Source organism: Lepidochelys kempii, chromosome 20, assembly GCF_965140285.1.
Source record: "Lepidochelys kempii isolate rLepKem1 chromosome 20, rLepKem1.hap1, whole genome shotgun sequence".
NCBI classification, from domain to species: Eukaryota; Metazoa; Chordata; order Testudines; family Cheloniidae; genus Lepidochelys; species Lepidochelys kempii.
In genome coordinates this window covers 22854530-22924266 of record NC_136399.1, presented here as the reverse complement: position 1 = coordinate 22924266, position 69737 = coordinate 22854530, and the positions used below count along the sequence as shown (strand labels likewise).

The 69737-nt window shown below is 51.4% G+C and overlaps 3 protein-coding genes across 4 annotated transcripts in view; 1 reads left to right on the top strand and 2 right to left on the bottom strand.

The window, feature by feature from the left end:
* LOC140900716 (C-type lectin domain family 4 member G) overlaps positions 1 to 9664 on the bottom strand; it is an 18849-nt gene extending 9185 nt beyond the window's left edge. Inside the window, exons 1-7 of the mRNA XM_073318407.2 lie at positions 9532 to 9664; positions 8292 to 8426; positions 7886 to 7921; positions 7411 to 7464; positions 6977 to 7030; positions 6025 to 6150; positions 4106 to 4168 (exon numbers count right to left, since the gene is read on the bottom strand). Coding sequence (XP_073174508.1) covers positions 4106 to 4168; positions 6025 to 6150; positions 6977 to 7030; positions 7411 to 7464; positions 7886 to 7921; positions 8292 to 8426; positions 9532 to 9607 — 544 coding nt within the window. The 5' untranslated portion in view covers positions 9608 to 9664. The remainder of the gene's footprint in view (positions 1 to 4105; positions 4169 to 6024; positions 6151 to 6976; positions 7031 to 7410; positions 7465 to 7885; positions 7922 to 8291; positions 8427 to 9531) is intronic.
* An 8359-nt stretch (positions 9665 to 18023) lies between these two features.
* Positions 18024 to 20319, top strand: NDUFB7 (NADH:ubiquinone oxidoreductase subunit B7). The gene is made up of 3 exons (XM_073319095.2): positions 18024 to 18200; positions 19101 to 19269; positions 20144 to 20319. Exons 1-3 carry the CDS (start codon positions 18089 to 18091, stop codon positions 20232 to 20234), a joined length of 372 nt encoding a protein of 123 aa, XP_073175196.1. The 5' UTR covers positions 18024 to 18088; the 3' UTR covers positions 20235 to 20319.
* Positions 20320 to 22583: 2264 nt separating this feature from the next.
* TECR (trans-2,3-enoyl-CoA reductase) lies at positions 22584 to 67394 on the bottom strand. Of its 2 annotated transcripts, XM_073319093.2 has the most exons (13): positions 66996 to 67223; positions 42436 to 42486; positions 33437 to 33488; positions 32476 to 32520; positions 31871 to 31974; positions 31672 to 31787; positions 30909 to 31014; positions 30680 to 30752; positions 29031 to 29074; positions 28617 to 28674; positions 27560 to 27648; positions 25163 to 25208; positions 22584 to 24052 (listed from the first exon to the last, which is right to left on the bottom strand). In XM_073319093.2, the coding sequence occupies exons 1-13, from the start codon at positions 67086 to 67088 to the stop codon at positions 23925 to 23927; spliced, it is 1005 nt and encodes a 334-aa protein (XP_073175194.1). In that variant the 5' UTR covers positions 67089 to 67223; the 3' UTR covers positions 22584 to 23924. The 2 variants fall into 2 exon arrangements, with proteins under 2 accessions (XP_073175194.1, XP_073175195.2); XM_073319094.2 differs by lacking the exon at positions 66996 to 67223 and adding an exon at positions 67234 to 67394 and having other exon boundaries at positions 23960 to 25208.
* Between the last annotated feature and the right edge of the window lie 2343 nt (positions 67395 to 69737).

Genomic DNA, 69737 nt, shown 5'->3' with positions numbered 1-69737 from the left:
GATGTGCTTAAAAGCAGCTCAGTGTAATAAGACACTATTTGTGGAAAACAGCAGTTTATCTGTTAAGGGAGAGAAAGGCAAAGAGTTTAGATGAGCATAAGCAGCCTTCTGAGCTGATGGCTTTGTCTAATCAGCAGTTTGGGAAGGCAAGGTTAGTGGAACATGAGTATCCCTACACCTTACCTGTTACCAGTGTGGAGAACTGTGACAGTGAAGGAAATGTTCCTGTGTCTGTTAGGGGCAATGACTTACCCATGAAGGGAGCTACCCCAATCTCCAAGCAATTGTCCATGAACAGCCATGTGTGCTGGGACAAGGGAAATGATATCCCAAGCTGTGCGCCTGTTAAAGGGGAATGTTTCTCCAGGTCTTTTCTGTCTGTAAAGCAGACAGAAGAAGCCTTTCAACCTATGATGGTTGAAAATGTATCAACCTAGAGTTGATTCTGGATACAGTTAAAGCCCAGGAAGGAAGTGGTCCTGAATTTCTGTCTGCTAGGGATGATGACATTCTAACTAGGTTGCATCCAGTTAATATCACAAATAACTCCCAAAGACCAAGCGATTCTGGTGCTTCTATTTTGCCTGTTGCTAGTGTATTGCTGGGTGAAGATATGACAGCCTTGTCTGATCAGGGTGATATCGTAGCCAGGGCACAAGGAAAGCATGAAGGTGATTTGACTATGTTACCCACTGACAGTGTGAAAACTTGTAACAAGGAAAACAATGCTTCTGATCTTGTGACTATGAAGTCTAGAAGTTTGCCTGAAAGGGGTTTTTGTGAAAATCCTCCTGATGGGACAGAGGTGATTCTGGATTTAAGTGAAGCCCAGAAAGAGTCTGTTGTTGCTCAGAAAAATTTTCCTTTAGAGCAAGTCCTAGTTTGCTGCAACTGATGGGTGTGCAAGTGATTTGATTGAGTTAACTCAGGGTGAATCACTGTATAGAGAAAGCAACAGTTTGTCTGGGAGACTTGTTCCAGTTCCTAACTGCCAGAGTCTTTCTGAGGTGTATAGATCCACTGACTTTGCTTTAAAAAGACCCAGTGTGGATAGCTTTGAAAAGTTTTCAAACGAAATACAAATTGTTAGCAAATTTAAACAGCCCTAAAAGCTTAACCAGCTTGTTGGGGAGACAATGTTGTTGGAACATGAATGTCTCTATGTTGATTCTTTAAGTAAGCAGTCTGTGACTCAGGTACTGAGGAAAGATCGGGATACTGGTTACTGGGTTACAAGAATGCAGGAGAGAGCAGGCAAACTCTCATCTCTAGATATTTTGGATATGACTTGTAGTCTCTTAGTGGACTTGACATCTGATTCCATGTGGAAGCAGAGGTTGGTAATGGAAGGACAAAAGAACCTTGAGTCTAACATGCTAGTGAAAATGGATGGAATTTCTTTAAGACATAGTCCAGCCGTGGAATTGGTAAAGGTTGAGAATCTGAAAACTAGTAAACAGGTGAGTGTCTGTGTTGATGCAAATTACCTGACTGACTGGAGGGAGAAAGACTTGCCTGTAGCTGTTAGCAAAAAGGACATACCCAGCCGGCCAATGAATGTTAAGCAAAAGACCTCAGATGTTGACCCTCTGGAACAGGGAGAAAGGGGAAAAGTTTATCATGCAAATAAAGCCACAGGTTAACCCTTAAATACCAAAACCCCAAGGAAGTGGTTAAACTGAAAGCCTATGTTAAGGAAGACCCTGAGGTCAAGAAAAAGCTACAAAGGTTCAAAAGGGATATTGAACAAGCTGACCTAAAGAATGATTTGTCTGAACCAAAGACTTGGCATGACAAAAATGATTGTAAATGTACACTTGTGATAGAACTGATGATGATTGCAACTAACTTGTTGCTGATACCAAGAACTGTAAAAATGTACAAAGTGCATGGTCTTTTGGAAAAGCCCGTGATCATTTTAAGAGTGGTACATAATAGAAACCCTTATGATTATGTGGTTGGTTCAACAAAAAAACACTTTGTGTTAAAAAGCCTAATAATGTTGAGGCTTCACAGCTAATGCATAGATATATTTCTAAAACTTTCCACAGCAGAAAAACCAGTACAAGCTTGAACTGCTGTGCATGAAGGGAAACTGACTTACAACAGCTCCCAGCCTTCATGGCTGAATACCAGAGTAAGTGCTCTCCGAAGAACATTAATGGCTATGTTAAGTTAACACATAGACCAAGCCCTGGAATCACTGAAGTGTTTCACAAAGTATGGACTAAGTTTTTGGCTGGAGCCAAAGCATGCCTCAATAATTTGGCCTTACAAATAATTCAGTGTAAACACAGCTCATATCAATGTGGGGAGATCCTTAAGGTGTATCCAGGACCTCTCATTTCACCCTTCCACACCAGTCTCACGTTCGGGGTGTGACACATGGCTAGAAAGGGTTAAAAATCCTGCAAAATAAATAGCCCCAAAAAGGCATGTGGGGACATAATGTCTGTGGTTTTGTGTATTTACATATGTATGAGTAGGGAGGACAGTGTAATTAACAGTCCCTGTCTGTGCTGTATTCTGATAATTCAGAAGTCAAAAGAACATCTTATCATGTAAATGAATTGTAAACAGGGGCTATCTCAGTATTCATCTCTCTTTGAAATGTACTGTGAAACGGGGAGGAACAAGCAAAAGGCCTTATGTTAATTCGTATAGCTAAGTATCAGTGATGGACCTCCTTCAAAGCCATCCTAATTACCTTTTGTTCCCCAAGGAAATCCCAACTTGTCAAAGAGGACATGAAATTGTATAAAAGAGCCTTGGGTCCTGATTCTGTCATCTCAGATCTGCTTAGACTTCATCAGGGGAAGTCTGAGTCACAAGACTGAGGTCCCAGTTATGCTGGTACACCCTGAATATGAGATTCGGACATTGGACTATCACCTATGAACTATTTCCGAAAGAACTCTTTGCCACTACAAAGCTCACCGTCTCTGCTGTGAATCTGCACCTCAATGGATTGAACTCATGTCTGTCTGTATATTGATCGTTTAACCAGACTCTCTCTCTTTTGTGTTTTAATACATTTTAGTTAATAAGAATTGGCTGAAGCGTGTTTTTGGGTAAGATCGGAAACATGCGTTCACCTGGGTGGTGACGTGTCCGACCCTTCGGGATAGGGAGAACCTTTTCTTTTATATGAGGAAACAAGATTTACAGAAATTTTCATCATATTTGATGTGGGTATTTGGATGGAGGCCGAGGCTGGATCATTTTAAAGGAACTGTGTTGTTTGGACTTCTGAGTAACCAGTGAGGTAATAAAGAAGCTGTTTTATGCTGGCTTGGTCAATCTAAGTTTTGGAATATCCACCAGCTTTTGGGGGTTTGGCTGCCCCATTTTTTGCAGTTCACCCTAATTGAGTGACCACAGCTGGCTTCCCATTAGGACCCCGGTCACAGGGATACAAACTGAGTCTGACCTCTCTGAGTAGCAGGAGTTATGTAGAGGTTTGTGATCAAATGATGCCTTTGGAGGGAAGGTTATTGCTGGCTGATGGGTGGTGCATAAGAGAGTCACGCATTCAGGTCTATGATGTTGAGAATTAGGATACGGAACCATTTACTATGGCTGATAACACTAGTAGCAGCTAGAGCTGGTTACAAGTTTTCATTTGATTGTGTTAATGAAAATTAGCCTTAAAAAGTGGAAAACTTGGGAAAACACTGACATTTTCATGATGTTTTCTAATTTCTTAACTGAAAATGTGTTTTCGGTGCTTGGCTACTTGAGGTCTGGTGTGAACATGCCCATGTGCCCCCTCCACTCCATGGTGTCTCTTTCTCACCTACACCCGCCTGACTGGCCACATTAGCTCCCCAGTGGCATTTCTTGAAAATCAAAACTTTTTGGCTTTGGAAAGTTTCCAAAAAACTCTCTGAGAGACAAACACCTTGATGGGAAAACTACTAACATGGAAACAAAAAAACCCACCAGTTTGTGTCTTTTTGAAACCAAGTGAGAATTTCAAAACTCAGGCTGCTAAACAATTCACTGTAATAAAATGACCCGCTCCAGCGACCCCACCCAGCCAGCGTCTATGCTGAGCCAGAGACAAGCATGCTGGGCTAGCCTGGGATTGGGAGCTTTTACTTACCATTAGCTGCCCTCTGGAAAAGGTGGAAATTCAGCTCCTCTGACTCCTGCTGCACCTCTGGGCCTGGGAGATGAACAAAGAGCAAACAGCAGAGCTGTGATCTCCCAGGGCATCCTTTACACTAGAAACTGCTCCAGGCCCCAGTGGCTGGGTTTCTTCCCCTGCTAGGGGAATCGGTTTGATGGGGAGGAAGGGGAGTCGCTTAGTGCTGTCAGTGATAGATTTTCCAATGCCAGGTGTTCAAAAAGTTATGAATCACGCCCCCCCCCCCCACCCAAAAAAAAAAACAAACATTAATCCTTTTAAAATAATTTTGGGGATTCTTCTTGTTTGCCCTCTGGTCTCTTGAGCTATTAGTAATTGTGTGTACAAAGGCAGTGTGTAGGGACCAGCCAAGATCGGCGCCCTGTTGGACCAAGCACTGCACAAGCTCAGAGTAGACAGTCCCTGCCCTGAAGAGCTTACGATCTACATAGCCAAGAGAGACGCAGAGTAGGAGGAAAGGGTCTAACACACAAGACCCCTTGGGGATTGTGTTCTCCAGCTATTCCTTTCCCATGAGGGCTAAGCATTTACTGGTTTGTTTGGAAATTAGCTAAGAGTCTCCCATCATCCCAGGACTCCGGGAGCTGGGGCTTTAAGGGAAAATGCCAAATATAGTGAGGGTTGGCAGCACTATTAACACCAACCCCTTACTCTTAGGTGGTGATTCCTCATGTTTATAGACCAGGTGCTGAGTGGAGTAAATCCAGAGTTACTCCCTTGCCGATACAGCTCCTTCTGCTGCACTTTGCTCTTCTGCAGCTTAGCCTGGGTGCTGATCCTTTAGGGTCCAGCCCTGCTGAGTGCTTCCCTTGCAGGTTTGGGCTCTTCGGTTTGGAGCAAGGACCCACCCTGCCTTCTGGGCCGGATTCGGATCACACTCCTGGCACAGCTACTCCGCTGGTTTCAGCGGAGTGATGCTGGATTTCCATCGGGGCCAGTGAGAGCAGAATCGCAGCGTAACACTTTTCAGGTACGAATTCTGGCTCCAGGGGAAGAGCGTCCGCTACTGAGATGCAGAGTTGCTCGAGATTTGCCCCCCACCCCCTTCAGATCTGGTGACGCTCGAGTCCGGGTGGCCTTGCCTGTGGACAGAGCTTGCTGGAAAATGCCAGACTTGTCCCCCAGACATTTTTTACACACACACACAAAACTTTAATTTTTGACTAAAATTCATGGAAAATTGATTTTTTTAAGACCTTTTTTCTTCCTATGGTGGAAATCCAAATACTGAAAAACTTTGATTTGGAAATTCTGCCCCGGCACCTCATGGGAGTTGTAGTTTGGATGCCTCATGCCCTCTTCCCCAGTAGGAACTCGTCTCCCCACCCAGACTTCATCTCCCATGATGCACCACCACCAGGCCCCATGATGCACTGCCTGTCCTCTCCAAGAGGGGAGACCGTCGCACACCATGTGAGATTTTAACGGTCCAATCAGGGAGCCATCCCTCTCTCCCATGATGCACTGCAGTCTCCCCTCTTGGAAAGTGGAGGTGGTGCATCATGGGAATCCCTGGCAGGGGTGCATTCTGGGAGGTGTAGTCCAGTTGAGGAGACCAGCCCAGAGAGGAGAATGGGGACACGTGGTAGCTGAACTCAGCTCCTTTGAGGCACCATGGCAGCATTTCTGAATGAAAATATTTCTTCTTTCCAGTGCTTGGTTTTTCTCTGAAAAAGGCAAAAAATTTCTGTGGAAACCGACCCCTTTTTGCGAAATTTAGTGGAATCAAAACCTCAATTTTCTGCCCCAAAGTCTCACTGGGAAATTCCTGAGCAGTCCCGTCCCTGTGAGGAATCATTCCTGGCACGGAGAGCCCAGCCTGCATGACCCCACTTGCAGCTGTCCTGACACACCCGGGACCGTACCACACTCACGTTTCATGAGGGCCAGGATGAGGAACACGCTGCACATGAGGAAGCAAACCCCCAGCAGGACGTAGGTGATCAGCAGAGACCTTCCAGGGCAGCCTCTCCGTGAGGCAGGCTTAGGGAGGGGAAGATCTATGGGAAACAGCAGCACTTAGCTCTCTGAGGGGCGAGGGTATCAGGACAGGGGGGAAGCAGGGAGGGCTGGGTAGGACAGGTTATAGCGAAGGACTCTCCCTTCAGTGGGTGACTGGGAAATGTCGGCAGGAGGTACTTGCTGGTACAAATGGGTTTATGGAAAGGAGGAAAGGTTTATGGGGCATCCCACCAGATAGCTGGGTAACTCTACAGAGAGCACCTCCATTTGGCAAGAGCCAAGAAGCCAGACCCCCAGCTCCCTCTTCCCAGCTGTGTCCATACAGGGATCGCTTGTCCCAGCACTTCAGTGCAGCCACCTCTGGGGCGGCGTGCTGCAGCCATTGGAGAGTTGTGTAGCACAGGGCCTGGCTGGATGGACAGTTCCCTGGGCGGTTGACAGGGCAGGGGGAATCCAGGGAGAGGGAATGGAATTCCCCCGCAATGGGCAGGACGCGGGGGTGAGCACCCCGACTCTCCCCAAAAGCTGCCCCAGGAGCTTTGCTAATTGGCTGTGTTCGGGCGTAATCGTCTGATTGTATGCCTTGCCTAAAAGAGATCACAGCGCCCCCTATGGCACTGGGGCCAGCACTGACTGCGAGGAGAGAGCCCCCTAGCGCTGCACTGTGGCACTGGGGGGGTCAGCACTGACAGTGAGGAGAGCGCGCCCCCTACTGAGCCCTCTGGCCCACTCCCAGCACCATAGTGCCCCCTAGGGCCGCACTGGGGTCAGCACTGACGGGGAGGGAAGAGAGCCCCCAACAGAGCCCCCACCCTGCAGCACAGCACCCCCTAGTGCCCCCCTGCCCTGGCAGACTCTACTCACCTCCTCCCGGGGGCTGGAAGGCAGCTGCCACGGCTGCAGACGACAGGTCCAGCCCTGGGCATGGGGGACAAAGAGCGTTAAATCTGCCAGCTCTGCTGGCAAAGGCCATGAAATCGTACCCTCCTTCCTGGGCTGCAGAGGGGGCCGTGCACACAGCCCCTACCTTGCTGGGCTTCACCCTCCCCACGCATCATGGCTTGCTGCTCTGGGACAGTCTGTGCCCCACTCTGGGGTGCTCCTGCTGGGACCCCCCATCTCCCCACCAACCAGCACTCAGCTTCCCAGCCACCCAGGAAGCAACCGGGCCCCAAGGGATGGACCAGCCGGGATTGATAGCCCCGGGGAACAGACTGGAGGGACGGATTCTGCCCTGGGCCGGGATGTGGGTGCAGGGGGTGTTCTGCCTCAAGCCGAGCAGAGCTCCGAGTCCTCACCGAGCTTGGAAGGCCTAAGGGCCGGGTCCCCCGAGATCACTGAAATGGCCAGGTCTGAAAGGAAACAGGAGGGATTATACCGTGCGAGCTCCCAGTGCCGGGATGGGGGTTTGCATGGGCGAGGGGCAGCCCTGAACTCGGGCAGGGGATGTTCCTTCCAGTGCCGTAGTGAGCAAGGGGGTGCCAGGGAGGTAAAGCCTGCGATGCCCTGGAAATGGGGGGGAAATGGGACACACACTGCACAGCCGGGACGTGTCAAAGCAGCTCGGGTATGTGGCGCTGCCCCCTGCTGGCTGGGACATGTCACGGCTGCGTTAGGCCAGCAGTCGTGAGAACAGAAGGTCGCGAGTTCTGTCCCCCGATGCTGCCTGTACATGACGAGCCCTCAGCTGCATGGACCTGCTGCTGGATGGCAGGGGCTGCTCTGTACCCAGGCCTCACTTGCTCCCCAGCAAAAAACTGGAACGTTTCTCACCGGTTTTGGGGGGTCTGCCTGGTGTCGCTGCCGGACCTGGAGAGGAGAGAGAAGGGTGAGTCTGGCCGGTGGCTTGGGGCGCCTAACAGAGACGGGTGCCTGAGTCTGTGCATCAGGGACCCGGGCAGTGCCCAGGGGTCAGGAACTGACCACAGGCCCGGCCTTCCCCTCCGTGTACCCAGCCTGCTCGTTCTGTGCTACCACCTCCCACTGTGGGCTTGCCCAGCCGTTCCCAGCCGGGCCGGTTTGCCAGCAGCCAAGCCAGGCCCAGACTCACCGGCTCCCACGGACCCAAAGGTGGCTCGGGGCTGGATGCTGAGTTCTGCGCTGACAACCCCTCCCCAGCCTCTGAGCAGTGGGGCAAGAGCGATCCCTGCGGAGGGGGGCAGCTGGGGCTCCCTGGTACCTGCTCCTCCTTTGTCCTTCTGGTTCAGCGCGGCCGCCTTCGCCTTCTTCCCGCGCGGCAGGGGCGGGGGCTTGGGACAGTTCTCCAGGGACACATTCTCATAGTCATCGTCATTGTCGGACTCAGCGGCCACACCTGGAGATTACAGAGCCACTCAGTCTCACCAGGACAGGCTGGGCCAGCATGGGGGGAATGGGAGATCTCCACGGGAGGGAGCTAGCCATGGGAAGAGAGGCTGGCTGGTCACATACCCTCCCTTGGGTGGGAAGGAAGAGGGAGGGTGGGGGCTCTTTTTGGGCAGCAGACGAGCTGGCTCAGCTGGAGGAGGGGGCTGCTTCACCCAGGGTGGGAGCGTGCTCACACACACTGATACAGTCCCTTGACTCTCCCTTTCATCCCAAGGCACTTCATGGGCTCTGGGTGTATTTCTATTGATCTATCACCTCACCCATGCCTGAGATGCAGCCACCTCTGGGGTGGGACACAGGGCTGTTTATACAAGGCTCTCGCACCCAGCGCTGAGATGATGCTGCCTCTGGGGTGTGGCATAGAGGCTGTTTATACAGGGATCCTTCAGCCTGAGATGCAGCCGTCTCTGGGGTGGGGTGTAGGGCTGTTTACACATGCAAATCCTTCATCCAGCATTGAGATGCAACCACTTCTGGGGTAGGACTCAGGGGCTGTTTATACAGGGATTCTTCACCCAGCACTGAGATGCAGTCATCTCTGGGGTGGGGGCACTGAGGGCTATTTAACAGCTATACAGGGTGGGAACAACGAATCCAGTTCTCAGTTGAAACCACAATGGGGCTTTGGGGGGACAGCTGGAATTGCCTAGGCTGGAATTTGGCCAGGACACAATGGGTAACACCCAGACTTTTATGGAAGGGGCCAGAGGATCTTTAACAACCACACATGGCAAGACGTTGGGTGTACAACTTGTGTGAAAGGCAGCCCTGCACCCTCTAGCACCACGCTGGGGCATTGGGGTCAGCCCTGCCGGGGTGGGAGAGCACCCACCCTGTGACACAGCATCGCCTAGCACCATGCCAGGACATGAGGGTAGCACAGACTAGCAGGGGAGAGAGCCCCGACTAATTTCCCCACTATGCTCCCTGCAGCAGCCTGGGTTTTCCTCTGAGACCTCCCATCCGAGTACCTAGCAAGTGAGATCTGCCAACCCAACAGCCCCCGGAAGGTCTGGTAGCCAGGCCCCCACTCAGATTACTTGGCCATTTACCTCTGCGCACCGCTGGCTTTTTGCCCTTTGACTGCGAATGACCCATCCAGTTTCCGTAGTCACTTATGTGAGCCATGCCGATCCCCGACCGACGGACTCGAAGGACGTCTGTGGGGACCAGCAACAGCCTGGCTCTGCCAGGAGCTCTGTGATTTTCACATGCATGTAACTTCCTTCCTTCCCCAGCCCTACCATGGGTCACTGCCCACATTACCATACGTACCACACCCTGCTCCCAGCTGTGGGTTCAGTTAGCAGAAGAGGAACCCAGCCCATAGCCTTGCCCTTTAGATGCCAGAAAACAGAGTGACTGAAGGTGAGTCCCGTTCTGCAGTGCTTGGGCTGCAGGGATTTCTTATACAGCAGCCGTTGTCCTCTTTTTCATCGTCTACCAAGTGGGATCCAGTCAAGGGCTCGTCTAAGAATACATTTCTTTGGCATCCATGCAACAGGCCCAAACCACGTCAGCCTTCTTTCTCAAATCATTGGCTTTACGGCTGTTGGCCAGGCCTTTGTGACATATCAACGTTTGTCACATTTTCCCGCCTGTGGACGCCAACTATTCTCTGCAAGCGTCTCTGATGGAATGCGTGTTTCCTACTGGGGGCATCTCACATTTCCCAAGTGCCAGAGGTATATCCCAATGTGGATATCACAGCCATATTGTACATCTTCATCTTGGGTCTTGCGTGAAACTCCTTGTTTTCCCATATATTTGCCAGTCTCAGAACAGTTCCGCTTCCCTTCCCAGATCTTACTTCCACGTCCTTGGCCATCAGCACTGATTGTGCTTCCAAGATAAACAAACTTGTTAGCCATGTCGTATTCTTCACTGTCAATCACAGATGCCCCGTCATGGCTGGTTCCTCTTTCAACGAACACAACTTTTGTCTTCTTTTGGCTAATTCTTAATCCTCCTTTGGTGGTCTCATGTTTGACTTTGGTGAGCGTCATCATCTGTATCCAATGGAACAAAATTGAGATCTTGACGTTTTCCTCTGCTTGACATAACTCTGGTATCTTCCTTTGATGTTGCGTTTCACTTTCGCATCACGTAATCTATCATCACACCAAAAAGAAGGAGTGAAGAGATGCGACCGTGCTGCTCTCCAGCAATGATAATCAGCTCCATCGGCCTCCCCACTTTCTGTCCTTACGTAGCATTTTACCCTTTGTACAGCATCTTAACCAGCGATATGATCTTTCTAGGAAGCCATATTGTTTCAAGATTTTCCATTGCAATTCTGGATGAATGCAGTCAAACATTTTGATGGACTCTGTGAAAATCTCAGAGTAGCAGCCATGTTAGTCTGTATTCGCAAAAAGAAAAGGAGTACTTGTGGCACCTTAGAAACTAACCAATTTATTTGAGCATAAGCTTTCACGAGCTCCAGTCAAGACTAAGTTTCTCTGCCAGGCAAGCCCTTTCTCTATCAGTCATCTCAGGGCAAATCTTTGGGCTCCACACACTCTCTTTTCAGTCTAAAACCTGCATGCTCATTACAGAGTTTTTCATATATGACCAACTTCATTCCATCCAATAGTACACTACCAAACACTTTTCCAGGTACTGAAAATAATGTTATTTCTGGCCAGTTATCACACACCAAATAGTTGCCTTTCTTTGGTAATTTACAGATCACACCTGTCTTCCAGTCCTCTGGGTAAAATTCTTTCTCCCAAACTATATTACAAAGTTTATAGGTCTCAAATACAACCACATCCTCACCAGCTCTGAGCTTTAAAGGTTCCTCTCTCTGAGAGCCCCTGGCAGGTGGCAAACACACCCACAGGGACCAGAATAGAAACCCCACCAGCTGCAGCCACCACGCTCCAGTGGAGGGGAGACCCTGATTTGCGTAAACGCCTGTTTTACAAAACAAGTGCAGCTCATTAGAAGCCAGGCCTAAAGTGGGGCATTGGGATATTCTCAGCAGGATTGCGGGAGGTAAGGGGGATGCGAACTGGTAAAAGGCCTGTAGCCACCCCACCTTGGACTGAGAGCTCATCAGATCCCACAAGGCTGGGTCTAAAGATCTACAAATTCCCAGGAACAGGCAGGGTGCTGGGGGAGGGGGCAACACAGATGACTTAATGGGGGTGAGGTTTTGTCTAGTTAACTCAGAGGCCAATGCCCAAGCATGGCACTAGAGGGCGCTGTGTGGTTTCCTCAGAAATGGGATCCGAGATGGCTGCGTTTCAATGCACGAAGAGGCATTTTTCCAGAAACCGTGCCTAGAAGCCTCAACCCTGGCCCAAAACCCCATAGTGCTAGGTCCTGCATGTTATTTATTAGCTGTATTATGGTAGTGCCCAGGGCCCTGTAGTGCTAGGCACTGTACATTAGTTATTAGGTTGTGACGTTCGCCTGGTGTTATCTGGACTGGTGATCTGGTAGGTCACTCCAATCCTTGACTCTGGGAGCCAGCCTTACCTTGCTCTGCTGTGAGAACCCCCACTCCGGGGCTGTTCACGCACAGCCTCTGGCATGGAAGCTGCTCCCAGCTACGTGAGTGAGCACTTTGGGCCAGCCGCTGCTTGGATTGTGCAACCAAATGGCACTAGCCAATATCTCCAGTCCCAGACACAACCCTAGGAACCTCCGTCTTGCAGTGTCCAATTATGCCCACTGGACGCTGCAAGCTTATATGAGTTTGTCAGTTTAACACAGAAATTGATATATACCAGGCTTGTTATCCCAAGGGGAGCCTCTGACACACTTCAAACCAAATGCACTGCTTCAGGTAGAATAAACAAACAAATTTATTAACTATAAAGGTAGATTTTAAGTGATTAGAAGCCAAAGCATAACAAGTCAGATTTGGTCAAATGAAATAAAAGCAAAACGCATTCTAAGCTGCTCTTAACATGTTCAGTGCCCTTACAAACTTAGATGCTTCTCGCCACAGGCTGGCTGGTTGCCCTTCAGCCAGGCTCTCCCCTTTGATCAGCGCTTCAGTCGTTTGGTGTGGTATCTGTAGATGGAGGTGGAAGAGAGAGAGAGCATGGCAAACGTCTCTCCCTTTTATCATGTTCTTTCTTCCCTCTTGGTTTTGCCTGCCCACACTCCCTCTGCTTTCAGAGTCAGGTGAGCATTACCTTATTGTAGTCCCAAACTGACCAAGGGAAGGGGGGTGACTCACTCGAGAGTCCAACAGATCTTTTGTTGCTGCCTAGGACAGTGTCCTTTGTTCCTGTGAGGCTGGGCTGGGTTTGTCCCATACATGCCCTGATGAGGCATGAACTGCCCCTCTGCTCCTGGAGAGTATTTGCCTGGCCTTGTTTTAAGCCATGAGGACACATTTTCAGCCTCATAACTATATACATGACATTATAACCTATAACATCACTATAACAACAATGCTCAGTGCATCATGAGCCTTCCGAAGACACCCGACATGACAAACTTTGCATTGGATACCACACAATCATTTTATAAGGATGAACATGGGGGTGCAGGGTGTTCCCCTGAGGCACAGAGCATCACATAGGTGTATTATGGTAGTGCCCAGGGCCCCATGGTGGTAGGTGCTGTACGTTAGTAATTAGGGGCATTATGGCAGCACCCAGGGCCCCGTGGTGCAGGGCACTGTACGTTATTTAGTACATAAGAACATAAGAATGGCCATGCTGGATCAGACTAAAGGTCCATATAGTCCAGTATCCTGTCTTCTGACAGTGGCCAATGCCAGGTGCCCCATAGGGAATGAACAGAACAGGTCATCATCAAGTGATCAATTCCCATTGCCCATACCCAGCTTCTGGCAAATAGAAGCTAGGGACACCATCCCTGCCCATCCTGGCCATTAGCCATTGATGGACCTATCCTCCATGAATTTATCTAGTTCTTTTTTTGAACCCTGTTATAGTCTTGGCCTTCACAACATCCTCTGGCAAGGAGTTCCAGAGGTTGACTGTATGCTGTGTGAAGAAATACTTCCTTTTGTTTGTTTTCAACCTGTTGCCTATTAATTTCATTTGGTGATCTTTAGTTCTCGTGTTATGAGAAGGAGTAAATAATACTTCCTTTTTTATTTTCTCCACATCAGTCATGATTTTATAAACCTCTATCATATTCCCCCTTAGTCGTCTCTTTTCCAAGATGAAAAGGCCCAGTTTTATTAATCTCTCCTCATATGGAAGCAGTTCCATACCCCTAATCATTTTTGTAACGCTTTTCTGTACCTTTTCCAATTCCAATATATCTTTTTTGAGATGGAGCGACAACATCTGAATGCAATATTCAAGATGTGGGCATACTATCGATTTATACAGAGGCAATATGATATTTTCTATCTCTTTCTTAATGATTCCCAACATTCTATTAGTTTTTGACGGCCGCTGCACATTGAGTGGATGTTTTCCACAATGACTCCAAGATCTCTTTCTTGAGTGGTAACAGCTAATTCAGATCCCATCATTGTACATATATAGTTGGGATTCTGTTTTCCAATGTGCATTACTTTTCATTTATCAACATTGAATTTCATCTGTCATTTTGTTACCCTGTCACCCAGTTTTGTGAGATCCCTTTGTAATTCTTCGCAGTCTGCTTTGGACTTAACTATCTTGAGTTGTTTTGTATCATCTTCAAATTTTGCCAACTCACTGTTTACCCCTTTTTCCAGATCATTTATGAATATGTTGAATAGGACTGGGCCCAATACAGACCCCTGGGAGAGACCACTATTTACCTCTTTCCGTTCTGAGAACTGACTATTTATTCCTACCCTTTGCTTTATATCTTTTAACCAGTTACAGACCCATGAAAGGATCTTCCCTCTTATTCCATAACAACTTGCTTTGCTTAAGAGCCTTTGCTGAGGGACCTTGTCAAGGGCTTTCTGAAAATCCAAGAACACTACATCCACTGGATCCCTCTCATGCACATGCTTGTTGACTCCCTCAAAGAATTCTAGTAGATTGGTGAGGCATGATTTCCATTTACAAAAACCATGTTGACAATTCCCCCAACAAATCGTGTTCATCTATGTGTCTACTAATTCTGTTCTTTACTATAGTTTCTACCAGTTTGCCCAGTACTGAAGTCAGGCTTACTACCCTGTAATTACCAGGATCGCCTCTGGAGCCTTTTTTAAAAATTGGCGTCACATTAGCTACCCTCCAGTCATGTGGTATAGAAGCTGATTTAAGAGATAGGTTACATACCACAGGTATTAGTTCTGCAATTTCACATTTGAGTTCCTTCAGAACTTTTGGGTGAATACCATCTGGTCCTTGTGACTTATTACTGTTTAATTTATCAGTTTGTTCCAAAACCTCTGTGACGTTGCACCCCCTACTGCTTTATAGAAATATGCTTATGAGTGTAAATATGACATAACTGGAATATGTTTTATGCTAGATATGCCATGTAGCATATCTTTGCAAAGGTTGTGTTCTTCTGCATGTATTCTTCCTATTCATATGCATGTATCATTTTTATATCTGAAGTTATGAGTGTTGGCTCTATGCTTGTATTTAAAGTGTTTGCTGTAGAAAGCACCTAAGGCAAATTTGATCAACATAGCGTGAGGGGATTATTCAAGTAAATGAAAGTACTTGGCAAACTATGGACCTTGATAGACACCAATCCACATCTGAGCTTTTCTGGAAACATTCCTGTAAAGAACTAAGTCATGCATGGACATGGGACTTGCCCATATGACTCCAAAACTCCGTCTTGTAGAAGGGATTCTACACAGGGGGAGGGAGGGGTTAAGACCAACTAGGAGAAACTATATAAAGCCTTGGGAGACCCCTCCATTTTGTCTTCAGCTGACTCAAGAGATAGCTTCTCCATCCCCAAAGCATACCTAAACGAAATTGGAACAAAGGACAGTAACCACAGCTGGACCCAGACTAGAAGGAGGCTAGTCTGTAAAAGAAATGTATTGGAACATCTCTGAGGGTGAGATTTCATCTGTAATCACGTTCTTACTGTATTAGGGAGTGTTTTATTTTATTTTGCTTGGTAATTCACTTTGTTCTGTCTGTTATTACTTGGAACCACTTAAATCCTACTTTTTATATTTAATAAAATCACTTTTTACTTATTAATTAACCCAGAGTATGTATTAATACCTGGGGCAGGGGGAACAGCTGTGCATATCTCTCTATCAGTGTAATAGAGAGCAAACAATTTATGAGCTATATACAGGGATTTATTTGGGGTTTGGACCCCCTTGGGAGTTGGGTATCTGAGTGCTGGAGACAGGAGCACTTCTTAAGCTGTTTTCAGTTAAGCCTGCAGCTTTTGGGGGACATGGTTCAGATGTTGGTCTGTGTTTGCAGCAGGCTAGCATGTCTGGCACAACCAGACCGGGCACTGAAGTGCCAAGCTGCCAGGGAAAACGGGCTTAGAGATAGTCTTAGCACATGAGGTGGCAGTTCCCAACAGGGTTTCTGTGACCCAACCCATCACAACCTCCTCTAATGGCACCTCAGTCTGGGACAGCTCCTCAGATTTGTCACCTAAAAAGAAGGGCTTGGGTTTGGGAATCTCCCTTAAATTCTCAGCCGTGAAGACTGACGCAAAGAATTCATTTAGTTTCTCCGCAATGGCCTTATCGTCCTTAAGTGCTCCTTTAGCATCTCGGTAATCCAGCGGCTCCACTGATGGTTTAGCCGGCTTCCTCTTCTGAGGTACTTAAAAAAAAAATTGCTGTTATTTTTTGAGTCTTTGGCTAGCTGTTCTTCAGATTATTTTTTGGCCTTCCTAATTATATTTTTACATTTCACTTGCCAGAGCGAACAGAATGTTAGGAATCATTAAGAAAGGGGTAGATAATAAGACAGAAAATATATTAGCTCTGTATAAATCCATGGTACGCCCACATCTTGAATACTGCATGCAGATGTGGTCGCCCCATCTCAAAAAAGATATATTGGAATTGGAAAAGGTTCGGAAAAGGGCAATAAAAATGATTAGGGGCATGGTAGGCTATGAGGAGAGATTAATAAGACTGGGCCTTTTCAGCTTGGAAAAGAGACAATTAAGGGGGGACATGATTGAGGTCTATAAAATCATGACTGATGTGGAGAAAGTAAATAAGGAAGTGTTATTTACTCCTTCTCATAACATGAGAACTAAAGGTCACCAAATGAAATTAATAGGCAACAGGTTGAAAACAAACAAAAGGAAGAATTTCTTCACACAACACACAGTCAACCTGTGGAACTCCTTGCCAGAAGATGTTGTGAAGGCCAAGACTATAACAGGGTTCAAAAAAGAACTAGATAAATTCATGGAGGATAGGTCCATCAATGGCTATTAGCCAGGATGGGCAGGAATGGTGTCCCTAGCCTCTGTTTGCCAGAAGCTGGGAATGAGCAACACTTGATGATGACCTGTTCTGTTCATTGCCTCTGAGGGACCTGGCACTGGCCACTGTCAGAAGACAGGATACTGGGCTAAATGGACTTTGGTCTGACCCAATATTGCCGTTCTTATGTTATGTACCATTTATGCTCCTTTCTATTTTACTCAATAAGATTTAACTTCCACTTTTTAAAGGTTGCTCTTCTGCCTCTAATTGCTTCTTTTACTTCGCTGTTCAGCCACAGTGGCTCTTTTTTGGTCCTCTTACTATGGTTTTTAATTTGGGGGTATACATTTAAGTTGAGCGTCTATCATGGCGTCTTTAAAAAGTTTCCATGCAGCTTGCAGGGATTTCACTTTTGGCACTCTACCTTTTAACTTCTGTTTAACCAGCTTCCTCATTTTTGTGTAGTTCCCGTTTCTGAAATTAAATGCTACCGTGGTGGGCTGCTCTGGTGTTTTCCCCACCACAGGGATGTTCAATTTTATTATATTGTGATCAGTATTACCAGTGGTTCAGCTATATTCACCTCTTGGACCAGATCCTCTGCTCCATCTAGAACTAAATCAAGAATTGCTTCCCCTCTTGTGGGTCCCAGGGCTAGCTGCTCCAAGAAGCAGCCATGTAAGGTGTCAAGAAACTTTGTCTCTGCACCCCGTCCTGAGATGACATGTACCCAGCCAATCGGGGGCTAGCAGACATTTATTAGGTGTATTACGGTAGGGCCCCAGTTGTGCTCGGTGCTGTACATTATTAGGTGCACTGTGGTCGCGCTAGGCGCTGTACACACACAGACAAGGAGGGGTCCCAGCACGGGCAGCGGGCGGACACTGGCGGAGGCTGGGGAACAGGCCCCCCCTTGGGCCTCACCCACCGGGAGGCCCATGTCTTACCCCAGGAGCTGTGGCAGCCAATAGAATGTTACATGCAAATTTCCCCCGCCCAGCAGAAGGGTGGTGATTGGCTGAGGTGTCCCTGCTCCTGGCGAACGGGATCACACCCTCCGGGGGACCCACGCGCCGGAGGGAGGGACAGGAGCAGGGCTCCCAGGGGAAAAGAGGCGGGGCGAACAGAGGGCCCGCCCCCACGACGACATCAGCCAGAAACCGGAAATCCTCCCCCCCCTATCTAGGAACTGCCCGGTGAACTCTCTGGTACTGGGGGGGCGGAGCCAGCTCGTCACGTCCGGTTCCGGGTGTGGGGGAAGCGCTTCCCCCGAGGTGACCGCGGCGGGCATGGGGGCGCACCTGGCCCGGCGCTACCTGGGCGGCGAGGACGTGGAGCCGGACCCGCTCCGCATGCCGAGCTTCGACCCGGGGCTGGGCTTCGCGGAGCGCAAGGAGCGGGGTGAGCCCTGGCCCCGCCCCTTCGCCACTGGCCCCGCCCTCCCCGGGGGGGCTCAGGCCCCCCCACCCCCTCCAGCGCGGGGGGCCGGGGGGAGCCCCCGGGGGGAGCCGGGCGGGCTGGGAGGTTCAGGGACCGAGGGGCGAGGGCGGAGCCCCCTGCTTCGAGCTGGGAGTAGCCCGTGGGGGTCCCGCCTGCACCGGCCCGGCGCATGGGGGGCAGGCGAAGGGAGCCGATGTCGCCAGTGTAGGGCCCTAATGTGGGGAGGGGGGGAGCCTCCCGCAGGGCTCTGTCCTTGCTGCGGGGGAGGTTGGTGCCATTGAGCCTGTAGGGTCAGCGGATCCCCCTTCCCCCTTGTTCTGGGTGAGTGTTTAAGAGCTGCCTTGCCCCACCCCAGAGGTGGCCGCGTTTCAACGCTGGAGGAGCGTCTGAACTGCCTGTTACAAGGGTCAGTCAGTGCTCTGCGTTGGAAGGACCGGTGTAAACCCAAGATCTTTACAGAGGGCAGCCGAACCCCGTCCTGTGTGTAGAGGCATCGATCCTGAGACGAGTATAAATAATAATCCGTGTAATTGAAATGGAGAGAGAGAGAGAGCTTGGAGCTAAAGACTCCTGACTTGTATCCCTAGCTCTCCCTCTGTGAGCCTGGACAAGTTGCTTCCTCTCCCCGTGCCTCAGTTTCCCCTTGGGGCTTCATCAGAAGGGCTCCTGTATAGGGCGTTCAGAGTCCCACTCTGTGCCTGATCCACGTAGGAGGCAGCTGTTACGGGCCCCGCTGTGGAGCCTGGCTTTTTGCCCAGGAGGTGGGGGGGACGCTCGTGTTTTTAGCTCTGGAGGTCCCAGGTTCAGTTCCCATGTCCTGCTCCCAGCCTCACCTCTGCCCCTCCTCTCTGTCCCCCGCAGTGATGGTAGCGACGCAGCAGCAGATGAATGACGCTCAGCTGCCCCTGGATCAGCGCGACTACTGTGCCCACTACCTCATCAAGCTGATGAAGTGCAAGCGCGACAACTTCCCCAACTTCCTGGCCTGCCAGCATGAGCGGCACGACTGGGACTACTGCGAGCACCTTGAGTACGAGGCCACCTGTGCCGGGGAGCTCCTGGCACCATCCACAGGCTACTCCAATCCCAGGGCCACAGAGCTGGGGGTGGCAGCCCTAGGGGTAGAGAGAGGCAGCATGGCCTAGTGGAGAGAGCACAAAGGAGACCAGGGTTTCTATTCCCAGGTCTGCCACTGGTGTCCTGGGTGGCCTGGGGCAAACTGGCCTCCTTTGCATGGTATTTTGAGATCTACTGATGAAAGGTGCTGCCAGAGCTAGGTGTGATTGGCACCTGCCCTTCCCACATAGGGTATTTAAGCCGAAGAATACTGGGGACCATCAGCACAAGCAGCTATGGCAGGGGTTTAGCACAGAAATAAACTGTCCCCTCTCTCCCTCTTTGCGGAAGCCATCTCAGAATGCAGCATTCTGGGCCATTGCTGATTCCCTGGGCTCCACTGATATGGCTGACCCTGCAGGATGGTGATGAAACACATGTGTAGTGCCCTTCCCACAGAGGGTCAAGCCCTGGGCCTAGGCTGAGTAGACCCCAGGGAGTGAAGGGAGGGGTACTACATGGAACGTGGTTATGTGGTTGGCCTGGCTGTGTCACCGTGGGGATTGTGGGTTGGAGGAGGGATCTGGAGGTAGAAGATGTGGGGCAGAGGATTGTGGGGGGTGGAGGGGCCAGAGATCACAGGGATTGGTTTAAAGCAGTGAACCTAATTTCAGTGAGCCCCCCCAGCAAGTGGGACAGTCAAACAGCTCTGAGATCTGCCTGTACCTAATGCAGAGTGTGCCAGTCTGCCCCTGCAGTGTGGGGTGCAGCATGCCGGGGCAGGGGCTTGCTTCTAATGGCGATGCAGGTGGACCCCCACCCCCGACTAGTGTCTCCTCTCCCCCCAGCTACGTGATGCGTATGAAGGAATTTGAGCGGGAGCGGCGCTTGCTGGTGAGGAAGAAGAGGCTGGAGCAGGAGGAGGCGGCTGGAGCATAGCAAAGCCCCGTGTCCCCATCCACATGAGAGGCTGGAGGAATCCTCTACTTGTGTCATATGTAAGGGAATAAATAATGGCTCATCAGCATCTGGAGTGGTGACTGGAGTGGGGTGGGCAGGGCAGGGCAGGGCATGAGCGCGTATCGCACTGAGGCTGTAATGCCCCATCACTGCAGGTGCTGGTAGGGATGGGGAAGCCAGTGTGACTGAGGTAATCTCTCTCACTGGACCAGCTTCAGAGCTTCTTCAGATTTGGACCTGAAGTTATGGGGAGCAGAGAGCGGTGGCATTTCCTAGTGGTTAGAGTGGGAGGAGTCAGGACTCCTGGGCTACGTTCCCATTAAGCTGCGTGGCCACGCAGCTGCCTGTTAAACCCTGTGCAGAGGCTCAGGGCTGTGGTGGGGAGAGGTGCTCGTCCATGCCGGCCCCAGCACAGCCCTGCCCGGGGCGAGGCGCCCCTCCCCGCTGGCTCCAGCGGACCTGCCCTGGACTTGCCGTGGCCGGGGGAGAGGCGCCCCACCCTTGGCCCAGCCCAGCCCTGCCCCAAGCTGCTGCAGCAAGAGAGGGCTGAGGGGAGTCCTCTCTCCTCACTGTAGCCTGGGGGCAGCCTGCACCCCAAAGCCCTCACCCCCCAAACCCTCTGCCCCAGCCCTGAGCCCCCTCCCACACTCCAGCGTGCTTGGCCCCACCCCCACATTAATTTTATGTGCACCAATATGAAGGTGATATGTCACCTCATCTCCATATTGGTGCACATAACAAAATTCATTCCGCACATGGACATAAAAAATTAGAGGGAACATTGGTCCTGGGTTCTGTTCCTGCTCTGGGAGGGGGACATGGTCTAGTGACTAGAGCCAGGAGTCCCTGGGCTACCCCCTCTCCCCTCAGTGAGGGGGTGATGCTCTGCTCCCTCCCAGGGTTGGAGTGTGTGTGGTTGCGACATGTGTAAAGCACCCTCTGGCTGCCTCAGCACCGACGAGCTCCGCTGGGCTCAGATTCACTCATGCTCTTTGCTGTGAGTTCCAGCTCCCACAGGCACTTGGCTCAGTTCTTGCCCTGGCAGCCAGTGCTGGGAATCTACCCCCGGCCTGGAGCCTGCTCAGACTCGCTCCCTGCTCTCCGTGTGGGGAACCTTTGGACTGAGGCCATGTCTACACTGCACGCACTGCCATGGCACAGCTCCCGTAGTGTCGACATGCACTAAAGCCAAGGAAGGGTTTTATGGCACCCATCTTGCTAAGTGACGGTCACACTAGCTGTGTCCACAGTGGGGGTTAGGTTGGCACAGCTCTGACACAGGGGGGTGGATTTGTCACACCCTGAGCCCAGCTTCCCTTGCCCCTCAAGGGCATGTGGGGGCAGCATGCTGTCAGCTGCTCTGGAGAGCCTAGGGTGTGCTGCACCTGCCCAGGGGACTATTTTCTTGCTTCCCTGCCCCTGCCATGGCCTTGGAGAAATGTCTGCCAGCAGCAGAGGGCAGAGCTAGGCTTGCTTCATCCCAAGTGCCTAGTCTCTGCTGCTGCGTACAAAGAAGCCAGAGCTGCCCCTCCCAGCTGTGCTGCATGGCTGGGTGCAGGGAGGCATGGGTGGCATCAGCTGTGGCTGCACCTGGCCCAGTGCCTGTGTTCAGGGGCAGGGGCCATGCAAAGAGCACCCCACACATGCCTAGAGCCCAGCTGATCCCCTCTGTAGAGGTGGGGGGGAGCACTGAGACATGGCTGGGCAGGGGCGGGCTTGGTTTATTGCTGTGTCTCGGACAGGGAGAACGATCCTGGACACACGCTTTGGCAGAGGCTCATTGCAGCTCCTGTGCTAGGGCAGGGCCATTTTCAGTCCTACTTGCACAGTGGTTGCTGCTCTGGGGGGGGCTAGCTGGAGCTAAGACACTAGGTCAGCTGTCCAAATCAGAGCCACGATGGGACAAAACAGTGGCCCAAGGAAGCGAGCCTGGCTTATAGCAAGGAATCCTGGGCACAGGGGCCATGATGCATTCATGCTGCAGTGGAGGTGTGGTGGCACCCAGGGAGGCCCCTGTCCTAGGTGCAGCCCCTCTGGGAGACTCAGAGCTCCAGGTGTAGCCATTCAGAGAGGAAGAGCCTGGCCCCTGGCCAGTCTCTGCCCTCCCTGACCCCTTGCCCCATTGGTTTCTCTCCTGCAGACCCCAGAGCCTTCCCCAGGACTCCTCTCAGTGATGGGTTACTTAGCCCAGCCCTCCCCCCGGGGGCCTGTGCCTTGTCCAACATGCACCAAGCCCCCAGGGCAGGGAAAGACCAGCTCTTCAGGGCCACCCCTCACTCCCCAGCAATCACACGGAGTAAGAGCAAAGGAGACAGAAGCAGCCAAGGAGCCAGTGCAGGAGGGAGCTGAATAGCCTCACCCCGTGTCTTTATTAGAATAGCCTGCTCTAACCCCTGCCATCCTGGCAGAGCCAGGCCTGAGCTACAGCCTGGGACTGCGGGCCAGGGCGGCTGCTCAGCAACACAGGGAAGGAGGGAACAGAAGAATGGTACAAAAGAAAACACTTTACTGTGCTTACAATTAACAGTGCTGGCTTGAGTCAAGCAGCTGCCATCTGAGCTCCCCCACACAGCCCTGCTACTGCGCCTCAATCCTGCCCCTGCCCCTGCCAGTGCCCCTCAATCTTGACCTGCTGCCTCTTGCTTTCCCTACACAGTAGTGCTGTTACTCTTCCCTTTTCTCTTGTCACCCCACTCCTGGCTCAGTTCTGCCCCACACCACCCCCACCTACCAACCTGCCTTAGTCCTGACTCCTGCTTGGCCCAGCATGAGACCCTGGAGCATCGTTTTAAACAGACTGATCTGTAAACTCGCTGGCCAGGGGGCCTGCTCCAGGCCTGATGCCCTTAACACCTGGGCCAGCAGAGCACAGGGGAAAGGCAGCCTGGGGCTAGGGGACTGACCAGACCCTGCCAGCCTTAGCTACCATCCTGCCCTCTTTCCATCAGCCTGGCGTGCAGGGTAGAAGCCAGAGCCCAGCTGTGTCTTGCAGCAGCCCCCTGGCAGCTTTCGATGGAGAGGAGTGCTGAACAGGGCCCATGCCTCAGCCCAGCACTCGCCCCCGAGGCCCTGCCATGGAGATGTGACCCAGGAAAGAAGTTGTCTTCCTGCTCAGGAGCCTGAAATGAGGCACCTATGATCCTGAGCTGATACCTAGAGAAGGGGCCTGGTCTCCAGTAGGGCTGAGCACCTGCCACTCCCACCAGCTCCACTGGGGGCATGAGCGCTCAGCTCCTCTGGGATCAGGCCGCATTGGCAGGTGCCTAGGGCCAGGTTAGATGCCTGAGGTTAGGCCAGAGTCCTTCCTCCAGGCCACAGCTCTGAGTGGTTGCATCCAGCCAGAGGCAGCTGCAGCTTCTCCCTGGGTTAGTTTCCAGTTAGGCAGGGCTGTAGATCTGGGCTCGCTGGGTGCATGGCGCAGCTAGAGGAGAGCATGGAAACTAGCTCTGAGCAGGACTTGGATGTTGGTTTCCCTGGGGGGGTGGGGCCAGCCCCCACAGGAGCACAGGGGCAGCTGCAGAAACCCCAGCAGCGAGGAGGGTGAGAGTTTGCACAGCTTCCCCCGAGCCCTGTGCCAGCTGGCCAGATGAGGGGTGCAGAGACCCCCGTGGGGAGTGGGCTCCTCCCTGGACTGCACCAATACACAAAGCCCCAGCAGCCCCTGGCGGCTCAGAGCAGGAAGGGGATGATAGGCGAGCGCAGGGGTGGGTAGTCCCGGAACTCCTTCAGGTAGCTGCGGTGCTTCCCCTTCGCCCAAATGGTCATTTGGATGAAGCCGACCAGAGAGAACAGGGCCACTGTGAGCAGAGAGGAAAGTGGTGAGGAATGGGGGGGGCACTCCCTTGGCCCCCCCAGCATCACCCCCACCCTACAGTCCTGAGGGGACCCTACTCCAGGGGTTGGATAGGTAAACAGGACCTTGCGGGTCAGCTCTCCCCTTGCCAGGGGGGTTGGCACAACTGCGTGCCCTGCTCCTGTCGGCCACCTCCACCGAGGAGTCACAGCACCTCTCACATTGCAGCAGGGGCTGGCAGGACCCAGGTACACAGTCATGGTGCCCTGGGCCCAGCTGAGTCAGCCTCCTGGCGTCCCGGCCGGAGGCGGCAGCAACACTGACTCAGGTTCAATGGGAAGGGTCAGGTTGGAAAAACGACTCGAGCCGCTTGGGCTTGGCTCTGGTTCGGCTCGGACGTAAAATGAGAGCTGCCCCCTTGGGCCAGCCCCCACACTAGCTCCCCTCCTCCTCCCACCAAAGGGACTAAGAACCAGATGTTGACAAGATGTGGTGCCTGCATTTCCCCAAGGCAGCAGCCGGGGGCTCCTGCCTGATGGGCTGGAGGCCCCTGGGCAGTGCCACTCCTGAGAAAAGGCAGCCAGCGGATGCCAGGGAAAGCAGCTCACAGCAGGGCAAATCATCCAAGAGCCTTGGCTGCAGGGAAGCTCATGCTGCAGTCTTTGCTTCACCTACTCCCTGCAGACCAGCGCAGGTCCCTCAGAGCTGGACACCAGGACGAGCCTCGAGCGCAGGAAGCCTAGGGAGGTGGGCTATGAACCCAGCTCATCCTACTTGCCAGGAACTGGGCTGACACCCAACAAACTCCTTGAGTGTGGTCAAGTAGACGGGTGGGAATCAGGATTCCTGGATTCTATTCCCCGTCTACAACGATTCCTCAGGCAGGTCCCTTGGCCTGCCTTTGCCTCGGTTTCCCCCTGCGAGAGGGAGATGATCTCTGTGACATGCTGGGAGCCCTATTGCTGGCCATGTAGGGGCTTATTGTTCCCACAGAACAAGGATGGGTGGCCCTGGCAGCAAGAAGGCAAGACCCGCCTGGCCTGTGCCCCTGGACGTTGTGGGGAGACAGTGTGGCATCCCCGGGCCCTGGCGCCTTCCCCCACACCGCGCTCACCTGGGAGACACTGGGTCATGATGGCAAAGCCGATCCAGGAGCCCAGCTGGAAGAGAAGCAGCTGCAGTTAGTGCTGGGGAAGCCAGGGGCTGAGCAGAAGCCTCCCCCTGCATGGCCACAGGGGAGACCAGGCCCCGGCAAGTGGCGCTCACTCACAGAAAGGGGGCACTCAGTCAAGTTCACTGAGCCATTTGCAGCCAACTGACCAGCCCACATCAGGACTTTTAACATACCTGTCCCTGGGGTGGGGGGAAGAGGTGGGGGGGGGGAGGGGAGAGACAACTGAGCTGCGCAATACAAACCCTGGTACACGGGGAAGCAGCCTGGTGACACTGGCCGCTAAGACTCCCTGCACTCGCCTCTACGCGAAACGCCCCTGCCAGGCCCCAGTTCTGACGCCTTCATGGGCAGGGAGAATGACTGTGGGAAGATGGACTGGCCTCTGGGTGGGGGCACATCCTGGGCTCCAGCAGGGCACCTCACAGCCTGCTGCCTTGGCCAAGCAGGACTTCACCAGCTAGGCATGCACTTAATGCTGGCAATCCCATCCCAGTGCCTACCTGCTGCCCCTGCCCTGGGCTTCTCCCCCCATCTCTGCCAGTGCCCCTCAAGCCCAACCCAGTCCCCTGCTATCCCAGCTAGCACAGGGCTGTTGTGAGCAGGAGCTGCAGACCCTGTGACACAGAGCAATGCCCCCAGCCACCACACATTATTAACCCATAGTGCCCCAAGCTGCATGCCCAGAGCATAGGTGGCAGTGGGAGGCAGGGACTCCAGCCCAGCCGGTGAAGTGCTCCCTCCAAATGGGCACAAGCTCAGCACGCCTGCATCAACTGCATTCTCTGTGCAGAGTCTGCTGCGCCCTCCTTTACATGGACTCAAATGGCATCAGCAATCTCAGACCCTCCTGGGGAGGGGCTGTCCAGCACTGGGGGTGCAGGTGCCCGCCTGGAGGGGTGACCTAATGCCCAGGGACTGGAAGGAAAGTGTAGTCAAAGGGGCCAGTTCTCAGGGGAAATCCTTCCCCCACCCTGTGCCCCCTATGGGGAGGGAGAGGCTAGGGCAGGAATAAGGGTGCTGGGGATGATGGGACTGGCAGGGGGAATTTCACCCCCTCACCTACACCAGGGATCAGGAGAGGGCAGGGCACTCCCCAAGCTGAGATCAGGGCAGCAGGGGGACCTGGTCTCCCCAGCAATGGGGAGTCCCCAGCCCTGGCAGCAGTTGAGTTGGAGGAAAGGGTGGCTGGGCACATGCAAGGCGGCTGCCAGCTTGGGCAGAGAAAGATCCCTTCCTGGCAGGTGAGTGGCACTCCAGCAAAGGGACGAGCTCTCAGGAAGCAGAGCCATGGAGGGTGGTGCCTGGAGAACTGACTCATGCCCAACTTTAGGAGTCATGATGGTCAAATTCAGCCCCCCCGAACCCAGCTCTGCCAGGGCCTGGGAGCCTAGAGTTGGCTGGAGGTACAGCCCCTGAACACCCAAACCCCTTGTGAGCATCACCAACACTGCCAAGTTGGAGCTGGCTTCAGGACCGAGGCTTTGCTGGTGGTGGCAGGCTGGGCATTTGCGGCCATTTCGCCTCATCAGCTCCAGGAGCTATGCAGGGCTGGGCCAGGCAGAGCACAGGTGCATGCTAATAGCTGCTGCTGATTTAATAGGGGCGCTGTCCTGCAGGCAGTGGCGTGGGGAGTTCAGCAGGGGGTGCTCTGCTCTCTCAGTCAGGGCTGACTCCAGTACAGCACACGGGGGCGCTGTCCTGCAGGGAGCAGAGTCGAGAGCTCAGCCGGGGGGCATTCTCCCTTCTCAGTCAGGGCTGACCCAGGTGTGGCACTGGGGGGGCTGTCTGACAGGGAGTGGGGTGTGAAGTTGAGTAGGAGGCGCTCTCCCTTCTCAGTCAGGGCTGACCCCAATGTCCTAGCGTAGCACTAGGGGTGCTGTGTCGAGTGAAAGTGAGGTCCCAGCTATTGCTGATCACTGGCACTTTTCCCAGAAGCAGGGCTGTTAACTCCCGGTTACCTGGCCAAATTCAAGTCCTACCACCTTCTGAATTCCCCCTGCAGTTTCAGTTAGACAAGGGCATTCTCCCTAATGGGCTCAGCTGTGTGGCTGTTAAGCCACTGCTGCGTTCCACCCCAGACAGTTGCATTTCTGGGGTGAACAGTGACACAAGCTTGTTATTAATTAACAGCAAGCATGAGGCAGGTAGAAGGTCACTTTCTAGCCACCTGTCTCAGGGAGGGAGCTGCAGCTCATGGAGATGCTTCCAATGAGACCAGAAACAAGATCTGTGGGTCGGGGGGGGGGGGGGCGCTAGCGCCAGGCAGCCCTCGGCTCAGGGAGCCTGCCAGTTCGCTGCAGGCAGGGGGACGGGGGGGTGGGGGGAAGAGATGCTCACCTCATAGGTATAATTAGGACATGACACTAGCAAGAAGAGCCACGTGAAGGGATTCTTAGTGGGGTATGGGATCTTCCTGGTCTTGGAGCCTGGGAGGGAGAGAAGCAGAAATCCAGCATGGATTTATTTCACATGAACAGTGACCCACCCCGCCCCACCTCCCAGGGAGTGGCATCAGCTTTCTGGGGGAACACGCAGGCACTGGGAAGACAGCCCTGTCAGACCGTTCTCCAGGAAGAAGATGCTGCAGGACCTCGGGATCGGGTGTCAGATCTCCAGTCGCACACAGGCCAGTGCTTCCTGCAGCCCACTGGAGCCCGAGGCAATGGCATGTTCCCCCATCCCTGCTCTGCTGCACTGGGCACCATCGGGGTGACCATCGGACACATGGGGCTGATGGGGCAGTAAAGAGGCAGTGTGCCAGGCTGGCCAGGACTCAGAGAGTTCCCCCACCCCCTCCCCGGCTGCTGGGACTACACAGATCTGGGACAGCCACATCCCGGTCAGGGTGCCATGTCCTGCCCAGAGGGGCTGAGGTCTCCACGGTGCTTGTGCCTGGAGATCGAGGATCTGCCAGCCAGGCTGTTCAGACACTGCTATGAACCAGTCACTGGAGCCACCAGCGTCCAGATGGAGGCGTCTGCACTGGGAGGGCAGGTGTCCTCCGCAACCCAGGAAAGCCGTGGGGGTTTAGAGAGAAACTTGTCTATTGCTGCCCGTCTCTGTCTCTGAGGATGTTTATAGGGGGCCTGAGGAAGACAGGGGGTTTTCTCCTGTGTTTCTTACATTAAACGTTCAGCAAGACCCCGGGGAGCTGGGAGGACAGAGAGCAAGGATGAGAACCCTCTGTGAACGGGAGCCAGGGGCATGGGGGGATGGATTTTCACTCAGACTATGCCCTGGACCCAGAGTGCGCTCCCAATCCCCATACCTCAGCCAGGGATACAAGCAGGCCCCAGCCCCACCCTCAGGCTGCCCTCGGACTGACCATCCTTGCCCCGTCACCCCTGAGCGACTGAGGCCCTGGGAGGGCCAGCGGGGCCCCACCCCCACTCACCCGCCGGCCGCAGGTTCCGCAGAGCAATGTGAATGGAGAAGTTCCCCAGCTGGCAGAACTGGGGGGGGAAGCAGAGGAGCGATCAGTGCCCTGGGTCTCAGCAACCCCCTTTCCTCTCCCTGGCCTGGGGGTTCAACCCCCCTTGCAGTGGCAGCATCCCCCATCAGCTCAGAGGGGCATGGGCCTGGAAGGGCATTGGTCTGGCAGCATTCTCGCGGTGGCAGCACAGAGCTGTGCCACCCACCACCCATCCTCCTGGCACCCTCATCCCTCCCTCTCCCCAGCCCCACACTCTGGCACCCTCATTCCCCCCACACACACCTTTGCACACCCTGGGAGTACCCCCCTTGGTACTTCTGCCCAAGCCTAGCTGAGCAGCCTCCTTCCCTCCCCGCCACGGCCGACGGCTCTTACCAGGAATATAATGAGCGCCAGCTTCACCTGCTCGTCTCCGTAGGCTGTGGGGGAGGGGAAGGGCAGAGGTCAGCCTGGCACGGGGGGGTGGGGGGGGAGAAGAGCACTCACATCACGGGGCGCCAGGGGTGAGTTTACAGGGTCAGAGCCTGGCGTCTGCGTAGGGAACATGCTAGCACATGGTCAGCAGGAGGAGCACATAGCCCTACTGCAATAATGGCTCGGAAAGAAACAAAAATTCATAGCAAGGGTGGATCTGTTAAGTGCCCATGAAAGATACCAGATTAACACCCCTAGGCCCGGTGCACATCCAGAGCCGGGCAGCACGGTGACCTTCCCTGTTCACCCCTCCTCTCTAAGGGTGGGGGCAGTGCAGTCCCAGGGGGCCCTCTTCTTCCAGGGTCAGAGCCAGCTAGAGTAATGGACCTGAGCGAGCAAAGGGGGGTGAAGTCGCTGGGCAGGGGTTATGGTACAAGATGCCGGGGGGGCAGGGAAACATCTGGACCACACACTCATCAGTGCATGGAGATGAAGAGAAGGAATTGAGGTCATGGGCTGCTGCAGGAGTGAAGGAAAGTTCAATGGAACATGACATGCAAAGAGGAGAGTTTGGGCTTGTTCATGTGGGTTTTTAACCCTTTACGATGCAGGAAGGGACAAAAGGCCTTTAATTAAACAAAACACTGGCTGCTGCTTGTTTTTTACACTAGCAAATCAGGTTTGATCACCGGGGGGGCTCTGGGGACAGCTGGGGAGCTAGGCAGTTTACGACTAGAGATGCCAAGGAAACGAGACTGAGAGGGAAGCAATTTTTCACCCATTTGTTTAAAACTGACATCGGATTTCAGGGCCAGGAGGAACTGTTCTGCCCATTCAGACTGACCCCTGCCTAACCCAGGCCAGAAACCCTGCCCCCTGCACCAACACCTGGTCCAGAACTTGTGGCCGAGCTAAAGCGGAGCTTTGAGAAACTCGTCCAAGATTTGAAGTCTCCACGTTCCAGTGAGCGAGTCATTCCAACGGATAGTTACCCTCCTTGTTAAATGTTTGCACCCTATTTCCAGGCTGAGTTCAGCTACCAGCCATTTATCCTGGCTTGGGCTGTTTGCTGTAACGCACAACTATTTAATTAGCACATTTGGGAGAAAACCCCTGTGTTAGCAATGCAGGTCCCTCCATTCAGGGCTGATAGTGCTCCCAACCCACACCTCCGAGCCACCACTAAGTCCTGCAGAGACACAAGCCAGACTAGCCTGAAGCCTGGACTTGTCCAATGTCTCTAAGACCTTGGCTACGCTAAGAAGGTGTGCTAGGGACAGGTCTGCCGGCACAGTGCTGCTAACACAACTATCTCTGCAGCATGTGGTCACACTTGGCTGCTTGTGCGAGCGCCTTGTGACCACACGGTTGTATCAGCAATAGCATGGTGCATGGTGGGTAGGATCCCAGTGTTTTCACATGCCACGCAGACACACTGCCTTGTGGGAAACAGTGCTGTGCGGCAGCCGCTGTGCATTGTGGGGGCTGAGCAAGGCAGCGGAAAAGGAAGGACAGCCCCTGAGGCGATCGGTCTGTCAGAGAGAAGGGCTGGAATCGCATAGCGCCCTCTAGGGCACAGAGAGGCAAGGCAGCGGCGAGGGGTCACTTACTTGGCGGGGTGTACAGCGGATGGTTGATGTAATACGCCATCCAGGCCGCAAAGCCCCAGTAGTAGGTGCAGTTCTAGAGACAAATCAGGAAATGCTCTTTTAATACAGGCTCCACTAACGAGACGAGTCAAAGGGATCCCCCAGGCAACTGCTGCCCTAGTCCCCTGGCTGGCAGGCCCTGCACTTCCCTCACTTCACTTCCCCTGCCCCGCCCCTCCACCCCGCTCACCTTGAAGATGTTACGCAAGGGCATCGTCCCGTGGGAGAACCGATGGACAAAGAGGGTCTCCAGCAGGCGCTTGATGTAGTGGAATGAGTGGCAGATGCAGGCCAGGCTGGAAGGGAGGCACAAGGGTGCTAGTGGGTACCAGTGCCACTGAGATACGGGCTGGGGGTACGTTCCCCCCTACGGAATTGTTCTGAGCTGGCAAGTCCCCTGCGTCCCACCAGAGAGCACCTGCCAGATCCCCTGAAGGCTCCTCCCCAGCACGACTGGACAGGGGCCGTGCTGGAGCCTAAAGCAGACCACCCTTGATGAGCCACAAGATGCTCTGAGGGTCCTAAACTGTTCCCTCCTGCCAGGGATCAACTGAGTTTCCAGTGCAACAGCTCAGAGCACTTGCCAGTCCCTAGTCCCTCTCCAAGGCCTGTCCATGGGCTGAATATCCAGTGGCTGCAATGACGGCCAGATCCCAGACTGCCTGAAGAGGCCAGCAGGGAATCTCACGGGCACTGCATCCCTGTAGGGGTGAGATTTTCTCTTCCCCACTCATCCCACTCTAGAGAGGAGGCCAATCCAGGGGCTGCAGGCCTGGCCTGGGAGGCACGGCCCCTCCAGGAGTGGGATGCACATCCCATCTGTTTGTTTTCCTAGGACTCAGGTTTTCTACAGGGTCTCTGCCCCCAACAGCTCAGGAGAAGGCCCAGATCCCAGGGCACAGCACCAGCGCAGGCTAAGCAGACGCAGTGACGAGCCCCTGGCCGGTACTCACTGCACGACCGAGTGCTTGCTGGAGGTGAAGTCATACTTGGGGCCGTAGATGAAGGGCACTCGGAAGTAGAAGAGCAGGTAGATAAGCAGGGGCCCAGCATACTCGGTGAGGAAGACCTGAAAGGCAGAGCACGCTGTGAGCACAGGGGGGTGTCTATGGGCAGCGGGGCTCTCTCAGGCAGACCTGTGTCACTGCTCACCGTCACCCAGCTGATCTGCGCACCCAGGTCCCGGAAGTACAGCGTGGCTGTGGTGCCCACCGGCAGGTTCTGTAGCACGTCCTCATCCTTCAGGGATTTCCCCTCTGGAAGGAGAGCGTAGACTCAGAGAGGACAATGGGCGGAGGGGGTCCAACCGGGACGCCGATGCAATATGTTACCCTGGCATCGGTTCCATGGCAACGTGCCTGAGTGATCCCAGCCCCCTGAAACACGGCCTTGCTCTCTTGTTTGCTGCAGCACAGCAACACCCCCATGAAAAGCCATGTGGAGAATGGACCAAAGCCCCTGCTGCTGGGCAGAGCACTCTGATCCTGGATGTTCACGCTCCCCTGCATACAAGCTGGGAAGCCCACGGGGCCCTTCCCCAGAAGTCTGGGTCTTCCTAGAGCCCTAGTCCTTTGGTGGTCGATCAGATCTCTCACCCTTTGGAACAGCGTCAGCACCTGCCCCACAGGCCCCTGTGGCTCATGTTCCCCTCAGGCCCTTTCCCCACCCATGGGGCGCACGATGAGCAGCAGCAGAGAGGTGTGCCTGGGAACAGACACGGCGAGAGCGGTCAGAACCCACATGGCGCTCTAACTTACTGGGGTCAAGGCGGAGGGACTGTCGGGCTGGGTACCACTGGGGATCTGCGGAGAGAAAAGCAGAGACAATGGCATCACCCCTGTGGCTCCAAATCCCTGACTCTGCCAACTGATCGGCACCAAACCACGCTGCTGTTATGGAGATAAGTCCACCCACACAGAGACTCACGAGACTGAGCTGGGCCTTCAGGCACCTTGCTAAGGGCAGAAGGCAACAGGCTGGCTCCTGCCTTGATGGCTCCTGCTGTTGATGGGTCGCCAAGCCCATTGCCCAAGCACTGAAATGTCAGGGTGATGCCCCCCCAGCCAGTACAAGGCCCAGGCGCCTGCTATGCCCCATTTTGAGGACTCCTGTGGGACACAAGCATTGCCTACACTTTGTGCTGGCCCGCTGCACAGGAGGAATTTCACTCAGCGATCTCAGGGCCTAGACGCTGTGGTGACGGGCGCACTACGAACACCGCAAGCTGCAGAGGTTTCTCACCACCCACTCGGAAGCTGGTCAAAGTCTGCCATCATAAACTGGCTGTTGGCGGAAAATTGGATTTTTGACTGAACAAAATTTTTCAGGAGAAGTGGCGGCTTACCATGGGAAACTGTTTTTTCTTACACTCCCCCTTACCACTCCGAATACTTGATACCTTCCTGAGCTCGTGGGGCATACAGCACAGCCTGTTCCACCGCCGCTCAGGCCAGGCCTGGGCCCAACGGGATGACACTAGACAGCACCAGCTAGGAGCGAGGTCAGGAGAGCCACAATGTCTGTCTGTGCTCAGCTGCCTCAAGAAAGGGCCCCCTCCGTATGCCCATTGCACAGGCAGCTCAGGTGCAAAGGCCCAACATTGCAGGGCACTCAGCACTCGTGTTTGGTGGGGACAGTCCCACGGGGGCAGTGACCAGGGGGGGAGTCTGATGAAGTGGGGGTGCAGGGCCGACACAAGCAAGCTCACTCCATACGTACGAGACTTGGTGAAGAGGTTCTTGATTTCGGCAATCGTGGCATTGGGCTCCACCTGCAGAGAAGCAGACAGAAGTGACCACAGTCCTAGGGGCACAGAGTGCGGGTCTGATCCGCTGCCACGGACATCAGCAGGAGCTTGGCTACAGACTTCCCAGGCCCCATAACCTTATACCCGGGGTCTGGGAAAAGACTCAGTGAACTCTGCCAAGGTTCTGCTCGACCCTCAGGGCTCTGATCAAAGAGACAGCGCAGCACTGGAGTCCCTGTGTTTGCCTTTGGAGCTTGCCAATACAACGGGCTGTTTCATAGTTTTCTCTCTTTGCTGCCAGTGCCACAAATGCCCAGCAAGCTTCGAAGGTCGAGCCAGGCTCTCCATGGGCCACGCGCTGCCCCAGGAATAGAGATTCTGCGGTCGGAATGCGGTTAACAGTTTGGACCATGGTGCACAAGCCGGAAGGAGCTTGACCTGGCCTCCAGACCAAAGCAAGCAATAAAACCTTAGAGGGATTCCAGTGGCAGCAGCCAGGCAAACTGCTCCCCAGGGAGGTGGCTGGGAGGTGCCCTGATGCTTTGGGCTTCTGTAAATAGAAAACAGATACACAAACTCTCCTCCAGCTGCAGCGTGGTACAGGCAGCACGAGCTAGTGAACAGGGTAGGAACACAGGCCACCTGGGTTCTACTCCCAGCTCTGCTACTGACGTGCCATGTGACCGTGGGCAGTCACTTACCCTCTCTGTGCTCGTTTCCTCCTCACCCAACCTATCTTGTTTACTTAGACTGGAAGCTCTTTGGGGCAGGGATTCTCTCTCCCTCTGTGTCTGTGCAGCACAATGGGGCCCTGATCTCAGCTGGGGCCTGTTGTAATAACTGGGCCTACAAGCGTACCCTAACTGGGAGCTCCTCTCTAAAAGGCAGCGTAAGTTCATAAGATGTCACAATAACCTATAACAATGTATGCTGATGGGAAAAGGTGCAAAAAAAAAAAAAAAAAAAAGAGAGAGAGAGATACACACTGAGTTATCCAAACAAAAAGGCCTCTCGAGGTAATGCAAGGACCGTTAAGATCATGCCTGGGAAACACAAAAAGAGGGGGACCAGAATTCAGTGAACGAATCAAGTCTAACCAGTGGACAAAATAACGAGGGGCTGGGCTATTCCACCCACCATTTACCTTGGGGTCCTCAAAAAAAGATTTTGGGGAGAAAAAATTGGCTATTGAGTGAGCTGCCACCTGCACCGTTTCCCAGGACTCTGAACCTTACTAGACCATGCCAGAGAGCGGGAGCCAGACGACATCGCCAACTCCACCAGCTCTGGCTGAATCCCAAATACCACTTGGGATGTGACCCTTTGTCCCCCCTCCCCACCTTATTTCTTCTCTTTCCTCTCTCACTTCTTTTGCCTTCTATCTAATAAGAGTCTGGCTTAGCTGGCCACAATTGCTTATTTTGCAACACAACTATGAGTCTGTGACCAGAGAGAGACAACTAAACACAATGCCCATCACCCATAACTGCCCAATGCTGGTACAAGTTTGCCAGGTCTTAGAGTGGCTAATCAGACCATCTGCTGGGCCCGTGTTTCTCCAGCAGTGACACGGCAAGTGAGAGCCAACCCCAGAGACCGAAACTGCATTTTCTATCTTTGCTGTTCTTTTCTCTCCCCTTTTGTGTGTTTGTCTTGTTTTGGTGTCAAGGAAATGAGATCAGGCTTTATCAACAGCTCCAGCTCATTCTTAACTCACTTCTTCTCTTTTCCCCCCAAAAGGGCAGTTATCACCATTTTGATACCATCTAGTCTGACAAGAGGGTTTTTCCTTCTAAAAACTCTATCCCACTAAAGAGGAAGGGAACAAGGGACGCTGCTGAAATGAAAGCCTAGCTTACTACTTTACATTTTAAATGCTTTAACTGTTTTTCATTTCTTTTCTCTATCTTTAATACCACGTTAAAAGGATTGTTAATGGCATGTTTGCCATGGTACTATGCAGGCTGAAGTCTCTGCCAAACCCCATCCCTTGTTTAACATTGTTTAATGCTGGACAATGACAGATCATGTCAACACCTTTGACTCTTTGGGCCCCTTTATTCCATCTAAATTAATACAGCAGGCCTCTCGCTGCTACCGTAACACATCTAATAGCAGTCAGCACCAACTCACAGGGCTCAGGAAGGAACCTCTTTCAAGGGCAAGTAATTCCACTGGGGTGTTTTCTGCTCCATTCTCTGAAGCAGCTGAGATACCGGACTAACTGGGCCATTGCTCTGATAGTCCTTGTACGAAGGTCGAAGCACAGCTGCTGTCAGGGTTTGCAAGATGCAGAGTTAGGAAAATGGTTTCAAAGGGAAGGGTTGTTCTCCCACGCTAGTTCTGGGCCTGATCCTGGCAGGCATGGAGTCCACGCCCCGCTCCCCAATGGGTCTGATGCGAGGCTGTGCTGAGTATTACTGTGTACACAGCATGTCAGCAGCTGGGTGAAGCTGGTCACAGATCAGCACTCTGCTGCTCCTCGCGCTAGTTCCTCCCGTTTCTCTCACTGAGAGTGACAGCTTTCACACACAGCTCCTGGGAACCTTCTGTTCCCCTAGGACCCCTCCCACCTTCAGTCCCAGTGTCCTCCCTGGGCGGATCCCAAAATGCGGACTGTGCCTGGCTAAAGGGTGTTCTGTGAATCACCGCAGGACCAGACACTTACATTTAAGGAGGTTGTGGCCACTGCAAACCCAGCTAATCCAAGCAGGTGCTGGTGTAGGGTGTCTACAACAGCTGACAGCCACTTCCACAGTGGGGAGACCAGGCTCCCGCCTGAGAAAGCTCTCCAGCCAGCCAGCGTAAGTCAAAGGAACCCAAACAAACAGAAGCTGCTCAGAGCAGAACTGGACTTGTGCATTTCGTTGTGGGCCCAGGAGGAGTCTTTCTGGCCCTCCTCGCAGGACTGTGTGTTGCGAGTACTCCAGAGTGTGGGCCAGGGGTTTACATCCTGCGACAATGGCAAGAGCCCAGCCTGGCTGAAAGTTTAATGTGGGATTAGACTCAGCCAGGCTAATGAAATTTACAAGTCAGCAAAGTGACTAAGCGTCAGAGATCCTCCTCATATGGACGAGGCCGCTTAGCACGTCTGCGGCGCACCCCGGCTGCAACCAGGGATTAGTCAATCCTCCTCGCAGCACCCTTGGGAGTTGGGCAGGGCAGTGCCAGCAGCCACTGTTCACAGAGTGGGACACTGAGACACAGGGAGGGGAAGCAGGTACAAAGTGAAATGGTGGCAGTGCCCTGTCCTTTGTACCTAGGCCACACGGCCTCCCTGAGATTGTCTTCTGTGTATCCAGACAAAGGGTGCACACAACAATCAGGACAAGTAAAATAAAGCCACATTCAGTGCAAGGCAGAATGTGCTGTGGGAGCTCATGGGTTCCTTAAAGCCTTTTCAATCACATGGCACAGTGCAAAAAAGAAAAGAAAAAAAGTAAATGGGGCACTGGCTAGGGGACCGAGCCTATCTCCATACCAATCCTGGGCAGAGTGCTCTGCTATAAGTCTATCTCCTGCCCTAGTTCTGTGGGCAGGACCGCCATTGAGGTCAGTAGGAGATTGACACCCACAGCTGAAGGGCCTGAAAGGGCAGTTCTGCTTTGAAAAGGGACTCTGTAAGATGGTCCCATGCAGCCACACAGCCACCATCTCTCAGCGACTCCAGGTCCAACAGGCTCACAACACAAGATGGCTTTAGACCCCGCCTCCTGGGATCAGAGAATCAAGCTGGTTCTTTCCTTCTCATGCATCACTAGTATTCATTACGACTGCCCTCAGCAACACCCATGCCAACGCATTAGCAGTTTGTCCAGGCGTGAATGATTGGAACAGTTCTGGTGATGATGCACAAGGCACAGACTTTGGCTGCCTTTCCCGCAGCTGCGTTGACTCTTCAGGGGTAAGAGGAGCAAGAAGCAGCCAGAACTTATTTTTGGCAGGAACTCTGACTCCGTCTGATACACAGGGAACAGAGCTGTGCAGTACAGAAAGGCCATTTTTACAGCCAATTTTCAGAGCAGAGCCTCCCTTTTAAATCACGCTAAGATTTACTCCTCAGTTCCTTTGAGGGCAAGGTTAGCTAGTGATTAGAGAGCAGTAGACTGGGAGGGCATCAGGACTCCTGGGTTCTTTCTCTAGCTCTACCACTGATTCATTGTGCCATCTCCTCCTCAGTTCTTCCACTGTAACATGGAGATCAGCTCCTCACAGGGGGGCTGATAATTATTGCTGGCAGGGACCTGCTTGGAGTTCTCTCTCTGGAGGCGGCTGATGGCTTCACTGGTCTGCTGCCTCCACAGCATCAGGATGTTGCTGCTGGATCACGATTGCTACTTCACAGTGCCCTGTGGAAAGTCCAGGGCGGGCTGGAGAAAGTTTCAGATGCTGTCCTCCCCATCTCAGTTTCCAGTGCCGGGCTGCTTCAAGTCTGTGCTGCTCACAGAGATGCTGGGAACCACAAGGTTCCTTTGCAAAAGATGGAAAGACACCCCCGCAAACTGTACAGCCAGGGTCACACCCAGGGCACCCTCATGCCAAGTGAAAACAGTAATACGGGGAGACCCCCACCTTCCCCAGCAGCCTGACAGTTCGGAAGGTGGCAGTATCTGATGGGTTAAAGGGAAAGCACGAGGGTTGTGCCCTTTTTCGCTTCTCTAGGAGGGACAGAAATGCTCTGAAATGGAGACATTTTATTGGTTCGTCTTAAACAAATTTTCTGCCCTTTTTAAAAAAAATTAAATATGAGGTGAGGCAAGTCTGCTTTTGCGGCAGGTCCCAGCTAGCTGACCAGCAAGCGGCGTGAGACAGAACAAGAACCCACAGCTGGAAACTGTAGCCAGACAAACTCACAGTAGAAAGGAGGCGCCATTTTACTTTAAACACTGGGGGGGCATTGGAACAAACTCCCAAGGGGAGTGGTGGATGGTCCATCTCTTGATGGCTTCGGATCAGAACTGAAGGCCCTTCTGAAAGATGCTTTAGTCAAATACAAATTGATTGAGCTCAATAGGAAGAGAACTGGACGACATGCCCTGGCCTGTGTTATACAAGGGGTCAGACTAAATAATCTAATATTCTAATATCAATTAATCTTAAAAACCAGGGCTGCTGAATCTTTGAGGAAGGGATTTTTTTTCTCCCAAATGACTCTGTTGAAGAGGTATCCACAAAACCAAAGAGTTTTAAATAGTCTACGATTTAATTCCCCTCTCCGTTAAGCAGATTTCACTTCCTTGGCACTTGGGTTGTCACAATGCCCACAGACCCCCCCCCCCCCTGTAAGCCAAAGTCACCCAGGGTGGATGAGATCTGAATATTTAACCTATAATTCAACCGAATAGAGACACCCTTTCATTAAAAGCAGCAGAGAAAAGGGGCCCTGCCCATTTCCTTTGCAGGGCGCCTTTTAAGACTGCACTTTAGAGGACCCACAAAAAGCCACATTTGGGATCCCAATCACTGCGCCTCTGCAAGGTATGGTGGCCTGAGGTATGGTGGACTTTTGATCCCTGCTGTATTGCCACATATGTAGGCATGACAGAACGAGGTCTGAAACTCAGTGCTTCCTGGCTTTGGTGGGTGACCTGCAAAGGGAGCAGTGAAGTCCCAGGGGCCACCCGCCCAGCCCAGAGCTCAGCAGAGGGAAGAGATTCAGGCCTTACTGCTGATGCCCCTGGTAGCCTCTTGGGCACAAAGCACACAAAGAAGTTCTGATCACTCCCATTGCAAGATTATTTTAATCACATCTCTATATTTCGTTTTCCCATTTCTTCCTTGCCAGTCTGAATGGATTTACAACTCACACCGGGTTTATTCAGAGAGGGGCATCAGACCCGCTCAGACACAAAGTTAAACCACCAACGCCAGTTTGCCCACAGGACTGGGCCTGGAGAGAATTGCCCTGGGGGCCCTATGGTGCCTTGTGCACAGTTGCTGACCTCAGTACTGCTGCACTTCAAAGCCTGCTGAGTTTATGGGGAATCTTTCCTGACATCAAGAGAGGCAGTGCTGTCTACTGGATAGAGCACTAGACTGGGGCTCATCTGTGCATTCAACTCCTGATTCTGACACAGGCCTGCTGAGTGACCTTGGGTGGGTCACTTCCCTGCTCTGTGCCTCAGTTTCCCCATGTGTAAAATAGGGGTGATGCTCCTGACCTTCCTTTGTAAAGCGCTTGGAGATCTACGGATGAAAACTGCTAGATAAGAGCAAGGGGTTGTTATAATGCCCACTCCCCCATAGACACTTCACAGCAAATTGCTTTGGAAGGACAACGCTCGAGCTCATGAACGAATCTCTCCTTTGCTTGAGCACAGGAGATGCTGCAAAGCATGAGGGGAAGCTCGCTTCAAAGCGGCAACGCTAACGGAGTCACAGGCTCATGGTGCTGGCGGTGTCTGGTGATCCCCAGATGGCAGCCAGCAACTGGGAGACACCCCATCATGGTGACAGATTCAGTCAGCTCGGGCAGCAGCGTGGCTCTTTTTCTGACCAAGGCCCTTCCCTCCCTGAGGCAGGGGAAAACTTGTCTCCCAGCAGTGGCTGTCAGTGCAACCCTGCAGGTGTCACAGGGGCAGCCCCTGGGGAACTCCAAACCTTCGCTGATGCTCTGGCAGCCAGTCAATTCAGCTAGGATTTGGGGGCATGGACAAGGCTGCTCCCTGCTTTGGGATTCAGCTTGATAAGGGCAAGCACAAGTGATTGATGGGTGCCGGCAGAGAAGTGGGGCTTGAAATGGGAAGCAGCTAGGTGGGTGGCAGAAACAGAGAAGATCTGCAGTGGCAGGACAGAAAGATTGGTCTCCAGAGGGAAAAGGAACAGCTCAGAACAGGCTGCAGAGGGGGAAACAGAAGTGGGTCTCATAGGATCTGGGAGAGCTGGTCTCTGATGCTGGGCAGCTGGCACCAACTACTATGAAGGACACACAGGAACAGCAGTAAGGTTTGGGCAGCTCTGGTATGTTTAGTTAAACACTACAGCCTCTCTGCATCTGGTGATGGGGCAGAAGAGGTATTTACACCTCGGCTGCTGCAGATCGTCTGGGCATCCACAGGCTGGGAAGGGAACAGCAGCACAAGTGCAGTGGACGCAACCTTTGGGCCTCCTTCCTAGGGCTGCTGAGTGAGGCGGCAGTTCTCAGGTAGAGGAGTTTCTCACAGACCCAGCCCCCTGTACTGACCGCAAAGCCAGTCACCTCTTTCCAGTAGCTGGGCTGGAGAGGAGACTTCACGCGCCTGGCAGGTGGCCCAACAAAAGGCCACAGGATCATAGATTCATTCGTAGTGTCAAGATCAGAAGGTACCATTAGAGCCTCTCATCGGACCTGCCTACAACAGGCCACAGAACGGCAGTCAGTCACCCTGCACTGAGCCCAGTAACTTGTCTGGCTAAAGCATCATCCAAAAGGCAGCCTGTCTCAAAGGCACCAAGAGACAGAGAATCCACCCCTTCCCTGGGAGACTGGTCCCGTGGCTAACCCGTTAAACACGTGTGCCTGTCATCGTTACTGCTGTCCATGCTGCACCAGCATCCAGGGGCTATAATCAGGAGCAAGGCCCCCATTGTGCTAGGTGCTGTACAAACCAAAAAGGAAGGCGCTTCCTGGCTCCGAGGAACCGGTCTCCACTTTTGCACAGACCAAGGTACTTTATGAAGGCGAGTGAGTAGCATTATCCCCATTTTATGGGGGGATACTGAGGCACACAGTGGGGAAGGGACTAGCCCCAAATCACACAGCAAGTCTTCGGCAGAGCTGGGGTTAGAACCCCAGTCTCCCTCCCAGGTTCTAGCCACCAGATCCCGCTGGCTCCCCATCTCATTTGATAAAGTGGTTACAAGATGACACATTGCAGGTGGAATCAGCACAAACGGCCAGACTGCATGAGGCTAGGCTCCATTCCCTGTAGCCACTGTTCCTCCCCCAAGCACCTCAGACTGCAGGCACTTGTTAAACTACAGAAACCGAGAGTTTGTGTTTTGTTTTCTTTCTAAGAAAACCCACAACACACACTGCCAGCTCAGTGCAAATTAACCCACATGTGTGTAAACAGGTCAGGCCTGAAATGCATACAAAGTCAGGCAGGCCAGGAGTGTATTTACTTTTCTTCAGAATGAGAATTCAACCCCAGATGTGGCCAAGGTGCCAGAGCCACATGGCTGGGGCTCCCTCCATCTGAGCCTGCACCGGATGGGAGTATTTTGTTAAGGCTGACGAAAGATGCTGGATTTACAGCCTGAAGGCCTGTGTGTACTCGCAATCTGGGCAGCACGCACAGTGGCACTTGTTCCTACGCCAACATCCCCTACCCCTCTCTGCTGAGGCTGCCAGTGAGGGCCACTCCCACTGGCAGCTCTCTGGGATGTGGGTGCCTGTCTGCTAGGCACTGGGCCCAGACTCTGCAAACTCAACCAAGGTGCGTAACGACTGCCAGCCTGCAAAAGGCTCAAACCGGCTGTGTCCCTCACGGTCAGAGCCCTGACTCCTCCGCTCCCACACAGCAACCGCTGTTTGAAAGGCTGTCCCTACCCGTGCTCGCTCACTCTGAACACACCGAAAACCCCAGGCCCCGCTCAGCGAGGCAGTGGGGCTCCCAGCCCTGAACAGAGGCAGCACGCACCTCTCAAGGCACGTAAGGGGATAAAGACAAGGGCCTTGGTGCACCAAAGGCTTTTCCTTCTGCTGGGACAAGGTGGCCAAGCCCCGCTGCTCAGAAGCCCAAGGCTGAGACCTGGCTGCACAGTGTCATGCTCTGGCACCCATCGCTCATGACCACATGCCTTGGGGCTGTAGCTGAGAGGCAGAGGAGGGTCCCTGAACCTGGGAGCTTCAGGATGGCTTTAAGGGAGGGGAGAGCATGCTTCACTCTGGAAGGGACAATCCCCACTGAGAAATGACTCAGGGTCCGGGAGGCATCTTTACAATAACCACAGCAGCCACCCCCCTCCCAGCCCCCAGGGCACTACCTACCTTATCCAGGAAGCACAGTTTGTCCCTGGTCTTGGCATCCAGGATCTCCACCTCAAAGAAAAGAACAGCCTTTTTAGATTTCTTGGCCTTGGGGTGACGCTTGAGCCCGATGCCGTTCAGACCCATCAGGAGGGGCTGGCCCCCCTCCAGGGGCACCATGTTCGTGTCCATGCCTCTCCACAACTTTTCCAAGCAAACCCCAGGGAGCGAGTGGAGCCAGGGACTCAACACTGCAGCTTTGCTCTGGCTGTCCCAGTCAGTGGATTCCTGAGGGAGCTGCTTCTCCAAGGCTCAGTGAGATCTCCCCTTGCTCTGGGAGGATTCCAGGGGCCAGCCCATGAACGGGACCCAGCCCGGAGACCAGAGATCTGTTCTGCAGGCTGATTCGGAGGTGTAACCTGATAGCACAGGGAGGTGAATCACTACCGTATCCAGCTAAATATAAAACAGAGCCTAGCTTCTCACAAGCAAGCAGCTTCTACCAGGGGCTTTTTAAAGGCACTGCCAACACCCCAGAGGATAAACACCGCCCAGAATTCGCCTGGATTTGTTAGTTGCTTTCAGACTTTGCAGTTATTAAATGGGCCACTGCAGGCTACAACATACCCAGCCTGGTGAAAGTGTCTCTGTCCTGAAGTACCCACAAGCACCCAGGAGCCGATCAGGTGCTAATCTCACATCGGCAAGAGTTTGCATTCCTGTGAGATCTATTTGTCAGTATTATAGCAATACATAGAGGGCCCAATTAGAAAGGAGGATCTATTGTGCTAAGTACTATACAGATATGAACTAAACAGTCATCTCCCTTATGGTGCTCAGTAATGGTTTTGTTTGTATCAACCCGTTAGACGGATGGATTTCCCTCTGCTACTTAAAAAAATAGCATGCATAATTCATCTGTGGAACTCTCTGCTGCAGGATATAATTGAGACAAAGGGGCCAGCAGGTTTAAAATACAGGGCTAGGCATTTATAAGAGTTGCCTCTGAAATTACAGTGGCTAGGCTAAAACCTCCCGCTTGAAGGCAAAAGCTGCTCATTGCATTCACAGACATCTCCATCCCCGTCACCAGGAAATGGCATTACAGTAGGTATAGTATAGACATATTATGCCTTCTGAAGCAGCTAGCACTGGCCAACTTCAGAGACGTGACCCAGGACTAGATGGACTCCAGGTCTGTTCCAGTCCAGCAATTCCTGAATTCCAAGGTGCACACATGACAAGCTTGGCCCTGGATTTGGAAAGATCTTCTGCTGGAAGGACCACTGGCTCATTCTTCTCACTGCATTTTAAATGCAGTATATTTTTTCACTTTAACTGCATTCTCCCGATTTCCCTATTCTCTCCCCACCTGTTCTTAATGCACCTCCCCCCCTTCAACAAATCAGAAGCATTGGAAGCTTTGTACGGACAGATTAGAGCCTCAACTCCACCAGGGAAATATTACAGCAATGCCACTGTTGCAGAGATGGGCTCCCACTGGCATTTCATCACTAGGCATCTTAGATCTCCTCTGAGGAGGGTTAGAAGAGATTATGCTTATCACACCCAAACCAGCTGACAAACCATCTCCACTAGGGCTCTGGTACTGCTAACACAGGTGATGCTGACCCTTGGCTTAAGCAGAAAGGCATTTTCCTAAAGCTAAGCCTGGTTAGGGATTTTTCCCCAAAAGAAGTAGTATTTGTTTCTTACTCTTAAGAGTGCGGGATTTGACATTGTGCATCAATTAGCCAGTCTGAGGCTTGCCTGCTAGGAGCATGGATGTCTACAATATTGCAACACACAGTCTGTGAGCAATAGAACAGGGACTGCACTGCGGAGAGCAAAAACTAAATGCCGTTACCATATGAAACATGTCCCACTCTCTCCCCAGGCAATTTGGCAAACTTCTGAGAACTAGCTAAAAGTTAGAACTGGCTTGCACAGAAGAGTGAGAAGTCTGTGGGCGGTTTACACTTGAATTAACACTGCATTTTTAAAAGGAGCTGCCAAAGGCCTGGTTTTGAGTTCAGAGCACGCAGCATGGAAACTTGGGTCCAGGATGGGATGGACCTTTCAGATCTTGAGTGATGTCCAGCCGTTAAGTTTCAATCATTCTGTTGGAGTAGCTGGAAACTTGCAGTCAAAGGCACTGACTCCGTGGGTGCTCCAGGGCTGGAGCACCCACGGTGAAAAATTAGTGGGTGCTCTGCACCCACCGGCAGCCAAGCTCCGCTCCTCACCTCACCTCCGCCTCCTCCCCTGAGCGCGCCGCATTCCCGCTTCTCCGCCTACCTCCCAGCGCTTGCCGCCACACAACAGCTGTTTCGCGGCATAACAAGCTCCGGGAGGGAGGGGGGAGGAGCGGGAATGCAGCTCACTCAGGGGAGGTGGTGGGAAAGAGGCGGGGCCGGGGTGGGGATTTGGGGAAGGGGCAGAGACTTTGGGGAAGGTATTGGAATGGGTGTGGAGCAGGGGTAGAGTCGGGGCAGGGCCCGGACGTAGAGGGGAGTCGAGCACCCACTAGCACCAGCAAAAGTCGTCACCTATGTGTGCAGATCATCTCTTAGGGGCTTAAGGAGGTGGCAGTGATCTCAAATGTGGAGAAGACACAGCACTAGTTACGTATTTTAAATAATGAAGATATAGCTCTTCCTCTCCCCCCTGGAGACCCCGAAACCAACCTGGGGATCACGAAATTACAACACAGTGAAGTTTGTCCCTAAGAATTACAGGTCTAGTTTTCAGAGGTGGAGCCAATAGAAGCTGCACGGGCTCATACTGTGTGAAAAGAAGTCTGACCCTCGGTACTATGGCATATTCCTACCCACAACAAACTCAGCGCACATGGTGGAAAGAGATGAATAGGGGAAACCTAAGCCTGTCTCCTTGGAACACAGCAAGGGGTTACTACAGGAGCTTCTACCTTTGGTAACTGCAGGAAGGATTCCCAACAGCCTTGAACCAAAAAAGGCATCATCAGCCACGAGTGCAGGAGGAAACCCAGAGCAGAGGTCATGTTATTGATTCTCACTTGGATGAAGTCAGCCATCTAAGACTGGCCTCAGGAGACCTGGGTTCTACTCCTTGCTCTGTCACCAACCTGCTCCGTAACCATGGGGCAGTCGCTTCCAATCTCTGTGCCTCTGTTTTCCATCCCTCTGTCTGCCTGGTTTATAGATTATCTGGGAAGAGGAGGTGTCTTATTATGGGCAGGTCTACACTTAAAGTGCTGTACCAGTGCAGCTCAGCCACTGTAGCGCTTCAGCGGAGATGCCACCATGCCACTGAGAGAGCATCTCCTGTCATAGTTAAATCGAGCTCCATGAGAAGCAGTAGCTAGGTCAACGGGAGAAGCCCTCCCATTAACATGGGTTTGGTCGGTATAACTACATTGCTCAGGGGTGTGGATTTTTGAGTGACACAGTTATTCTGATGTAAGTTCATAGTGTAGACCTGGCCTCAGTGTCTGTACATGGTTTAGCACAATGGGGCCCTGATCTCAGCTGGAGCCTCTAGGTGTTACTATAAACACAAATAAGAATAAGCCAATTTACTGGCTGTAAAGGTTTTAGGGCCTGATTTGCAGTTGTTCTGAATCTGCCTCAGCTCCCACTGACTTCAGCCAGACTTGCAGGTGCTTAGCGCCTCAGAAAAAAACAAGCCTTAAATGGCCATGCAAAGATTACAGAATAAAAAAACTAGCAGTTTCTCTCCTCCTGCTGCTGCTTCTACTCATTGCCATTCTGAACCATTAATTATTATTAAACAGTTCAAAATTCACAGCCATGGGGGCGTTCAGTTAGCCCTCTCCCAGCTGTCGGGGAGTTCTGGGTATCTGCAGAATTCAGAAGGCAGAGAGTGCCATTTCCTGCTGCACTCCCCAGGGACACTTGGGATTATTTTCGCTTTGCATTGAAGCAGTGGAGAAGGTGACAAATTCCTGAGCTTGTGGATTCCTGAAAACTGCCCCCAGACAAGCTGGGAGAGAAAGGGTCAGGGACTGTGTCAGAGGCACCCAGAAGCTCCCCAACATATGAACAACTCATTGTCTCAAAGATAACACACACAAGTCTGTGCTTCAAGGGACCCTGATGCATGGATTGGAAAGGCTTTAAATTCAAGGGGAACACTACCAAAAAAATCAGATCAAAATGGCACAGAGGTGCACGACAGCAAATGTGTTTGTCTGTAACTCATCCTTTCTTTCCCTTTCCCCCTCCCCCAGCACTCACCCTCAAAGCCCCCTTCCTAGCCACATCCACAAACAGAAGGGAAGAAAGCCTCTCTCCTTCCTGATGGTTTCATGGAGACCCATTGCTCTGGAAAGATGCAGCCCATGGCTGCTTGCAGGGGGCAGGGACAGCGTGTTCTGCACTCTCAGCAGATCGGAAGGACTGAGTCCAAGCAGGTGTATTAATAGAAGCTGTGCTCTAGAGGCTAGGGCAGTTTATCATATGCCTCTAAACCCTGGAAACAACAAGAATCTCATGCAGGGGTAGCAGCAGGAGAGATACTGCTGAGGCAGTCAACATCTGAAAATACAAACAGCCAACTCTGGACATGAGGGACAGACTGGGGGACTTAGTACACCAGAAGGGGGTCGGGCAGAGCCACAGATCAAGAGAGCTTGGATCAGCAAGTGATTGGAATCAGAGAAATCGATCTCAAGCCACCATGACCCTGCAGGCCGCCTATGGGATCCCCATGGGAAAGAAGAGGCTCTCCACTGTAGACGGAGCTGGAGACAGAAAGCATGCTCATTTCAAGAGCAAAGCGGAGGGACGGTGGAGCAGCCCACTGGTCACAGAAAGGTAAGGGACATCCCTGCTAAACAACTCCCTGCTACAGAGAAAAAGCTGCTAACTGTAAAACGGTCAGGCTGGGCTCCGCTGCACAGACTGGACTCACCAATCTGGGTACTGAGAAAGTTTACCCTGAGTCTGGACTAACTGCCTGAGGTTCCTTGCAAGAACCTCGAAACAGGTCTAACCTGTTCCCAACAGAAGCAACAGCAAGTGGTAGAAAGCCACAGGCGTATGTGCAGGGTACATATCCCTGGCAATGAGATGGGCTAAACAGTGATTCTCAAACTTTTTTACTAGTGACCCCTTTCACATAGCAAGGCTCTGAGTGCGAATCCCCCATCAATTAAAAATGCCTTTTTATATATTTAACACCATTATAAATGCTGGAGGCAAAGCAGGGTTTGGGGTGGAGGCTGACAGCTCGTGACCCTCTGTGTAAGAACCTTCCGACCCCCTGAGGGATCCCGACCCCCAACTTGAGAACCCCTTAGCTAAAAGGTTGCGAGCAGGATCAATTGGGCACATGTAATTATTTCTCCTCTTGCACAACTTCTCCCTAGAGATTCCCAGTCACAGAGCTCGCTTGGAGCGAATTAGAAAGCAGCATGCACCATCTGAAATCAAGCCATCTGCTTTGGCCTCTTAACACCAGAGTGACACAAGTAATTATGAACTTGCCAATAATCAGACACATCGTGAGCCCAGGGCCTAAAACTCTGCTTGCTGTAATTATTTAAGAGACCATAGGCGGGGGTAGGGTGAAGGTGTTCTGGTGTAAATGACACATGCCATTACTGTACAGATGGACTGTGGTTTTCCAGCAATGGCTGACACTATGACTCAGACTCCGAAGTCCAGGCTGGTGACTAGGAAGGACAAACAGGTGTCTGGGGAGCAGCCAGCTGCCCCACAAGTGAAGACCGGAATTTTCACATAGGCAGCACTTTTCATCTGAGAATCTCAAAGGTGGGTCAGTATCATTATCCTCATTTCACAGAGGGGGAAACTGAGGCACAAAATGATATACCCGAGGTTTCACAATCCGTCAGGGTGGGGCCACAAACAGAACCCAGATCTGCCAACTTCCACCCCCTGGCTCTAACCACTGGAAACACTGCTGCTCCCCAGGATGGAGACAGCAGAACCGGCACATGCTTTAGAAGGGAGCGTCTGGTATGCGGGCTTCTGAGAAAGATTGGCTACTGGGCCCACCCAGCATGCTCAATATGTTGAATACTAATCCTCCCAGGACCCAGAGAAGGAGGTTCTTAGGGAAGGACAGAATCCAGGGATGGTTGGGGAGAGGCCTTTCTCACGGACACTGGTTACAGGGGGATCTTAGGCTCGGCATACAGCGTCTGGAACAGTGCGTGCTGTGGGGCAGAGAGCCAAAGCCCCCAGGAAGCTGTGGGCTGCCTCACCCATGTTTATTAGGGGAAGAGCTGACCAGAAGTGGAGGGCATAGCACGTGGTAAAGCATCAAGCAGCTGCGGCTCCGTGCATGCTGGGAGCAGAACCCAGAATCCATGTGTAGTCTCAGAACCAGATGCAGAGCTCAGCACGCTCTTGTCTGTGCTTAACGGTCAGCGACACCAATTGCTGAACTGGGGCTATTCCCCAGAGTGGAGACAAGTGCCAGGAGACAGCCGGGATGGGGATGGAGTTCTATTTCCCCATTTACCAGGCTCTCTTCTAGTTAACACTGAATGAGGAGATGAGCTGATCATATTCCTGTAAGAAGCACGAGCCATCTCTGGGATATGGACTGGATCTCATGGTCAGTGCATGTGGGGGCTTTAATATAGGGACAGTCTCATCCGCACAGGGGAAGTTCTCCTAAAGGAGCAGCATTCCTTTTGTGGGGCACCAACGGCTGGACAATGAAGGAACTCTTCTGCTAGAGGATTGCAACGTCAGCAGCTAGTGGCTGTCAGTGCACAGCACAGCTACCATAGGGCAGGAGATTCTCCCACCTGAAACACAGCTTCATCCTAGCCCCCTTTAGCACTCCATGTCCCCTTAGGCTAGGGAGTGTGTTGTGCACTCAGTGCTCCTGCATGGGGCTGTCTGGCCATCAGGAAGCTGCATCTCTAAAAGCCTCATTTCCCCTGATCTGTTAGAGCAGAGGGTCCCAGAGGCAGTTCCACTGAACTGGCGACCGAAAATGGAAGGGGCCCCACCGATGGGAAACCCAGCACTGGGTTAGGCCTGCTTTGGCAGGCTGACTGCAGAGCACCTGCAGAGCTGCTGTTTCTAGGACATCCTTGACAGGTACCAGAAAGGACGTTCTAATGAGGAGAGACAGACACAGACAGCCACTGTTGCTTTAGTGCTGTGACAATGACCACTCAGAAGACGCCTCACTAGCTGTAGCAGTGAGCAGACCTTAGCAGCGAGCAGACCTTAGCATCAAGAACCAACTAGAGAAGCTATGACCAATCTGTATAAAGTGCTTGGTTCAGAAGACACTTCTTGAGCTTCCTAGAGGAGTCTAGCTCTCCCCATCTTGGAAGCACCATCACTCATGACACCCCTCCTGGCAGCAAGAGGGGCTGGTCAAGGCGCCCCTCCAGAAGCAGTCACAGTGGTCCTTGAATTGTTCAGAGGCCAGTACCCTAAAAGGGACTTACACCACAGTCAGCCTTCTCTAGGTTCCTGGATAGCAGTGGAGTCATGCAATGCTCAATTCCCTAGCCTCTAATGCCAAAGCCTCCCTTGCACAGATCCTTCCACGATTCAATTCATTTTACCACCAGTTGCACCTGTCCCGTAAGAATCTGGTTTTAAGAGGCTACAAAGACCACACTCCAAACTGAAGAGCAGAGACAGGGAGAACTCTGAAGGCTGAATGAGGGGGTGCAAACCCAGATATCTTCCCCCACTAGCAGGGACCCCAGAAAGATCAGATCAAATGAGGGGAGAGAACAAAAGTTGTAGAAGACAGTGAATCCTGTACATTACAGCAAAGGAGGATAGAAAAGTGGGGACTGCGGGGGGGTACACGGCTTCTTTAAAAGGAAAAAATTGGGGTGATAAATTAACAATAGAAGTTTGGGTCTAATCTACCAGCTTTTCCTGGAAGACCCAATGGATAGAGAACTTGTAAGAGGACTACATCACAAGCACAAAGGACGTGAAACCTGAGCACTAAGAAGTGATTTGCATTCAGACCACTGAAAATTTTGGTTTTGCACAACAGCAATTTAACATGAAAGCCTAACAAACAGTGGGAAGGAACGTTCTTTGGTAACTGTTTGGCACCTTCATCCAAAACCCCAACCTGTTCTATTAAGGGCTGAGAAAGCTCCCAGGTTAGCTCTCTGGACCTCCATGAGGACTGTAGCATAAGACAGGATGAGAAGGCTAGATAGTCATGATATTTTTAGAGGAGGGGGTGAACTAAGTGGGGAAAAAATAACTTTTAGATGAACTTTCAAAGAAGCAAACAAAGGCATGAGCCCAACTCCTTCCCAAAACCATCCCCACATGCAGATCACTGTTAAGCTACTCATCAGAAGAACAGTGCCAGGCTGGCAGGTGAAAGTAGCAGAGCTGTTTATAAGAAAGATCCTACAACATGGCCTTATTAGTACAGGCCTGGTGCCAGCAAACAGTGGGCTCTGCAGCCTTCAAAGCACCAAAGGAAGGGCCACTAGACTTCAGCCCTTTCCTCCTAGCCTTTGCTAATGCCAATGGGAGGCGCATTGCAAAATCCACAAGCTCCAAAGGGCATGGAGCAGAAAGCAGTGAAGAGAGACACACCAAAAATCCTTGTCTGGGAGAGCCAGTCACAGCCCACAAGGCAGAGAGCTGCTGCAGCAGGGGCCCCTCCCTCTGTACAGGGTGAACTCAGAGACTGGAGACCTCTTCTGGGGCAGACTCCACTCCTTCCCCCCTTCAAGGGTAACCACATACAGCACTGGAATGTGGGAACTTTATCCCTTAACTCCTGCTAATTGGGAACATAAACAGCCTCAGTCTGTGCCTGGCCATCGGACGCTCCTGGAACTCTCAACCAAGGCAGACATAGCCCCGTAAAATGCTCCACCTTGTTAGGTGTAACGTGCAGCACAGTTCTGCGTTCCATTCACTCAGGGCCCATGATAGCGTGTTTCACTCCGACTCAAGTTTGCTTCTCCTCCCTCAGTGCTCAGCCCACATGTGGAAAGCAACGATGATCTCCGTTACATCATGGCAAATCCACTGGAGCTAGCAGGATTACACTAGATTTACACCCATATAAGTGACAGCAGAATCTGGCCCACGTTTCACACACGCAGCCTGTACAAACTTGGTACTTGGAATCGGATCAAGGGGTCAGACTTACAGCATGATGGAGGTGTTTGGACACTTGCAGTGATCTATATCTTGGCAGGTGGATGGCACTTGTCCCAGACATATATTGGCAGTGAGAGTTATTTTCCCATCCCCTGTGGGTGCGTTTGAAATAGCAACAGGGTAGAAGGAGCAAGAGCTCTAGACATCCACGTTAGTTCTGAAAAATTGTCCATTAGAACAGGAGAAAATAAAGATATTTTTAGAGGGCAAAAGCAGCATAGAGCAGTAGAATCAGCAGCCAGTGGAGTGAGGAAGGTGTGTGAGAAAAGACCCGATACAAAAAAGACTTGTGCTGGAATTCTCTTTATAAAAGAAGATACAAGAACAGCCCTGCTGGGTCAGGCCAATGCTGCATCTAGCCCAGTGTCCTGTCTTCTGATGGTTAGGCAGATAGATGCCTGGGGCACATGGAAGGGATGAGCCTGGGGCTAAAGTACAGGAGTGGGGGGGGTCAAGACTGCTGGGTTCTACTCCCAGCTTTGACATCGATCAAGTCCTTTCCCCTCTCCGCGCCTCAACTTCTCCCTCATAAAATGGAGGTGGTGATACTGACCTAGCTCAAAGGGTTGAAGTTTAATTAATTAATGGTTGCAAAGAGCTTTAAAAGCATTATTGCAGGGCCAGATTTTCAAGAGCTCTTACTGTGACACTATGCCCCCATATTCTTCAGAGAGATATTGTTATGATAGGATTATGGCATAACTAAGATGTGTTCTATGCAAGATGGACCACGTGAGAGATCACTGGAAAGGTTATGATTTACTGAATATGATTATCCTATCCTGTTGGGAAGGGCCATTAGGGCAAACAATATGTCTTTGAAGACGCTAATCTCCCACCTTCCTGGGAAGCTGCAAACAGCCTCCGAGTTATGGCTGCAGGGACATGTGACCAAGCTACCTGGTACTAGACTCCACGATGATATGAGTGTTTTTCCACTGATTGTGGGTGGGAATCGCATTGTTGGGATTATTTTTCACTTATCAGTGTTGAATTTCATCTGCTATTTTGTTGTTGCCCAGTCACCCAATTGTGTGAAATCCCTTTGTAACTCTTCGCACTCAACTTTGGACTTAACTGTCTTGAATAATTTTGTATCATGTGCAAACTTTGCCTCTTCACTATTCACTGCCTTTTCCAGATCATTAATGAATATGTTGACCAGCACGGGCCCCAGTACAGTTCCTTAACCTCTTTCCATTATGAAAACGGACCCATTTATTTCTACCCTTCATTTCCTGTCTTTTAACCAATTGCTGATCCATGAGAGGACCTTCCCTCTTATCCCATGACTACTTAGTTTCCTTAAGAGCCTTTGGAGAGGCACTTTGTCAAAGGCTTTCTTAAAATCCAAGTACATTATATACCCTGGATCTGCCTTATCCACGTGCTTGTTGACTTCCTCAAAGAATTCTAATAGACAGGTGAGTCACGACTTCCCTTTACAAAAGCTGTGTTGACTCTTCCCCCAACAAATCGTGTTCATCTATGCGTCTGATAATTCTGTTGTTTACTATAGTTTCAGCCAATTAGCCAGGGACTGAAGTTAGGTTTACCGGCCTGTAATTATCAGGATCACCTTTTGAGCCCTTCTTAAAAATCAGCCTTACATTAGCTACCTTCCAGTCATTTGGTACAGAGGCGTGTTTCAGTGATAGGTTACATATTACAGTTAATAGTTCGCAATTCTGTATTTGAGTTCCTTCAGAACTCTTGGGTGAATACCATCAGGTCCTGGTAACTTTTATTACTGTTTATCAATTTGTTCTAAAACCTCTGCTATTGACTCATCAGTGCGGGGACAGCACTTCAGATTTGTTGCCCAAAAAGGAGAGCTCTGATGAGGAGATCTCCCCTACATTCTCTGTAGTGAAGACCGATGCAAAGAATTCATTTAGCTTCACTGCAATGACCTTGTATTCCCTGAATGCTGCTTTAAAACCTTGGTCATCTAGTGGCCCCACTGCTTTTTTGGCAGGCTTCTGTTTCTTAAAAAAAAAAAAATCTTACTGTCAGTTTTTGCATCTTTAGCAAGTTGCTTCTCAAATTATTTCTTCCAGTCTTATTATACTTTTACACATACCCTGCTGGAGTTTGTGCTCCTTCCTATTATCCTCACCAGGATCTGCGTTCCAAGTTTTAAAAGGTGTCTTTTTGGGTATGTCTACACTGCAGTTAGACACCCACAGCTGGCCCATGCCAGCTGACTCGGGCTCATGGAGCTGTTTGTGGTGTAGACTTTTGGGCTCAAGCTGCCCAGAGCTCTGGGACTCTCCCACTTTGCAGGGGCCTAGAACTGAAGCTCCAGCCAGAGCCTGAACATCTACTCTGCAATTAAACAGCCCCTTAGCCCAAACCCCGTGAGCCTGAGTCAGTTGGCATGAACCAGCTGGGGGTTTTTAATTGCAGTTAGACATACCCATAGCCTCTAACAGCCTTCAGTATTCTGCTGTTTAGCCATGATGGCATTTTTTTTGGTCCTCTTAGTCTTTTGTGATTTGGGGTATACAGTTAGTCTGAGCCTCTATTATGGTGTTTTTAAGTAGTCCCATACTGCTTGCAGGCATTTAACCCTTGTGGCAGCTCCTTTTAATTTCTAAGAAGTGTCCTCGTTTTTGTGTAGTTCCCCTTTTTAAAGTTAAACATTACTGTAGTGGGATTTTTTGGTATTATCCCCCCTACAAGGATGTTAGATTTAACCACTTTATGGTCACTATTACCAAGCAGTTCAGATATAGTTACCTCTTGGACCAGATCCTGTGATCCACTTAAGACTAAATCAAGAATTACCTCTCCCCTTGTGGGTTTCCAGGACCAGCTGCTCCAGGAAGCAGTCATTTATGCTGTCTAGAAATGTTCTCTATATCACACTTTAAGGGGACATTTACCCAGTCAATATGAGGCTAGTTGAAGTCACCCATTATTACTGAACTTTCTGCTTTTGTAGCCTTTCAAACCTCCCTGAACATTTCACAATCATTGTCACTCAGTCTCCTCCTTAAGACCAGACTCCTTTCCTCTAAAGTCCTGTCCTGTACGGTCTTGAGTTCTTATTTTTTAAAGCCAGATTCTCCTCTCATTTTACACCCTGCAAAATCTGGAGCAACTCCATCATCTCCAGCAGTTACCCCAGATTAAGAAAGCAGGGCTTTAAACTAGGTTCACCGGGGAAGGAGACCAAAGCCCTGAGTTAAGTGGGGAAGTGGGATACCAGGAGGAAGCACGAGCAGTAGTGCATGAGAGGGGAGGGCTCCTGCCTCATACTGAGAAAGAGGGGCGATCAGCGGGTTATACACAAATGCACGAAGCCTGGGAAACAAGCAGGGAGAACTGGAAGTCCTGGCCAAGTCAATGAATTATGATGTGATTGGAATAACAGAGACTTGGTGGGATAACTCACATGATTGGAGTACTGTCATGGATGGATATAAGCTGTTCAGGAAAGACAAGCAGGGCAGAAAATGTGGGGGAGTTGCACTATATGTAAGAGAGCAGTATGACTGCTCAGAGCTCAAGTATGAAACTGCAGAAAAACCTGAGAGTCTCTGAATTAAGTTTAGGAGTGTGAGCAACAAGGGTGATGTCGTGGTGGGAGTCTGCTATCGACCACCGGACCAGGGGGATGAGGTGGACAAGGCTTTCTTCCAGCAACTTGCAGAAGTTACTAGATCACAGGCCCTGGTTCTCATGGGAGACTTCAATCACCCTGATATCTGCTGGGAGAGCAATACAGCGGTGCACAGACAATCCAGGAAATTTTTGGAAAATGTAGGGGACAATTTCCTGGTGCAAGTACTGGAGGAACCAACTAGGGGCAGAGCTCTTCTTGACCGGCTGCTCACAAACCGGGAAGAATTAGTAGGGGAAGCAAAAGTGGATGGGAACTTGGAAGGCAGTGACCACGAGATGAAGTTCAGGATCCTGACACTAGGAAGAAAGGAAAGCAGCAGAATACGGACCCTGGACTTCAGAAAAGCAGACTTTGACTCCCTCAGGGAACTGATGGGCAAGATCCCCTGGGAGAATAACATGAGGGGGAAAGGAGTCCAGGAGATCTGGCTGTATTTTAAAGAATCCTTATTGAGGTTACAAGGACAAACCATCCCGACGTGTAGAAAGAATAGTAAATATGGCAGGCGACCAGCTTGGCTGAACAGTGAAATCCTTTCTGATCTTAAACACAAAAAAGAAGCTTACAAGAAGAAGTGGAAGATTGGACAAATGACCAGGGATGAGTACATAAATATTGCTTGGGCATGCAGGAGTGAAATCAGGAAGGCCAAATCACACCTGGAGTTGCAGCTAGCAAGAGATTTTAAGAGTACCAAGAAGGGTTTCTTCAGGTATGTTAGCAACAAGAAGAAAGTCAAGGAAAGTGTAGGCCCCTTACTGAAGGAGGGAGGGAACCTAGTGACAGAGGAAGTGGAAAAAGCTAATGTTCTCAATGCTTTTTTTGCCTCTGTCTTCACAAACAAGGTCAGCTCCCAGACTACTGCACTGGGCAGCACAGCATGGGGAGGAGGTGACCAGCCCTCTGTGGAGAAAGAAGTGGTTCGGGACTATTTAGAAAAGATGGACGTGCACAAATCCATGGGGCCGGATGCGTTGCATCCGAGAGTGCTAAAGGAGTTGGCGGATGTGATTGCAGAGCCATTGGCCATTATCTTTGAAAACTCATGCAATCGGGGGAAGTCCCGGACGACTGGAAAAAGGCTAATGTAGTGCCCATCTTTAAAAAAGGGAAGGAGGAGGATCCTGGGAACTACAGGCCAGTCAGCCTCACCTCAGTCCCTGGAAAAATCATGAAGCAGGTCCTTAAGGAATCTATTCTGAAGCACTTAGAGGAGAGGAACGTGATCAGGAACAGTCGGCATGGATTCACCAAGGGCAAGTCATGCCTGACTAATCTAATTGCCTTCTATGACGAGATAACTGGTTCTGTGGATGAAGGGAAAGCAGTGGACGTGTTGTTCCTTGACTTTAGCAAAGCTTTTGACACTGTCTCCCACAGTATTCTTGCCAGCAAGTTAAAGACGTATGGGCTGGATGAATGGACTATAAGGTGGATAGAAGAAAGCTGACTAGATTGTCGTGCTCAACGGGTAGTGATCAATGGCTCCATGTCTAGTTAGCAGCTGCTATCAAGTGGAGTGCCCCAAGGGTCGGTCCTGGGGCCGGTTTTGTTCAATATCTTCATAAATGATCTGGAGGATGGTGTGGATTGCACCCTCAGCAAGTTTGCAGATGACACTAAACTGGGAGGAGAGGTAGATATGCTAGAGGGTAGGGACAGGTTACAGAGGGACCTAGGCAAATTGGAGGATTGGACCAAAAGAAATCTGATGAGGTTCAACAAGGACGAGTCCTGCACTTAGGACGGAAGAATCCAATGCACCACTACAGACTAGAGACCGAATGGCTAAGCAGCATTGCTGCAGAAAAGGACCTATGGGTTACAGTGGACGAAAAGCTGGATATGAGTCAACAGTGTGCCTTTGTTGCCAAGAAGGCCAATGGCATTTTGGGATGTATAAGTAGGGGCACTGCCAGCAGATGGAGGGATGTGATCGTTCCCCTCTATTCGACACTGTTGAGGCCTCATCTGGAGTCCTGTGTCCAGCTTTGGGCCCCACACTACAAGAAGGATGTGGAAAAATTGGAAAGAGTCCAGCGGAGGGCAACAAAAATAATTAGGGGACTGGAACACATGACTTATGAGGAGAGGCTGAGGGAACTGAGGATGTTTAGTCTTCAGAAGAGAAGAATGAGGGGGGATTTGATAGCTGCTTTCAACTACCTGAAAGGGGGTTCCAAAGAGGATGGCTCTAGACTGTTCTCAATGGTAGCAGATGACAGAACAAGGAGTAATGGTCTCAAGTTGCAGTGGGGGAGGTTTAGGTTGGATATTAGGAAAAACTTTTTCACTAGGAGGGTGGTGAAACACTGGAATGCGTTACCTAGGGAGGTGGTGGAATCTCCTTCCTTAGAAGTTTTTAAGGTCAGTCTTGACAAAGCCCTGGCTGGGATGATTTAATTGGGGATCAGTCCTGCTTTGAGCAGGGGTTTGGACTAGATGACCTCCTGAGGCCCCTTCCAACTCTGATATTCTATGATTCTATGAATTTGGCCCTCAGATTTGCAATGCATCTTTGTAGCTGCACAGAACATCATGTGCAAAGTTTACAGGACCACAAGCCAGAGTTCAGCACTCAACGTGCTCCCAGCCCCATGTGCCGAGTGCTTTTGAAAACCAGGCCCCTTATTTTGGTGCCTGAACTAAAGCTTGGCTTTTTTTAAAAAAAATATATCTGGCTCCAAATAAATCATTAATCCAACCCCGTAAATTGTCCTGCGGTTATTGCAACCGACAGCAGAGCTTGATTTTGCATGAAGTGACGTGGCAGTGGCATCTCTTTAATACTGTGCTGTATGATGTTTATTTCATAGCCGTGCTGGCTCTCCAGTTATAGCAAGCAACAGGTGTTTGTCTTGGCAGAGCTTGGGCGCTTCGCTTGGGAGCATGACTCTGCAGAGGGCAGCAATAATGGAAACCCCGGCACAAGCCTTAGCCAGAGACATTTTCCAGCAAGAGGGTCTTTCTGAGCAATCACATAACTGATTGTGGAAAGAGTCCTGAAATCCATGGTAAACAGGGGGTGGGGAGACATCTATGTACTTATCTGGCCCTGTTACTATGGTACCCAAGGATCTCACAATCTTCAATTTATTTATCCTCACAGTCCCCCTGTGAGGCAGGGCAGTGCCATTATCCGCATTATACAGATGGGGAACTCAGACACAGAGAGACTAAGTGACTTGTCCAAGGTCATGCAGAAAGTCAGCTGCAGAGCAGGGAAATGAAACGGGGTCTCCAAAGTTCTTGGCTAGCACCTGGACCACCGATGCTCAAGATTATTTCAGTGGGCACCATGACAGGGCAAGACAAAAGGGTGCCTGCCTCACCAACTGGACTCTGCTGACAGGAGAGGACTGGCTCAAGGACACTTGCAGAAGTGGGGGGCCTCATGTGGGCGAGAGCAGCAGGTTAACATATAACAGGCTTTTGGGGAGGATGCATTCCTGATATGCACATGAGCTCAGCCAGTCAGTTGTCAATTTCACCAGCCAGCAGCTCCTTCACGGGGTATGGAAACCAGAACAAGACTGAGCCAGCAGAGATGGGTCCTGGAATAGGGGGCAGGCCTGGTGTTTGGGGCGACACTGAGCTCAGAGGCTTTGTAAGATGTCAGAATCCAGGTGTGACTGTATTTTGGTATTAGGCAGCTGTGTCCACTCCCCAGCTTCAACCGCATCCTGCTTTCTATGGAGCTGCTGATCCCAAGCGGTGCAGACAGCCAAAAGCACGATTAAGTTGCAACATTTAAAAAAAAAAACCCAGGCCTGTCTCTACAGTTTATATAAATGCTTATCAAGCTGGGCTCCTGTTTCAGGAGGGCTTTTACTGCTAAATACCATGCTAAGCCAGGGCAGGATAGGACCTAACTGAAAATAGAATAAATCAAAAAACATCTGTTCGGCATCAAAGAGCCAACAGCACCCTCTTGCGTACACACGAATGCCCTAGTGCAAAAGAGACTCCAACACCCTCATCCGGATCTGAGGAGTAATTACACGCTAACCGTCCCTTCACATCACTGGAGTAGCAGCACCACTAGAGGCAAGGCAGAGATCTGTACGACAGCACCAGCCAAGAATAAGCCCCCCACTGTGGTAGGCACTCTACAGCAGGGGTCTCAAACTCAAATTTACCTTAGGGCGAGTGCCAGTCCTCAAATCCTCTCAGCGGGCCAATATCATCGCTGAAGGTGGTGTTCAGAAAAGAAAACGTTTATATTGTATTTTTTATTTCAAATTTCTTAGAAATAATAAAACTGTCATACAACTTTATACAATTCTTCACCTGCCATGGCTGACTCTGCCCGGCAACTAGTGATGGTATCTCTGTCCCTCTCCGCTAGCCAATGGGAGCTGCGCTTGCGTCTCCCCGCCACGGGCCACAGTGGGGAGGTTCTCGGGCTGCAGCTGGCCTGCGGGCCGGGACTTTGAGACCCCTGTTCTACAGACACAAACGAGAGACAACCCCTGGCCTGGAGCACTTAGGAAACAGCCATTGACACAAGGCCCAACATTTTAAATATGATAACAAGCTTTTATATATACACACACGGAAACATTTTCTTTTAAAGCGCAAACAACTGTTTTAAGAATGCACGTCGCCAGTGGTGTTTGCAAGCCAGCCATGGCTACTAGCCACCTGAAGGTGAAAAGGACTGTATGAACAACAAACTGATTTAAATCACTTTTGCTGTCTGAGCAGCAAGAAATGCAGAGGAAACAGAATAGTGACAAGTGCAATTTAATAAACTGTTCCGGGGAAGTAATAACAAGGAAAAGACCTTTCTGTTTATAGCACCTATTTAAAAAAAAAAAAAAACAATGGAGAGAGTGGCCCTTTGATTTGCCCAATTCAAGACCTCTCTGCTAGGAACAAGCACCTGAAGTTTACCAAACCCCTGCTGGCAGGTTTACTCACAATGCACCCTCCTCCTCTGCCAGCAGTACGAGTGTCTGCAAGTATCAGGGGGTCACCGTGTTAGTCTGTATCCACAAAAACAACAAGGAGTCTGGTGGCACCTTAAAGATGAACAGATTTATTTGCTCAAATAAATCTGTTAGTCTTTAAGGTGCCACCGGACTCCTTGTTGTTAGTGTCTGCAAGAGGATTAGAGATGAAGCGTGGACAGGAGCAGAGCACTGAGGGCAACCACAGAAAGGGAGGTCACTTGATCTTTATTTGCTGTGAGGCAATAGCATTAAAGAACAGCATCAGCTGAAGAGATGTAAGCCAGACTAAATAAACGTGTTCGGCTGTGGGCACCATGCCCACCTGCTCCATCAGACCGATATCCACCCATGAACAGGGCACTGATATTTACAAGCACCCTGCTCCTTTTAGATTTCCAAGAAGCACATGGGGATCACAAATCAACCCAGAACCCTGCATTTGCCAAGGTGGGTTCCCATCCATTGTGCATCGCTCCTCTCCCTAAGGAGCTGATCAATATTTTGGATACAGGAGGAATGGGGAATTTAAGAGTTAGTTTTTAGAGCAGGAGTTTTGGACAATCCCACCCCAAAAACTCCAACCAAATTCTATTAATACTTGGCACTTAGAGGGGCTTTACATCTTGGGATCGCAGCACACTTTACAAAGGTCAGTACTGTTACCCCCATTTAACAGATGGGTAAATGGAGGCAAGGAGACAGTGAAATGACTGGCACATAAGGTGTCAGTGGCAAAGCCAGTCTCCTGACTCCCAGTCTGGTGCCTGATCTCAAATTCCATACTGATCTGCAGAGTTTCTGACTGGCTACACTAACAATAGGACAGAGATGCTGGTTGAAGTTTCTGGGAGACGTAATACCAGTTGTGAGTTTGTCCTGAAATGTCTCATCACTCTACTGCATTCCTAGGGCCACTTACCACATTAGTTCTAGCCTCATCAATGGCTCTCCATGAGCAGTGGCATTGCACTGGCTTTTGAAGTTGCATCCCAGTGCAACCCACAAGCAGGTTAATCCTTCAGCAGCATTAGCAGGAGCTGCCAGATGCAGAGCAGCTAGGGGAGAGGCTTCAAAGAAGCACTTCCATCAAGAAATCCCAGAACTATTATGTTCCAGCCACAGAAAAGATTAAAATTGCCTCCTCCAGAGCATTCTTCAAGGTGACCAGAGAAGAGAGGGGAAATGTGTGTTCCCTTTGTTTCTCTGGGATGTAGACACTGAAGGGGGCTGTGTCAGGTTTTAATATTACAAGTTAGGTCATGTCTACTAAGAAGTGGGGAACTGGGCAGATGAGGACACCACACATACCAAAAAAGAGAATCCCAACTGACTAATAGGGGCAGTGATTTTTATTCTGCCTGTTGGTCTCTTAACACCCTCACACAGCAGCAAAAATAGATTCAATGTTTGAAAGACCCTTTGCTTCTTTTATTTGGAGTAGAGTTAGACACCCAATTCCACAATTAATAATTTGGCATCTTAAACAGTTTTTCTTTCTTTAAAAGATTTTTAAAACCCTTGCTGTACCCTGAACGTTGCCTTAGGGGAGGAGTTGTTCAAGGAATACAAAGGCTAAGGGGCCATCAGTTGTTTGTTAAAGTGACACTGTTTGACAGTTGATTCATCCAGGACTTTAATTCCCAGGCTGCTCAGCAAAGAAAGTCCTTGCGGGAAGCTCCAAGATTCCCAGTATCCAGGCACTGGACCTTGGCATGCTGGGGAGTTTAAACTTAGCTATCTAACTGATGACTCCAAAGACCGTGGAGGTCAGTATCTGTTACCACAGCTCATCAGATGTATATATGTTATATACTGGATATGCTGTCCTCCTGGAAGTGTACTGTCCCACCTAATTTTTGGTCCTCTATAATACATTGCTACATTCAAGCCTAGTAACAAGTGCTTTATGTTGTTTGCAAGCCGAGATCCACAGACCATCAGCTTTCAAATGAGATTTGATACAACACTTCTTTCCACCTCTAGCTGGTCATGAGGCATTAACCTTGGAAGTCACATCATTCTGATTACCCCCTCTTGCTCCTCCCCCCCACTACTTGACTCCCATACACTTTGACAGCCGTACCACAACAGCCATTACTTTACACTGTCTCAAAGAGGTGAAGCCAGCAGTACATTAGTATGCAGAAGTGGGAGACAATGCATTGATTGTTAGCTCCAGAAGACTGGAAATATTAGCTGGTAAAGTAACGCAGGCAGCTTCACCTCTATAATTCCTTGGAGGTAGATCCAACTGTGCCATGGGTCTGATGTGCCCAACTGACAGCCTCCCTGTCCTGAAGAGCTTGTTTTCTAAAGGCACAAGATAAAACACAGACCAGGCAGAGTTTCATAGTTTCAGGCCAGAAGGGACCACTAGATCATCCAGTCTGACCTGGAGAGCACAGGCTATTCCATTTCACCCAGATACCACAATACTGAGCCCAATGATTTCAATTAGACCAAAGCACTTCAGTCCTCAGGAGACCAAGAGAGACCAAAGTGCCTGTGATGGCAGCAAACTGATTAGGTGAGATAGGCCCAGCTGACCTAGCAGACGATCCAGCATGAAGAGGAGTCTCCCATCAAAAGGCTCACAAGGGGGCTACAGAGCCAACTAAAGCTCAAGTGTGCATGCATAACAACCCTCCCAAGGCTCAATGGGCCATCTCCCCTCCTGCAGACCTAACAAGCAACCCCACACACCCAGTTCTCACCCCCTCCCTATGGTTCACAGCAGCAACAAGACGCTACTGGTACAAGAAACAGGACATTCAGCGGAGATGCATTAGTTTTTACACACACACCCCTGGCCAAGGTGGGAAGTCTCCCCATCATGGGTGCCTTTGGGTGGGAAAACCTCATTTCCATTTACAAGTCTTCCTAACAATTAGGTTACATTTTGAGCTCTCTTGGCACGAAAAAGGGCTAGAGACATTTTAAGAAAATGAAAAGCTTAAGTGTTCTCCAGCAGGCACTGAATGATCTGGACCAAGGTTGGCGAACAGCGATCTATTGAAAGCTGCACACTCAAGAGTAAGAGCTTACTAATCCCCTGAAAGTAGATTTTAAATCAACTCAATTGATTTGGTCACTAGGTCTCATTGAAGGGAGTCCAGCAAGCCAAATTGTGTCTCTTCTGCTTTTTGCTAGAAAGTGGTGCAAAAACATTAAGACTTCTTGAACTCTGAAATGGAAACACCATCCAATTCACCGCCAGTCTGGTAGAAAAGTTATACTTAACGTCACATTGACCTCATACAGTAAGTTACTTGGTAGATTTTAATGGCAAGGCCAAAAATGCAAAGTCAGCTGCAACTTTAATTATGGAGCAATTACCACGCCTCTGTCATATTGCTCCACCCTTAGCAATAACAGGAGAGAGAGAGAGAACACTTATTGCAAAATCTAAGCTAGCCTGGGGGATCCCTTTATGCCATTTATACACAGGCAGCATGAGATGTGCCAAAGTGTCACCCTGAAGAAGGAAGCAAGATTCAATATATTTCAAGAGTCTCACCAGTAACCAGCGATACAGATTGTTTTACTGACTACCCAGTACAAGTCCTCACAAATGGACCATTATGGAAGCTCTTCTCCCTCTCCACACATCCCCTCTGCTCCAAGCAACCACAGAACATTATTTCTATTGTGGCAGGACCTCACAGCCTTAGTCCTCCCAGACCAGGACCCAATTGTACTAGGTGCTGCACAAACACAGAACTAAAAGATCCAAAGAGCTCACAATAACCCCGCAAGTTCCACATCTCAGGGAAGCTCAAAGTTTGCCTCTCTTACAAAAAAGAGAGTTTGAGCTGGTGTTTCAGAGGTTTCATTACCTAACTGGCTTCTGTGGGTTTCCCTGATCCTCCCAGCACAGCCATGTGCTCAGTAAGAACAAGAGTAAAGGAACCTTGAGGTTTTTAAATACAAAATTGTTAATGAAGCACGTTTAGTGCTACTGTAAATGTGCCCTGAACAGGAGTGGCAGAGCAAGCTTCCCTCTCCTGGAAATATCCTCAGCCTTTATTTGAGATGAGAAGGGAAGTCAGTTTTCTGCAGCTGATTTGAATTATTTTGGGGACTTTCTCTAGCCTGTGTTCTACAGGAAAGCAGACTAGATGATCACAGTGGCCCCTTCAGACCTCGGAATCTGTAAATCATTGCTGTCTGTTGAGGCTGTCAGCTAAGGCACCAGTTAGTGTCCGTATGGGGGTCAGTGACATGGATGCCTGACTCATGGGAACTGGACTGTAACCCAACAAATTGTTTCACACACAGGTCACTGAAAGCCAATAAGACAGTAAATAAGATTTTTTTCACTCACTACCAACCAGGGTTGAATTTAAACCAGCCACCTAGGAGCACAAGACTCCATATTCCATTATCACTCCCCTACTGAATGTTCTGCTAGCGGTAACGTGCAGGTGGGAGAGTCGCTTACTCCTACTGACAGGGAGAACAAGACTCACTAGTCTAGAACAGTGACAAGCATTTTCAGGGCTGCAGAGCAATGAGGAGCTCCCGTGGTATCTTTAGAGGCCCTGGTCCGATTAGTCAGATCACATGCCACACCCAATCCAAGCAGCCTTTCCAAGATTTCTCCCAACTCCTCCGTGGTGGGAGTAAAATCAGGGCTTAGAAACTAGAGGCTGACACTGTAAATACATGAGATACAGCGACAGAGAGGGTGCCTCAGGCGATTTCTCCCTTGGTGTGGAATCCTTCCGTTGGAAGACTATGTGCCAAAGGTCCCTGCACGTCCCCCTTCCATATTTGCTGGGCTCCGTGGTGCCCACTAACATAGGTTGGGAGCCACATAAAAAGGTGTTTAGTGGCAATCCCACTGAGACAATCTACAGTCTGAGGACACAAGCCAGTATTCCTGAACTAGTTCCTTGGGGTGAGCAGAATGTGATGCACAGGTACCTGTTTTCTGAACTGCAAATACAGCTGTCTTTTGGGGGAGTCCTCCTTGTCAGGGAAATCCCAGAACCCCAGGTTTTGGGGAACAAATGGTTCTTCCCTTTTCTATGCTCAGGGAGGTGATCCAAAGGGCAGAGAGCTATGATAAGGCAGTAAGACAAGCAAAGAAAGAACTGTCCACACTGGTGCAGACCTTTGTCCCCTCTAGCAGCCCAGACTGCTAGGAGCAGCACAAATCCTACACCTCTTTATGTAGCTTTTAATTTTCACCATGTGGTTGTCATCTCACCCCTAGGTGTGCCTACAGTTTTCAACTACCTGTATCCTTATTAGTACAACTGCCAGGGATCATTAATAGCCATAAAAGGTTCAGCTGCCATTTTCTATAGAGGTAAATAGATGGTGTTAAGACCACAGCTGACATGAGCTGACCTGCATAAGATAACCAGCTCTGACCTTGTCAGCGAATCAGGAAGAGCATGTCCACGCACACACATCTGTCCTTGAGGGTGGGAAGAGTCAGGAGTACAATGTTCAGTTTGCAGGATAGTCTGTCGCACTCCAGATTCTCCTCCCAGATCAAAAGAGCACATGTGGGAGTTATTAAATCTTCCCCTACTTTATGCCCTGCATTCAACATTCTGGTTGGACAATTTGCCAAGTGAAGCATTTGGCAAACTGCTGAACTTGCTGAGAGAGCTGTACTTACAGCCAATATTAATAGCCCTGCATATCTGGGTATATATCTGTTTACAAGACAGGTGCAAGGATTGCTGTGACCTCCTCTCCCCATAGCTGTCCAAGCTGATTTCAGCAGCTTCTCTTTACAGGCTTAAGTAGTTTTCTAGGTTGGTGGGTAGTCTGCACACTCACTCCAAAAACGTCACTCTGAAAGCAGAGGACTTCAGAACTTTCAAACAATTAAGGAAAGAATAAAAATCATTTTACATTCATATAAGCAGCTTTTATTCGGAAGGAAGACGCCCCAAAGCACTTATACTATATTCATCCAGAACCACTGAAATGCAACCACTTCTGGCCGTGGGAGGGGAAATTTTTGATCAAAGCCAATGGGCCATGCCCACCTTTTATGAAGACTGCCATAGGATATTTGGCATTCATGGTAATTACAGTAAAAGTCTGTTCACATTTCACCAGAAATAACCCCATGAGCAGAAATCTCCTTCTAGAGACCGCAGTAGTGCTTGGACTTGAAATCATTACACAAACCCACTCCTCTTCCTTTCTAATTGAAGGGGGCGGAGGGGAGGTAGGGCACAGGGTTGAGACACCGGATGGTTCAAGGGAACATAAGCAGGAATCCAGCCCAACAGAGATGGTGAGTTACCATCTGACGTGTCCACAAGACCCAAAACAGCCACAGAGTCCAAATCCTCCTCTACACTGGCCAGGAAGATACTGGGGGTACGCTGAGGCTGCCACTTCTGCCCCTGCTCAGGGGTCAGAGGCGCCCAGCGTTGTCAAGCCAGCACTAAATTCCGCACACGCAGAGGATGGTTCCGAGGGCGACAAGTGCCTTGTTAGTGAGTTAGCTGGCAGTGAATGAAAAGAGGCTGCTCAGGCAGCGGTGGAGCCAGCACGACCCGGTGACTCTGGGGATGCCCCTGCTGGGGGAAGGGACGTGCAGAGAGGGGCACGTGCATGCAAGCTGCTGGAGCTGGCACCTGCAACAGTCAAGGGCAGGCAGGTCTGGAAGGACGGGCGGGTGGGGGGGGTATCTGCCCCCCTACCCAGCAGCCCCCCCCTTGCTTGCGATATAAATCCACCCAGCTCATGCGCACCCAGGCCCTTGTCCACCATGTGCGCATGCGTGCTCTCACCCTCCCACCCACATCTTTCGCTGAGCGCATGTGCCCTTCGCCTGCTCGTCCAGAGATCAGGCACGCGCATGCGCACTCTCACCTCTCCGTCACATTTTTCGCGCTTTACGCGTCCGTTCCCCCGCCCACTCATCCCACGCGTGCGCACGAGCGCCGCCTGGCTGGTCTTGCGCATGCGCAGTGGGCGCCCACCGCTTCTCAGGGCGGAGCCTGTGGGACCGGTTCTCTCGCCGCCGGGCTGAGTGAGGGCCCGCAGAGGGGGGCCCCTGCGTTCGAGCGTTGCGGGGCTGGGGCTACGGCCGCCGCCGCCGCCTCCTCACCTCATAGTGCTTCATAGTTCCTCCCGCTCCAACCGCCGCTGCTACCGCCGCCGCCTGGCACCCGCTCCCCTCACGTGACTCGTCCCCACTCTCACCTGGGGGGCGGGGTCCGACCAGTCGGAACGGCCAATTGTAGGAGCCAGGCCGCCGAGAGCCAGACAATCAGAGCTCGGGGGGCTCCACGTCCCGCCCCTCCGCTTGCGAGCCCGCCCCAAGCGTCCCCATGGAAACTGAAGCGCGTGACAAGGCTCCGGCCAATCGGAAGCCAGCTAGGTGGACGGGAATGACGGAACGGCGCGCCAATCCCTTTAGAGCTTTGCCCGCCTGGAGCCAATCAAGACACAAGGCGCGGAGGCCATAACACGGAAGGGTCCGCTACGCAGCCACGTGGCTGTGGAATAGCCTTTGTCTCTGCCTGCCAGCGTGCGCCCGGCCCCGGCCTGCCGCTTTCCTGGTGACTGGTCCCTCTGGCCAGGGGGCCCCGCAGCCGGTCCGAGTGGGCCGGAAAGGCCTGGGCAGGGTTTGGGGGATCTGGGGGGAACTGGCAGGACTCGGGGGGGCTAGAAGGGCACAGGGAGGGTTTGTGGGGGAGGGGGCCGGGAGGGCATTGGCAGGGTTTGGGGGTCTGGGGGGAACTGGCAGGACTCGGGGGGTTGGGGAGGGCTGGAAGGGCACAGGGAGGGTTTGTGGGGGAGGGGCCGGGAGGGCATTGGCAGGGTTTGGGGGTCTGGGGGGAACTGGCAGGACTCGGGGGGGAGGGCTGGAAGGGCACAGGGAGGGTTTGTGGGGGAGGGCATTGGCAGAGTTTGGGGGACATGGGGGGAACTGGCAGGACTCGCGGGGGGGGGGAGGGCTAGAAGGGCACAGGGAGGGTTTGTGGGGGAGGGGCCGGGAGGGCATTGGCAGGGTTTGGGGGTCTGGGGGGAACTGGCAGGACTGGGGGGGGGGGCTAGAAGGGCACAGGGAGGGTTTGTGGGGGAGGGGGCCGGGAGGGCATTGGCAGGGTTTGGGGGATCTGGGGGGAACTGGCAGGACTGGGGGGGGGGGGGCTAGAAGGGCACAGGGAGGGTTTGTGGGGGAGGGGGCCGGGAGGGCATTGGCAGGGTTTGGGGGTCTGGGGGGAACTGGCAGGACTCGGGGGGGAGGGCTGGAAGGGCACAGGGAGGGTTTGTGGGGGAGGGCATTGGCAGAGTTTGGGGGACATGGGGGGAACTGGCAGGACTGTGGGGGGGGGGCCCGGAAGGGTACAGGGAGGGTTTGTGGGAGAGGGGGCCGGGAGGGCATTGGCAGGGTTTGGGGGATCTGGGGGGAACTGGCAGGACTCGGGGGGTTGGGGAGGGCTAGAAGGGCACAGGGAGGGTTTGTGGGAGAGGGGGCCGGGAGGGCATTGGCAGGGTTTGGGGGACCTGGGGGAAACTGGCAGGACTGGGGGCGTGGGAGGGCGGGAAGGGCAGAGGGAGGGTTTGTGGGGGAGGGGGCCAGAAGGGCATTGGCAGGGTTTGGGGGACATGGGGGGGGGAACTGGCGGGAGGGAGGGCCAGAAGGGCACAGGGAGGGTTTGTGTGGGAGGGGCCTGGAAAGCATGGGAAGGGTTTGGGGAGGGAATGGCATGAGTCTGGGAACCAGGACCTCGTTCCTTCCTGCTATTGTTTGTGCCAGCACTAAGTCACCTGCTGATCTGTGCTCTCGCAGGGCGTAGCCAGCTGTAGGGACACCCTGAGACTCCGCTACCCGCTGGGCACAGCGGGTGGGGAAGGTACAGAGGAAGCAGCACCAGGCAAAGAAATCCAGGTGGATAAAAATCAATGATTTTTTTTATTTAAATTGTATGTTTTTGATAAAATGCTTTTTGAGGAAAAAAACATCTGATGAAGTGAGCTGTAGCTCACGAAAGCTCATGCTCAAATAAATTGGTTAGTCTCTAAGGTGCCACAAGTCCTCCTTTTCTTTTTGCGAATACAGACTAACACGGCTGTTCCTCTGAAACCTATCTAAAGATAGATACATTATAGCTCAAATATATCTCATCATGGAACAGGGATTATAAATTCTATAGTATGAGATAATATATTCATGTAATGTTTAAGAACAGTTTTGTAAATGAGTTCCAATAGTTTATGGATTAGGGACCCAATCTTATGAGGTTCCAGGGGCTTCTGTATAGATTATTCAGGTTATTCTTTCTATCTACCTAATGGGACTCAGTGCTCAGTCTAGAAGATGCCATCAGAGATGCTTAATTTTACAGTTCTCAAACTGGATTTGTGTCTCCAGAGATAACATGCTTGTTAACAGCAAACATTGTTTTAAAATAAATAATATATAGAGGTGAGAAATAACAGACATCAGCCCTATTGTTCCTCTGCAAATTTGTGTACACAGAGTCAATCCCTTACCTCTCTCTTAAAGTGCAAAGTTTCAAAAAGTTCAATGAATAAAAGATTGTTGGGGTCGGAATAGATCTGGCCAAGGAGAAGTCGAGATAAATGCAAGGGAGGGACAGG

Bases quoted from the DNA above. Each gene is read 5' to 3' on its own strand.
- NDUFB7 (XM_073319095.2), top strand. From the start codon at position 18,089: ATGGGGGCGCACCTGGCCCGGCGCTACCTGGGCGGCGAGGACGTGGAG. The intron at 18,201-19,100 runs GTGAGCCCTGGC...TGTCCCCCGCAG, and splicing joins CGCGGAGCGCAAGGAGCGGG to TGATGGTAGCGACGCAGCAG. The intron at 19,270-20,143 runs GTACGAGGCCAC...CTCTCCCCCCAG, and splicing joins GACTACTGCGAGCACCTTGA to CTACGTGATGCGTATGAAGG.
- TECR (XM_073319093.2), bottom strand. From the start codon at position 67,088: ATGCGCAAGACCAGCCAGGCGGCGCTCGTGCGCACGCGTGGGATGAGT. The intron at 29,075-30,679 runs GTAAGTGACCCC...CCTCCCCCACAG, and splicing joins TCCGCTGTACACCCCGCCAA to CCTACGGAGACGAGCAGGTG. The intron at 25,209-27,559 runs GTGAGCATCTCT...CTTCTCTTCCAG, and splicing joins GTCCTAATTATACCTATGAG to CTGGGCTCCTGGATCGGCTT.